Here is a 72,089-nt window from a genome sequence, read left to right on the forward strand (position 1 = left end):
CTGAACGGATTCAACAGTTCAGACCCATATGTCTCCTTAATGTTAGCTTCAAGATTTTCACCAAAGTGGCTATGAGTAGGTTAAACTTGATAGCTGACTGTGTTGTCCGTCCATCTCAAACAGCCTTTATGCAAGGACGAAATATACTAGATGGTGTAGTAATCCTACATGAGACCGTCCACGAGATGCACCGAAAAAACATGAGTGGAGTGATATTCAAAATTGACTTTGAAAAGGCATATGACAAGGTCAAGTGGTCTTTCCTTCAACAGGCCCTAAGGATGAAAGGTTTCTCCGATAAATGGCGCCAGTGGATCCACAATTTTGTAACTGGAGGTAGTGTGGCCATCAAAGTCAATGATGATGTAGGTCATTACTTTCAGACAAAAAAAGGACTTCGGCAGGGTGAGTCTATGTCCCCAATGTTATTGAACATTGTCGCTAACATGTTGGCAATTCTGATTGAGCGCGCCAAGCAGGACAACCAGATTGCAGGAGTAGTGCCACAACTTGTGGATGGTGGCCTCTCTATTTTACAATACACCGATGACACAATTCTTTTTATGGAACATGATCTGGACAAGGCTCGAAACCTGAAACTCTTGCTTTCAACATTTGAGCAAATGTCGGGTCTCAAAATAAACTTCCATAATAGCGAATTGTTCTACTTTGGAGAAGCCATTGAGGCGGCGGCCGGTTATGCTGACCTATTTGGTTGCGCACATGGCCAATTCCCGATTAAATATCTGGGAATACCGATTCATTATCGACGCCTCACCATTGTGTAGTGGAAGCATGTAGAGGAGCGTCTAGAGAAATGGTTGAGTAGTTGGAAAGGCAAACTACTCTCAGTTGGAGGACGGTTGGTTTTGATTAACTCTGTCCTAACAAATATGGTTCTCTATATGCTTTCTTTCATCCAACTCCCAAAAGGGGTCCTAAAAAGACTGGATTAATTTAGATCCAAATTCTTTTGGCAAGGAGACGGTGAAAAGAAAAAATACAGGGTGGCCAAATGGAGCGTGGTTTGTAGGCTGAAAGACCAAGCAAGGCTCGGAATTCATGACTTGCAGGTCAAAATGAGGCCCTAACTAGGAAATGGTTGTTCAAACTTCTTACTGAGGATGGTGTTTGGCAAACCATGCTGCGCAACAAGTTTCTAGGTCAAAAGGCGGTGTCCCAGGAATTTCGGAAACCTGGCAATTCGCACTTTTGGGCTGGCCTAATGGCGGCAAAGAAACATCTCTTTCGCTTTGGGTCTTTCACGATAAAGGATGGGTCAGAGATTCGTTTTTGGGAAGACATCTGGCTAGGCAATGCCAGTCTCCGAGAACAATATCCAGGCTTATACAACATTGTTCGCGATAAGAATAATACTATTGCGCAAGTGCTCAGTTCATTCCCGCCAAATATTTCGTTCAGGCGGGATTTGATTGGCCCCCGACTTGTGTCATGGCATAATATTTTATCCCGACTAGATTCGATTAACCTGACACAAGGCCGGGATGTGTTTCGCTGGAACCTTACTACATCAGGGTCTTTCACTGTAGACTCTATGTATCGTGCACTCACACATTCTGAGGTACCAGTGAGTAATAACAAGAAAATTTGGTGATGTAAACCGAACCTCGACGGCGAGATCCGATCCGTTGTTGCGGCCCGACCTTTCACGACACTCCACCACCAGCAGTAGTAACCTCTCGCCCGCGCACGCGATGTACACGAAGTAGAGGGTTTGAACCTTGCGGCCCATCACGAGAAAACCAATCTCGACGACGGTACTCACGCGCAAAACAATTTTCATGAAGAGAAATCGCAACACAGAGGTTTTCTAAAGATCCCTCCAAAACTTGATACGGGTGTCTACCCTGGAAAACACATCGTGTTTGTTTCATGAAAAATAACCTCCTTTTACATGGCGCACGTACATGACCTTATATAGGAATTGACCACCTAGTTTAATTGGCAAACCAAACACATCTATCTCTACGCAATCTTGACCGTCTACTGATTTAAATAGCACATGCCTTTTACATCTCGGCAAGTACTAAACCGACTCAAACAAATAAGCTGAGATAAACAAGGAATCTATCTTGATTGATGCGCCATCCTCAAGTGCCTCCGTAGTGCAGGTGGACCCCATACCGACTCCTTTAAACATAAGTTATCCCACGTAAGAAACTTGGTGCATGCAACTATTGGTTGTTCTGGTGGTCGTGGCTGCCCAAAGAAATAACTGGCGTGATTTATTTCCTCTGAGAAGGAATCAAACTCTTGCACATCCACGTAGTACACAGCCTGATGGTTTCTAATTGAGTTTTGGCTAGACCCACTCTCATGCATGCATGCTCCTTCATGTCCTGATTCAGGGAAATATAGAAACATATCTTCGTACTTGCTCATCATTTGTACAACTATGTCATGCATAGATGTCGTGCCTGCTAATCCATATTCATCTTGGGAAACGTCTGTAGCAGAGTCAGTATTAGGTGCAGACGTTCTTGTATTATCAGCTATCATCGTTGTTAAATTACACGTGGTCGTATCATTTGGAAGTCCAAGATTCCACTAAAAGTGAACATTTTCATGTGGTATCTTCGTAGGGGGGTTGTGTTAACCAAAGACAATCTCGCACGACGCAACTGGCAAGGGAGTAAGAAGTGTTGTTTTTGTACTCATGACGAGACAATCAAACACCTCCTTTCCAATGCAAGTTTGCATGTTCTACGTGGTCAGTCATCCAAATAGCGTCAAATTTGTATCCGCCCACAACTGTTGCCAACATTTTTGGTCATTGGCTGGACGATATTTCAAATAGGTTCAAAACACTAATAAGGGTGGGAAAGTATGCCTTAATTTGGTCGCTTTGGCTATGTAGAAATGATTTAGTTTTTAATGGAAGAAATGCTTCTCCTCTATAGATTATTTTACGGTGTATACAATTGCTACATATGTGGTCTATGTTACAACGACTGGGACCAATCGCTGTTCAAGGCGGTCTGTATGCGATTGGAGCAGGTGGCTATGGAGGTTTTTCCCCAACATGGGTGGCAACATAACCTTTGGATCGATCTACCACCTCCATCGACATAGGCATAGTGTCGGTCTATAGGTTTTTTTCATCAATTTTTGTCAAACCTTCATATTGGGCCATGTGCATCCTAGTTATGCAGAGGCCGGGTGTTACTAATGATGCTTTGTATCTACTTGATGCTACATTTGAGATAATAAAATCGCCCTTTATTGAAAAGAAGATCTTTCAGTGTGCCATTGAGAATAATTAGGCATAATATTATCAAGAAGTTTTGTAGCATCTCCTAACGTGATTTCCATAAACGTGCCTCCCGCGGCCGAATCTAAAGGATTTCTAGAAGCAAAGTCAAACCGGCATAAAATTTTTGTATGATCATCCATAAATTCAAACCATGAGTAGCGCAATTGCGAATCATCAATTTCATTCTTTCCCAAGATTGGGCAACATGCTCATGATCAAGTTGTTTAAAATTCATAATATCGTTCCTAAGAGTGATGATCTTAGCGGGAGGAAAATACTTAGAGATAAAAGCATCTTTGCACTCGTTCCAAGAATCAATACTATTTTTAGGCAAAGACGAAAACCAAACTTTAGCACGATCTCTAAGTGAAAACGGAAATAACTTCAATTTAACAATATCATTACCCGTATCTTTCTTCTTTTGCATATCACACAAATCAACAAAGTTGTTTAGATGAGTAGCGGCATCTTCACTAGGAAGACCGGCGAATTGATCTTTCATAGCAAGATTCAGCAAAGCAGTGTTGATTTCACAAGACTCAACATCATTTAGAGGAGCCATCGGAGTACTAAGGAAATCATTATTATTGGTATTGGAGAAATCACACAATTTGGGTATTATCTTGCGCCATGGCAACAAGTAATCCAACACACAAGCAAACAGAAAAAGGCAAGCAAAAAAGAGAGGAGAAGATTGGGAAAGAGAGGGCAAATAAGATGGCAAGGGTGAAGTGGGGGAGAGGAAAACGAGAGGCAAATGGCAAATAATGTAAATGCGAGGGAGATGAGTTTGTGATGGGTACTTGGTATGTCTTGACTTGAGCGAAGACCTCCCCAGCAACGGCGCCAGAAATCCTTCTTACTACGTCTTGAGGTTGTGTTGGTTTTCCTTGAAGAGGAAAGGGTGATGCAGCAAAGTAGCGTAAGTATTTCCCTCAGTTTTTGAGAACCAAGGTATCAATCCAGTAGGAGGCTCTTCAAAAGTCCCACGCACCTACACAAACAAACAAAGAACTCGCAACCAACGCAATAAAGGGGTTGTCAATCCCTTCACGGCCACTTGCGAAAGTGAGATCTGATAGAGATAGTATGATAAGATAAATATATTTTTGGTATTTTATAATATAGTTGCAAAAAGTAAAGATGCAAATAAAAGTAGATTGATAGCTTATATGATAAAAGATAGACCTGGGGGCCATAGGTTTCACTAGTGGCTTCTGTCAAGATAGCATAAGTATTACGGTGGGTGAACAAATTACTGTTGAGCAATTGATAGAAAAGCGAATAATTATGAGATTATCTAGGCATGATCATGTATATAGGCATCACGTCTGTGACAAGTAGACCGACTCCTGTCTGCATCTACTACTATTACTCCACACATCGACCGCTATCCAGCATGCATCTAGAGTATTTAGTTCATAAAGAACAGAGTAACGCATTAAGAAAGATGACATGATGTAGAGGGATAAACTCAAGCAATATGATATAAACCCCATCTTTTTATCCTCGATGGCAACAATACAATACGTGCCTTGCAACCCTTTCTGTCACTGGGTAAGGACACCGCAAGATTGAACCCAAAGCTAAGCACTTCTCCCATGGCAAGAAAGATTAATCTAGTAGGCCAAACCAAGCTGATAATTCGAAGAGACTTGCAAAGATAACTCAATCATACATAAAAGAATTCAGAGAAGATTCAAATATTTCTCATAGATAAACTTGATCATAAACCCACAATTCATCGGATCTCGACAAACACACCGCAAAAAGAGTTACATCAAATAGATCTCCACAAGAGAGGGGGAGAACATTGTATTGAGATCCAAAAAGAGAGAAGAAGCCATCTAGCTAATAACTATGGACCCGAAGGTCTGTGGTAAACTACTCATAACTCATCGAAGGGGCTATGGTGTTGATGTAGAAGCCCTCCATGGTCGATTCCCCCTCCGGTGGAGCACCAACGAAGGCTCCAAGATGTGATCTCGCGGATACAGAAGGTTACGGTGGTGGAAATTGTTTTTCGTTGGCTCCCTGGATGTTTTCGGGGTACGTAGGTATATATAGGAGGAAGAAGTACGTCGGTGGCCGCCAGAGGGGCCCAGGAGACAGGGGCGCGTCCAGGAGGGGTGGGCACGCCCTCCTATCTCCTGGCCGCTTCGATTGCTTCTTGACTTGCACTCCAAGTCCTCTGGATCACGTTCGTTCCAAAAATCACGCTCCCGAAGGTTTCATTCCGTTTGGACTCCGTTTGATATTCCTTTTCTTCGAAATACTAAAATAGGCAAAAAAACAACAATACGGGCTGTGCCTCCGGTTAGTAGGTTAGTCCCAAAAGTGATATAAATGTGTAAAATAAAGCCCATGAACTTCCAAAAGGGGTAATATAATAGCATGGAACAATAAAAAATTATAGATACGTTGGAGACGTATCATGCAGAACCTCCGCAAGATAGGGGTTGATAACCCTCTCAAAAAACTTGTCCTTGGGAGCGCTTAGAGACGTCATGGTGCTCTAGATCTGTCAGAAAAACAGCTCGAAACAAAAACAGAAGATTTTTGTGTGATATGGTGGTCAAAACCTTCGGGAGATTATATAATAAATTTTTACCGACCAAAAGAAGTAACGTGCAAGAAAACAGAGTCCGGGAGGCACACGAGGTGCCCACGAGACAGGGGGGCGTGCCCAGTAAGGGTGGACGCGCCCTCCACCCTCGTGGAGGCCACATGTCCTTCCCGGATTACTTCTTGCTTTCCAAAATTCTTAAATATTCCAAAACGGAGAAAAAATGTCATTAGAATTGTTTTGGAGTCGGTTTACTTACCGTACCACATACATATTCCTTTTTGGAGTCTGAAACATTCTTGAAAGTGTCCCTTATGTATTTCTCCGGGGTTACGGTTTCAATAATATTAGTTTCAACATTGATAGGACTACCTGAGATATAATGTTTGATTCTTTGACAGTTCACCACCCTCGGACTTGTGCCTTCGAAGTTGTTGATTGTTATGGCACCGGAACGGTAGACCTCCTCGATAACGTAAGGACCTTCCCATTTAGAGAGAAGTTTTCCTGCAAAAAATCTTAAACAAGAGTTGAATAGCAACACATAATCACCTACGTTAAATTCTCGCTTTTGTATTCTTTTGTCATGCCATCTTTTAACTTTTTCTTTGAACAGCTTGGCATTCTCATATGCTTGGGCTCTCCATTCATCAAGTGAGCTAATATCAAATAACCTCTTCTCACCGGCAAGTTTGAAGTCATAGTTGAGCTCTTTAATATCCTAATATGCTTTATGTTCAAGTTCGAGAGGCAAGTGACACGCTTTTCCATAAACCATCTTATACGGAGACATACCCATAGGATTTTTATATGCAGTTCTATAGGCCCATAATGCATCATCAAGTTTCTTGGACCAATTCTTTCTAGATCTATTAATAGTCTTTTGCAAAATTAATTTGAGCTCTCTATTACTCAATTCTACTTGACCACTAGACCGAGGGTGATAAGGAGATGCAATTCTATGATTAACATCATACTTAGCAAGCATTTTACGAATAGCACCATGAATAAAATGTGAACCACCATCAGTCATTAAATATCTAGGGACTCCAAACCTTGGAAAAACAACTTCTTTAAGCATCTTAATAGAGGTGTTATGATCAACACTACTAGTTGGAATAGCTTCTACCCACTTAGTAACTTAATCAACAACAACTAAAATATGTGTATATCCATTAGAGGCTGGAAAATGTCCCATATAATCAAAGCCCCAAACATCAAATGGTTCAATAACAAGAGAATAATTCATAGGCATTTCTTGACGTCTACTAATATTACCAATTCTTTGACATTCATCACAAGACAAGACAAACTTACGAGCATCTTTGAAGAGAGTAGGCCAATAAAAACCGGATTGCAATACCTTATGTGCAGTTCTATCTCCAGCGTGGTGTCCTCCATATGGTTCGAAGTGACACTTGCGTAGGATCCGTTCCTGTTCATGCTCAGGTACACATCATCTAATAACACCATCTACTCCTTCTTTATAAAGGTGTGGGTCATCCCAGAAGTAATGTCTTAAATCATAAAAGAACTTTTTCTTTTGCTGGTATGTGAAACTAGGTGGTATAAATTTAGCAACAATGTAATTAGCATAATTAGCATACCATGGAGCAGTACGAGAAGCATTAATGACCGCTAATTGTTCATCAGGAAAACTATCATCAAGAACATTCTCTAACCTAGACAAGTTGTCTACAACGGGGTTCTCAGCTCCCTTTCTATCAATAATATGCAAATCAAATTCTTGGAGCAAGAGAACCCATCTAATAAGTCTAGGTTTAGCATCTTTCTTTTCCATAAGATATTTAATAGCAACATGATCAGTGTGAATAGTAACTTTAGAATCAACAATATAAGGTCTGAACTTATCACAAGCAAATACAACTGCTAAGAATTCTTTTTCAGTAGTAGCATAATTTCTCTGGGCAGTATCAAGAGTTTTACTAGCATACTGGATAACATTTAATTTCTTATCAACTCTTTGCCCTAGAACAGCACCTACAACATAATCACTAGCATCACACATAATTTCAAAGGGTAAATTCCAATCAGGTGGCTGAACAATAGGTGCAGTGGTCAAAGCTTTCTTAAGTATTTCAAATGCTTCTACACAATCATCATCAAAGACAAAAGGAATATCTTTTTGCAATAAATTAGTCAGAGGCCTAGAGATTTTAGAAAAGTCCTCATTAACCATAAAGTGGCACTTTTCCCAATTCAAGACGAGACTAGTGTCTTCAGATCTCTGCAAAACTCGATCAAGGTTGCTCAAGCAATCATCAAAAGAGGATCCATAAATGGACAAGTCATCCATGAATACCTCACAAATCTTTTCACAAAAGTCAGAGAATATTGCCATCATGCATCTTTCAAAGGTAGTAGGTGCATTACATAAACCAAAAGGCATACGTCTATAAGCAAAAGTACCGAGATGGCAAGTAAAAGTAGTTTTTGATTGATCCTCGCTGACATAGGTATTTGAGAGAAACCAGAATAACCATCTAGAATGCAGAAATGTGTATGTTTGGATAGTCTTTCTAGCATTTGATCAATAAAAGGTAAAAGGGTAATGATCTTTCTTAGTAGCCTTATTTAATTTACGAAAATCAATTACCATCCTATAACCTGTAATATTTCTTTGCGGAATCAATTCATCTTTATCATTAGGAACAACAGTAATAAGTCCCTTCTTAGGAATGCAACGGACAGGACTTACCCAATCACTATCAGCAACGAGATAAACTATACCTGCCTCCAGGAGCTTTAGTATCTCCTTTCTTACCACTTCTTTCATCTTAGGATTTAATCGTCGTTGAGGATCTCTAACTGGTTTGGAGCCTTCGTCCAATTTAATTTTATGTTGGCATAGAGTGGGACTAATGCCCTTAAGATCATCCAGAGCATATCCAATAGCAGCACGGTGCTTCTTTAGAGTTTTCAATAATATTTCCTCTTCCTGCTCTGAAAGGTTAGCACTAATAATAACACGATATATCTTCTTTTCATCAAGATAAGCATATTTAAGATTATGAGGTAATGGTTTAAGCTCAAACACGGGATCACCCTTGGGTGGAGGAGGTTCCCCTAGGATTTCAACAGGCAAGTTGGGTTTCAGAATAGGACCCTGTTTAAGGAATAATTCATCTATTTCCCTTATTTCATTCATAAACATATCATTTTCATGGTCTAGCAAATATTGTTCTAACGGAACAGTAGGAGGCATGGCAATAGAAGAAAGACCAATAATTTCATCCTTACTAGGCAATTCTTTATCATGGGGTTGTCTACGAAACTTAGCAAAATTAAACTCATGTTTCATATCCCCCAAGCCAATTGTAACAACGTCCTTTTCACAATCAATCTTAGCATTGACAGTATTCAAGAAGGGTCTACCAAAAATAATGGGACAAAAGCTATCTTGTGTGGAACCAAGAACAAGAAAATCAACAGGATATCTAACTTTCCCACACAAGACTTCAACATCTCTAACAATCCCAAATGTTGTAATAATATCCCTATTGGCAAGCTTAATTGTAACATCAATACCTTCTATTTCAGCGGGTGAAATATCATGCATAATTTCTTCATATATGGAGAAAGGTATTGCACTAGCACTAGCACCGATATCACATAAGACATGATAATAATGATCTCCTATTTTAACAGAAATAACAGGCATGCCTACAACGGGTCTATGTATCTTAGCATCTGGTCTAGCAATATTAGCAGTTTCACCACAGAAGTAAATAACATGCCCATCTATATTACCATCCAAGAGATCTTTAACCATAGCAATATTAGGTTCAACTTTAATTTGCTCAGGAGGTGTATATGTTCTACGAACCACAGTTGAAGCTTTAGCATGATCCTTTATGCTAACAGGGAAAGGTGGTTTCTCAACATAAGTGGTAGGAACAATAGGATCATTATAAGTAATAGTCTTTTCTTCAACTGTAATAGGTGCAACTACTTTTACTTCAATGGGAGGATTATATTTGAACCACTTCTCCTTAGGGAGATCAACGTGAGCAGCAAAAGACTCACAGAAAGAAGCTACTATCTCAGAGTCAAGTCCATATTTAGCGCTAAATCCACAAAAAGCATCGGTATCCATAAAAGATTTAACACAATCAAACTTAGGTGTCATACCTGACTCCTTACCATCATCAGAACCCCAATCTTTAGAGTTGCGTTTAATTCTTTCCAGTAAATCCCACTTGAATTCAGTAGTCTTCAGCATATAAGAACCAGCACAGAAAGTATCAAGCATGGTGCGATCATTGAGAGAAAGCCGAGCATAATTTTTTTTGAATGATCATTTCTCTTGAGAGCTCATGATTGGGGCATGAATATAACATTGACTTAAGCCTCCCCCAAGCTTGAGCAATGCTTTCTCCTTTGCGAGGCCAGAAATTATATAGGTAATTACGATCACGATGAACAAGATGCATAGGATAGAACTTCTGGTGAAATTCCAACTTCAATCATTTATAGTTCCAAGATCTCGTATCATCACATAGCCTATACCATGTCAATGCATCTCCCTTCAAAGATAAAGGGAAGACCTTCCTCTTGACAACATCATCGAGAATACCTGCAAGCTTAAATAATCCACAAACTTCTTCCACAAAGATAAGGTGTAAATCGGGATGCAATGTTCCATCTCCTACAAAGGGATTAGCTAGCTGTTTCTCTATCATACCCGAAGGAATCTCAAAGTGAACATTTTCAGTAGGTTCAGTAGGTTGAGGAGCAACTCTTTGCTCTACTGGTCGGGGCGAAGATGCCCCGAACAAGCCCCTCAAAGGATTAGTTTCCATAGTAACAAGTGACAGAAATTTCAGCACACTATATAAATGTTTCCTTACCAAGTTCCACTCACCAAAAGCGCTTGACACCCCGGCAACGGCACCAGAAAAGAGTCTTGATGACCCACAAGTATAGGGGATCTATAGTAGTCCTTTCGATAAGTAAGAGTGTCGAACCCAACGAGGAGCATAAGGAAATGACAAGCGGTTTTCAGTAAGGTATTCTCTGCAAGCACTGAAATTGTAGGTAGCAGATAGTTTTGTGATAAGATAATTTCTAACGGGTAACAAGCAATGAATGTAAATAAAGTGCAGCAAGGTGGCCCAATCCTTTTTGTAGCAATGGACAAGCCTGGACAATTTCTTATAATGAGAAAAGCGCTCCCGAGGACACATGGGAATTATCGTCAAGCTAGTTTTCATCACGCTCATATGATTCGCGTTCGGTACTTTGATAATTTGATATGTGGGTGGACCGGTGCTTGGGCACTTCCCTTTATTGGACAAGCATCCCACTTATGATTAACCCCTATTGCAAGCATCCGCAAATACAAAAGAAGTATTAAGGTAAACCTAACCATAGCATGAAACTAGTGGATCCAAATCAGCACCTTACGAAGCAATTTATAAACTAGGATTTAAGCTTCTGTCACTAGCAACCCATCATCTACTTATTACTTCCCAATGCCTTCCTCTAGGCCCAAATAATGGTGAAGTGTCATGTAGTTGACGTTCACATAACACCACTAGAGTAGGGACAACATACATCTCATCAAAATATCGAACGAATACCAAATTCACATGACTACTAATAGCAAGACTTCACCCATGTCCTCAGGAACAAACGTAACTACTCACAAAGCATATTCATGTTCATGATCAGAGGATTATTAATATGCATTAAGGATCCTAACATATAATCTTCCAGCAAGTAAACCAATTAGCATCAACTACAAGGAGTAATCAACACTACTAGCAACCCACAGGTACCAATTTGTGGTTTGGATACAAGATTGGATACAAGAGATGAACTAGGGTTTTGAGAGGAGATGGTGCTGGTGAAGATGTTGATGGAGATTGACCCCCTCCCAATGAGAGGATCGTTGGTGATGACGATGGTGATGATTTCCCCCTCCCGGAGGGAAGTTTCCCCGGCAGAACAGCTCCGTCGGAGCCCTAGATTGTTTTCGCCAAGGTTCCGCCTCGTGGCGGCGGAGTTTCGTCCCGTAAGCTTGCTTATGATTTTTTTCCAGGGTAAAAGCCTTCATATAGCAGAAGATGGGCACCAGAGGGCCACCAGGGGGCCCACCAGACAAGGGGCATGCCCAGTGGGGGGGGGGCACCCTCGTGGCTAGGGTGTGGGCCCCCTCTGGTACTGTCTTTGCTCAATAATTCTTATTAATTCCAAAAATGACTTTCCTGGAGTTTCAGGACTTTTGGAGCTATGCAGAATAGGTTTCCAATATTTGCTCCTTTTCCAGCCAGAATCCCAGCTGCCGGCATTCTCCCTCCTCATGATAAACCTTGTAAAATAAGAGAGAATAGCCATAAGTCTTGTCACATAACGTGTAATACGGCCCATAATGCAATAAATATCGATATAAAAGCATGATGCAAAATGGATGTATCAACCTTGTATCTCATTTATCCAAGACTATGTTGATGCTTAATTCTCATCCTTACATTAGTCTTTTCAAGTGCTTTTTATGACTCACACATTTCTTTTTGGTTGAGCCTTTTCATAAGTTGCCTCTTTTACATGTTGCTCAACCATTTTGTTGTTCCAAGTGCTAGGCTTTCTTTCCTATATGCTCACTTGCACTTGTTGCAAGTTTCTATTGATTTTGGGGGAGCTATGATTCTATTTTGTGCACTTTGTATTCAAATACAAAAATTCTTATGTGTGCACAAATCATGGGGAGCTTCTCTAGTTTCTTTAGAACACTCCTTCGCTAATATCATAATATCCTTTATTCATGTGGCTCATAGGATCTTTGGTCTAGTTGGTTCAATTGATATCCTTTGATTGCTTGCTTCAATTGGTATCTTTTGATTGCTTTATTGCTTGTGTCTCTCTTTGTTATGTCCTTGTGGCATATCATTCTTTAGCAATCTTTGTGCCTCAATATAGTTTGTGTTCCTCCAAGTATTTACCTTTGGATATGTGTATGGCATTCCACTATCTTGTTGAGAAATACACAATTTATGGAGGAACACTTTTTATATTGGCCTTCTAAGCTTTTTTCCCATTTTGGCAATCGATGCCAATGGGGGAGAAGTTTCAGAAAGTTTTATGGAGAAGGCGAGTCTTCTCCTTGCTTTGGTTTTGTTCCTAAGCATTTGCATATCATTCTCCTGCATCATTGGTTGTTGCATTGCAAGGTGATGCATAATTCCTTATATAAAGTCTCTTGAAAGTGATTGTCATCAATTACCAAAATGGGGGAGATTGAAAGGCATGCAGTGCCCCCATGTGTGGTTTTGGTAATTGATGACAATCTCTATGGGCTAATGGTTGTCTTGAGTTATATTTGAAGGATTTGTCCATAGGCTTTTCTTGAAGTCGATGTGTTGGTTTCAAGGAGTTTATGAGTTGACCAAGGTGCTATTAAGGAATTATCCAAAGATTGGTCATGTGAGTGTCGAGCTTATTGCAAGCATGTCTTGAAGAAGAAGATTGTGTGATCATTCATGTTTACCTTCAAGACATCATCCAAATGAAGAGAGTTGGAAATATTTAAGGTTGATCAAGACTAAGTCAAGAGTGAATCAAGTTGATCAACTCACAAAGCGTAGAAGATGTACCGAGAGGGATCAAGTGATCCCATGTTATGGTAAGCATTGTCCATTGTGCTTTGTGTACTAACCCATGGTCTATGTGAGAGTTCTATGTGGGGTTAAGTACGTGTTCATGGGCTCGCGTCAAGAGGAAGATATCACTCAACCAATGGAGAGGATGACATCAAGTGGTGATCGTCATCAAGATTGTCGTGCGCAAGTTCAAGTGGAGCATCACGAAGAGATCAAGTGCTTTAATTTTGCTGTCCATCGTGGTGTCAATGGACTTGTGAAGATGTGCCGAAGAGTGGCTCACCCATAGTGGAGTATGGGGGAGCAATCATCTAGTCTTCATCGACCCAACGAAATCAAGAAAGGTGGTCCAACTTGAGGGATTGAAGATCGTCATCATCTAGATCAAGTGGACTTCGTGCAAGGCAAAGGTTTGCCCTTGATAGGTTTTATATTTTACCGATCTCATGGTGATAGTTGGAGACCGGGTTATAGGATCGATAGCCGTACTATAAAGGGAGGCTCTCAAGTGAGTAGCGTGACCGTATCGTTTGTCGAGAGCTCAAACCATTACATCCTTGCATCATCTTTCTTGATTCTTATTTGTCTTTTCTTTTGAGGTTTTAGAGCTTGTGGTTATCTTCGTGACAAGCTCTAGTACATCAAAAACGGAGTTCACATGCTTCTTCTATTGCGTTTTCGGTGTTGGAGGTTTTACCAGTCTTATTCGAGGAAGGGTTCTCACCATTTTCTTATGGTCCTTTTATAATTTCCTTCTTGTTGTTATTTCTTTCAAGATTGTGTTAGGCCTTGTCGCTAGCTTTCTAACAAACTTGGTTTTGATGAATTCGGAGTCCGTTTGGAGAAGTTGTGGTAGTTTTGGTGTTCTGAAATGGCTGCAGCGGTACTACCGCGGACATGAGCGGATGTAATTTTTTACTACCGCCCAGAGCAGTACTACCGCGGCTACTACAGCGGTAGTACCGCTCCGGACCAAAAACTCGTCACAAGTCCAGCGGTGGTAGGCACGGATGTATTTTTTAGTACCGCTACCCTTTGAGGTAGTACCGCTACCCCTAGTGGTAGTACCGTAAGGTCGAGCGGTAGTACCGCTCTGTGCGGGCTGTGAGCATAATGGTTGGATTTTCCCTCACCTATAAAATCTTCTTCCCCAATGAACCTTATCCTTTGAGCTCGTGTTCTTCCCCCATTGTTGACCTTCTTCGAGCTTGCTAACTCTCAATCCCTCCAATGATTCTTCCAAGTTCTTGAGGGAAAAGAGAGAGGAGATCTAGATCCACGTTTTCACCAACCACTTTCTCCTCTGAGTGAGGGGAACCCCTTGGATCTATATCTTGGAGTTCTTCGTGTTCTTCTTTTGTTCTTCCTCTCATTTTCCTCCCTAGCATTAGTTGCTTTGGTGGGATTTGGGAGAGAAGGACTTGGGAACTCCGTGTGCCCTTGCCATTGCATTTGGTGCATCGTGTTGAGTTCTCCATGGTGATACGTGGAAGTGAAGTTTGAGAAGCTTATTACTCTTGGGTGTTTGGGCACTCTAGAGCTTGTTCCTCTTGGGTGCCTTGGCGGTTGGTGTTGTTCGGAGCTCAATCATTGTGGTGTAAAGCTCCAGGCAAGCGTCGGGGTCTCCAATTAGGTTGTGGAGATCGCCCCGAGCAATTTGACGGGTACCGGTGACCGCCCCCAAGGGTTGCCAAAGTGTACGGGTTCGGTGACCGCCCCCAAGGGTTGCCATTTGTACGGGTTTGGTGACTGCCCTCAAGGGTCCCTTAGTGGAATCACGACATCTTGCATTGTGCGAGGGTATGAGGAGATTACAGTGGCCCTAGTGGCTTCTTGGGGAGCATTGTGCCTTCACACCGCTCCAAATAGAGATTAGCATCCGCAAGGGTGTGAACTTTGGGATACATCGTCGTCTCCATGTGCCTCGGTTATCTCCTACCCGAGCCCTTTACTTATGCACTTTACTTTGTGATAGCCATATTGTTCTTTGTCATGTATCTTGATATCACATAGTTACTTATCTTGCTTAGCATAAGTTGTTGGTGCACATAGGTGAGCCTAGTTGTTGTAGGTTTTGTGCTTGACAAATTAACCGCTAGGTTTATTCCTCATTTGTTCAAGCCTAAACCATAATTATTTTAAAGCGCCTATTCACCCCCCCTCTAGGCGACATCCTCGATCTTTCACTTTCTCTCAATAATCGCTCCATGCTCGATACTTCTTGTACTGGTTCTTTTATGATGAAGACTATTGAATTCAGATGGGATTTATTGGAAAGAATTAAATGCAACTCTGAAGATTGGGAACTCGACGAAGGCAAGGAGTCAGGTATAACACCTAAGTTTGATTGTGTTATATCTTTTATGGATACCGATGCTTTTCATGAATTTAGCACTAAATATGGACTTGACTTTGAGATAGTAGCTTCCTTCTGTGAATCATTTGCTACTCATGTTGATCTCCCTAAGGAGAAGTGGTTTAAATATCATCCTCCTATTGAAGTAAAAGTAGTAGAACCTATTAAAAGTAAAGAAAAGACTATTACTTATAATGTTGATCCTATTGTTCCTACTGCTTATATTGAGAAACCACCTTTCCCTGTTAGAATAAAGGATCATGCTAAAGCTTTGACTGTGGTTCGTAAGAGTAATGCTAGAACACCTACACCCCTGAGAAAATTAAAGTTGAACCAAGTATTGCTATGGTTAAAGATCTCTTGGTCGATAATATTGATGGGCATGTTATTTACTTCTGTGATGAAGCTGCTAGAATTGCTAGACGCGATACTAAAAATAAACATAAACCTGTTGTTGGCATGCCTGTTGTTTGTGTTAAAATAGGAGATCATTGTTATCATGGCTTATGTGATATGGGTGCTAGTGCGAGTGCAATACCTCATTCCTTAAAAGAAGAAATTATGCATGATATTGCACCTGCTGAAATATAAGGTATTGATGTTACTATTAAACTTTCCAATAGAGATACTATTTCACCAATTGGGATTGTTAGAGATGTTGAAGTCTTGTGTGGGAAAATTAAATATCCTACTAATTTTCTTGTTCTTGGTTCCCCACAAGATAACTTTTGTCCCATTATATTTGGTAGACCCTTCTTGAATACTGTTAATGCTAAGATAGACCGCGAAAAGGATATTGTTACTGTTGGTTTAGGGGATATGCCTCATGATTTAATTTTGCTAAATTCCGTAGACAACCCCATGATAAAGAATTTCCTAGTAAGGATGAAATCACTGGTCTTGCTTCCATTGCCATACCTCCTAATAATCCTTTAGAACAATACTTGCTAGACCATGAAAATGATATGTTTACGAATGAAAGAAGGGAAATAGATGAAATATTCTTTAAACAGGGGCCTATATTGAAACACAACTTGCCTGTTGAAATCCTAGGGGATCGTCCTCCACCCAAGGGTAATCCTGTGTTTGAGCTTAAACCATTACCTGATACTCTTAAATATGCTTATCTTGATGAAAAGAAGATATATCCTGTTATTATTAGTGCTAAACTTTCAGAACATGAAGAAGAGAAATTATTGAAAACTCTGAAGAAGCACCATGCTGCTATTGGATATACTCTGGATGATTTTAAGGGCATTAGTCCCACTCTATGCTAGTAGCCATCGAGGTGGGCACAACCCACCAGGGCGTGCCTGGGCCCCCAGGTGCGCCTAGGTGGGTTGTGCCCCCTCGGGGCACCCCTCTGGTACTTTTATGGCCCATCCTAGGTGTTCTGCTCCATAAAAATTCTCCAAAAAGTTTCGTTCTATTTGGACTGCGTTTGATATTGATTTCCCATGAAGTAAAAAACAAGCAAAAACAGCAACTGGCACTTGGCACTATGTCAATAGGTTAGTCCCAAAAAATGATATAAAGTTGCTATAAAATTATTGTAAAACATCCAAGAATGATAATATAACAGCATGGAACAATCAAAAATTATAGATACGTTGGAGACGTATCATCGTATCACTTGAGTTTATTGATATAGCTTTCTTCATGTCAAGTATCTATAGCTCATCTCCATGGATAGATCTTGCGTGTGCATAGAATTTTTTTCCGACAATGTTCCCCAACAATGAAAACGATGGCTAATGAGTATTTTCAAACCATTTTCTCTGCTGATCCGAACCTTAACTATTCTCCTGTTCTGAATCTCTTTCATGTCATGGTTACTGATGAGGATAATGCAAGATTATGTGAACCTTTAAGTGATAAGGAGATAGCAATCGCTCTGTTTCAGATCGGGCCATTGAAGGCTCTAGGGCCTGATGGATTTCCAGCCAGGTTTTTTCAGCGCAATTGGAGCACACTCCGGGACAGTGTCATAAAGTATGTTAAGGATTTCTTCACGACAGGAGTAATGCCAGAGGAGGTTAACTCAACTTCCATTGTTCTCATTCCCAAAATTCCGAATCCTACTAAGTTGACTGATTTTAGACCTATAAGCCTATGCAACATCATTTATAATATAATCACAAAGTGTTTGGTCAACCGATTGCGACCATTACTTGATGGCATTATCTCACGGGAATAAAGTGCCTTTATCCCGAGGAGGATGATAACAGATAATGCACTCATTGCTTTTGAGTTTATCCATCACATTAAGCAGGAGAAGGATCCTACTAAGAGTTTCTGTGCTAATAAACTGGACTTATCAAAAGCATATGATACAGTGGACTGGGTATTCTTGAAGCAAATGATGCAAAAGTTGGGGTTTTCTCGTCGATGGTTGGACTGGATAATGGCATGCGTCACATCGGTGAGGTATTCAGTTAAATTAAATGGAACCCTCTTAGATTCGTTTGCACCGTCACGTGGGCTATGGCAAGACGACCCATTATCACCATTTTTATTCTTATTTTTATTCTATTATCATCGGTGAGGTATTCAGTTAAATTAAATGGAACCCTCTTAGATACTCTAGATACTACCCAGAGGGTAAGTTGGAGGACCCAGTCTTTTCTGGGAATGCATCGCCCTCTTGGCAAGCAATTAGCTACGCACTCGAGCTACTGAAAAAGGCCTAGTTTGGAGGGTTGGCAATGGTTCAAGCATAAGAGGTTGGAGAGATAACTGGATTCCAAGACCCCACTCGTTCAAACCAGTGTCTCTCAAAGGTCATTGCCGCACTCGATTTGTGTCTGAGCTTCTGAATGAATATGGTTCTTGGAACCTTGAGCTACTACAGAACTATTTCCTGCCTTGTGATGTTGATGAGATCCTCGGAATCAGAGCTTCTCCTAGGGATGAGGAGGATACCCTAGCATGGGGACCGGGGAGAGGTTGACAATTCTAGGTTAAATCTGCTTATGACTTCGCTTTTGAGGAAATGTACAGAGAATACGATTCCGCGTCTAGCAGTAATCCTGATGGCAGAAGAGGTATGTGGAAACTGATTTGGTCTACTGATGTACCCCCTATTGTACGGAAATTTGCTTGGAGGGTAGTTACGGATTCTTTGCCTACTTGGTAAGCACAAGAGAACCTTGGAGACTACTAATGTGTGCCCGGTATGTGGTTTGGAGCCTGAAAATAACTTTCACCCCTTGTGTCGATGCCCTAGAGCTCGGGAACTATGGTATTATATGTCGGATGTGTGGCAGTTTCCGGACGTTGATCAGGTTCAATACACATGCAAGGAGTGGTTATTCCATGTTCTGGAGCCCTTGCATGAGTTTCAAAGATGCATGGTTCTGTTGACGTTGTGGCGTTGTTGGTTCATTCGAAATGAAATTGTCCACCATAAGAAGCCGCCACCCTCTTGAAGTATCCAAGAGATTTCTTCTCAGCTATTTGGAGTCTCTAGTTGCTACAAAGTTAAACTCACATATGGATCCTAAGAAGGATAAAACAGTGGTATCATATGATCGCATCAGGTATAGGGAACCAGCTCAATTAACACCTATGGTCGCCCCCCATGGTCTTCTCCACCAGGTGCGTGGGTCAAACTCAACTCAGATGGGTCTCATTCAGCTGGAGGGGCTGGTGCAGGTATGGTGCTTCGAGATGCTCAGGGAGGTATAATATTCTCCGCTTGCAGGACGCTTTACTCTTGCCGGGAAGCTTTAGAGGCAGAGTTGTGTGTGTGCATGAAGGGTTTATCGATTGCGAACCAGAGAAGCGAGCTCTCGATTGCCATTGAGATGGACTCATTAGTTGCGGTCAAGATGGTCCAGGGGCGTGATCAAGACAGGTCTATCTATGCTTCTTTAGTTAAAACTAAAAAGAGATTAGATACCTCTTATCTCTTTGTGAAAATTGTATTACTCATATAAGCCGTTTTCAAAATAAGGTTAGCGATAGCTTAGTGAATTTCGCTCGCGTTGGATAGGTTCTGGCCCTGGTGTGCACTGGAACTAGCTTCTGCTGATTGTAACACTGATATGGTTTGAGTAATACAAGTTTTTCACCCGCAAAAAAAAAAGTCTTATGCCATTGAATCAAGGGTATGTAAAACATATACATGTCGGCATAGCCTCATGTGCTGATGCCCCTATAGTATACATATCAGCATGGTCTAATTAAAATGCCTATTAAAAACATAGGAATTAGTCTCCCAACATGCATGTAATGGACTAATGGTTCATTTCCATCCTACATGTAATGGCAGAACGGTGCTGAAGGCCACCTCATTAGCACCTTGTTGAAGCTGGCACACTAATGTCAAGTTTTTCAATCACTTGCTTCTCATCAGTTTTGAACTGGAAGGCCTCATTACCATCATGGCCTTTCTTGTTCCAGGTTTGTTGCAAGAAAAAACGCCAAATTGTTGTTAAATATGGAAGCTCCACCAGAGAGTAGTCAGTAGAGATTCGAAAAATTGCATTAGAAAACATGAAGGTAAATATATAAAAAAAAGTGCATATATAGCAAGCTCAAGGATTTACCTTGACAGCTGAATTATGGCAAATTCTGCGTTTAGAGCAACTCAAATCAACAAGTGAACAGTAATAGAATCTGAACTGTTCAGGGAGTAGAAGTACAACACCATCCGATTATTTAGAACCTGGAATTGCAGAAAATATTCTCCCACTACAAATTGCAGCAATGGCAGATGTGTTAGACATGTAATTCTGTCACGCCTCTTAGGCTGCCTTGTGCGCCAAAGGGTTGTTATAGGAGTAGGATCTTGTTCTGTTTATTCTCTCTTATCCCTCCTGTAAAATCTCCCTGTAATATCTCTTCGGTTGTAACCTATGAGAGATGGATCTCTCCCAAATCAATATAAATATACCGCGGCCCTCTGTATGAGGGTAGAGACGCTTACCCAAATTAACATGGTAATCAGAGCCTCCCTCTTCCTCATCTAGCGATCATCACCTCCATCCTATCGCCCACACAATTTTTTTTCGCCCACATCCTTCCCATCCTCCCATCTCCGGCGCCATGTCCACCTCCTCTAGCCAACTCAGCTCCACCGGCCTGAACAACACCATCTCCGAGCCTCTCACACGTACCAATTACATTCTCTGGCGAGCCCAAGCTCACTCCCAGATCATGGGAGCCGGGCTATATGGGTACCTTGATGAAATCCTACCCGAGCCACCTCGAACCATCACCACCAAATCCTCAGACAGGAAAGATCAGATTGGTCCGAACCCCGCCCATACCCCATGGCTCATCCAAGATCAACAAATCGTAGCCTACTTGCTCCGCAACCTTTCCAAAGAAGTCCTGGTGCAAGTCGCTTCCCTCGAGACCTCGCATGCCATCTGGTCTGCCTTGGCAAACATGTTCTCTGACCAATCCAAGTCTCGCATCAACAACTGCCGTATTGCTCTCACCAATGCCCAAAAGGGTTCCCTCAGTGCCGCCGCCTACTTTGGGCAGATGCGGGTGCTGTCTGATGAACTCGCGGCTGCAGGAAAACCCATCGGCAAAGATGAACTCATCTCTTTCATCATCGCCGGTCTCGACATGGAATATCAGCCCATCATCTCTGCTCTTGATGTACGCATTGATCCTGTCTCCACCGATGAGCTCTTTGGCATGATCTCCAACTTCGATCAGCGCGTCGAGCTGTTCCAAGGAACGGGTCCCGGCGCCTTCAAGTCTTCTGCCAATGCCGCCTATCGCGGTCGTGGGCCTCTCAAACCCTCTCAGAACCCTCCCAAGGGCGGTGGCGGTGGGGGCTATCATGGCGGTCCAGGCGGCAGCGGCGGCGCCCACTTCCAGAACGGCGGCGGCGGTGGTGGCGCTCCCTATCCGCATGGTGGTGGCCACTTCCAGCACGGCGGCGGTGGTGGCGGAGGCCACTACAATCAGCACGGCAACAACAACTCTCAGCGCCGCAACAACAACAACAATCGTCGCCCTTCCAATGTTATGATGAGTACTTTAATAAGTGCCAAAATTGCAAGAAAGATAATCATATTGCGAAGGATTGTGACTGGCGTTATGCCGAGAACAACTCCCAACGCAAGAAGGTTGCAGCTGCCGTGGATGCCTCCTATGGTGTGGACACAAACTGGTACGCTGACTCCGGTGCCTCCAACTACATCACTCATGAGCTGGACAAGCTAACCATGCATGACAAGTACCCCGGGCAAGATCAAGTTCATAATGCAAATGGAGAAGGTATGGAGATAGCTCATGTTGGTCATTCAATTATTGCAACCCCTCATCGTGATATTCATCTTAAAAACATCTTGCATGTTTCCCAAACTGCCAAAAATCTTCTTTCAGTACATCGCATTGCTCTTGACAACAATGTTTTCCTTGAATTTCATCCCTATTTATTTTTGATCAAGGATCAGGTCACACGGAGAATTCTCTATCGTGGTAGATGCGTGCATGGGCTCTACCCCCTTTTTCCCAAGTTCAGGAGCTTCAATAAACAAGTATTTGGTGTCATCAAAATTTCCCCGGACAGGTGGAATGCTAGACTAGGACATCCATCTTTTTATGTCGTGCAAAAAGTGCTTAGAAATAATAAGCTCCCATGTGTTGGTGAGCGTAGCATCGAAACTGTTTGTGATTCTTGTCAAAAGGCAAAATCTCATCAATTGCCTTATCATATTTCTACCAAACTGCTCCAACTTATTTTTTCTGATGTATGGGATCCTGCCCCCTCCTCGGTTGGTAGACATACTTACCTCGTTAGCTTCATTGATGATTTCAGCAAATTTACTTGGATTTATCTTCTCAAACGTCGTTCCGATGTTTTCCAAGTATTTAAGAATTTTCAAGCACTTGTTGAACACAAGTTTGATCGCAAAATAATTGCCGTCCAGTCTGACTGGAGTGGCGAGTACGAGAAATTAAACTCGTTCTTTCAAACACTTGGCATTTTCCATCATGTTTCTTGCCCCCATGCGCACCAACAGAATGGCTCCGTAGAACGCAAGCATAGGCATATCGTGGACGTAGGCCTCGCTCTTCTTGCGGGTGCATCTATGCCCTTAAAGTTTTGGGACGAAGCGTTCCTCACTGCTGTTCATCTCATTAATATGCTTCCTAGTCGTGTCATTGACAATGATACTCCCATGCACTGACTTCTCCAAGTTAGACCCGATTACAAGTCTCTTCGTGTTTTTGGGTGTGCCTGTTGGCCAAATCTCCGTCCCTACAATAATCGAAAACTTATGTTTTGTTCCACACAATGTGTGTTTCTTGGCTATAGTGCCCAGCACAAGGGTGTCAAGTGTCTTGATGTACCCAAGGGACGTGTCTATATCTCCAGAGATGTTGTTTTTGATGAGACGGTTTTTCCTTTCGCCAACCTTCATCCTAATGCCGGTGCCCTCCTTCGCAAGGAAATCCTACTTCTTCCTTCTCATTTGACCTCTTTGCATCACGGGGACAATAATTGTGATGACATGACTAACCCTCCTAACCTTGAACTTGAGTCTTCTGGTACTGCAGGGTCGGATGTTGAGGCAACAGAAGAAAATTTGGTGAAAAATCGTGAAGAAAACAGGTCAAACGAGCAATATTTCATGTGTCCCCCGTGCTGCAACAACCCTGCCACCGAATCCGCCTCGGGATCACCCTCACCAGAATCTGCCTCGGGATCGCCTGCGTCAGATGTGTCGCCGTGCCAGGTTCCGGGTGGCAGCGCCCCCAGACTCCGCGCCTGCAGGCCACCCACCCACGCCACGCGCGCCTCGCGAACCTGGAGATGACACGCGGCGGGCCGCGGGCCCGCTCTCCCCCACGCGCGCGTCGGCTTCCGCAGATCACCCGACCGAGCGGTTCGATGTGGACCCGCGGGTCTACACCAGGCGCCTGCACCAACCAGAGGCGAGCACGGGATCCAATTCCGATCCGGTGGCGGCTCTGCCCGGATTTTCTTTTCTGCGCCACCTTCGCCCGTGTCTTCACCAGCATCTGCCACAGAAGATCTGGTGGGGGAATCTGCTTCGGTTCTGCTGCAGCAGATCACAGGATCCTCTGCGCCAGCAGCTGCTGCATCCGTTCCTGATGCACCACGCACGTGCCTTCGATCAGGGGTAATTCAACACACAAATTACAAAGTTAAGTTTGGTTTGACATGTTCCACAGGTGAACCTCGTACGTTCCAAGAAGCATGCAAGGATTGACATTGGAAAAAGGCAATGGAAGAAGAATTTCAAGCCTTGCAGAAAAACAAAACATGGCACCTAGTTCCCGCACACCGAGGTAAAAATTTGATCGATTGCAAATGGGTATTCAGGATAAAGAAGAAATCAGATGGCACAATAGATCGTTATAAAGCTAGGCTTGTTGCAAAATGATTCAAACAGAGGTACGGTATTGATTATGAGGATACATTTAGTCCTGTTGTTAAAGCTGCAACTATCCGTCTTGTTTTGTCCATCGCTGTGTCCAGAGGATGGAGTCTCAGACAGCTAGATATACAGAATGCGTTCCTTCATGGTGTTCTGGAAGAGGAAGTGTATATGTGTCAACCTCCTGGTTTTGAAGACAAGAACAAACCCTCATATGTGTGCAAACTTGACAGGTCCCTTTATGGATTGAAACAAGCCCCTCGAGCTTGGTACTCACGGCTAAGTACAAAGCTTCAGTCACTGGGTTTTGTGCCCTCAAAGTCTGACACATCTCTATTTATCTATAATAAGTCACATATATCCATATTTGTGCTTGTTTATGTTGATGATATTATTGTTACAAGTTCATCCAGTGCAGCAGTAACAGCCTTGTTAAAAGACTTGAATGCAGACTTTGTTCTCAAGGATTTGGGAGACTTGCACTTCTTTCTTGGCATTGAGGTCAAGAGAAACAGGGAAGGTGGCCTTCATCTCTCTCAGGAGAAGTATGCAGCTGATCTCCTGAGCAAGGTTAGCATGGAAGGGTGCAAATCCTCACCCACACCATTGTCTAGTACAGAGAAGTTATCTCTTGAAGAAGGCGAACCCTTGAGCCAAGATGATAGCACAAGGTACAAAAGCATGGTAGGAGCTCTTCAGTACTTAACCCTTACAAGGCCTGATATTTCCTTTGCTGTAAACAAAGTTTGTCAATTCCTTCATGCACCTACCACTGCACATTGGACTGCTGCGAAACGCATATTAAGATATGTGAAGGATACTTTGAGTATTGGTCTGACATTCAGCAAGTCACCATCCACTCTTGTTAGTGCTTTCTCTGATTCTGATTGGGCAGGGTGCCTAGATGACAGACGCTCAACAGGTGGTTTTGTTGTTTTCTTTGGACCTAATCTTATCTCGGTGTGCAAGAAAACAGGCCACAGTCTTGCGGTCAAGTACTGAGGCAGAATACAAGGCTCTAGCAAATGCAACGTCAGAAATCATTTGGGTCAAATCCATGCTCAGAGAACTTGGCATAGGTCATGCACAACCCTCTTGTCTCTGGTGTGATAATCTTGGTGCTACATATCTATCTGCTAATCCTGTTTTCCATGCAAGAACAAAACATATTGAAATTGACTATCATTTTGTTCGGGAAAGAGTTGCAAACAAAGAGTTGGAAATTCGTTTTGTTCACTCCAAGGATCAAGTTGCAGATGGGTTCACCAAAGCTTTGCCTACAAGACAGTTTGAAGAGTTCAAGCGTAATCTTAACTTAGTTAAGTTATGATTAAGGGAAGGTGTTAAACATGTAATTCTGTCACGCCTCTTAGGCTGCCTTGTGCGCCAAGGGTTGTTATAGGAGTAGGATCTTGTTCTGTTTATTCTCTCTTATCCCTCCTGTAAAACCTCCCTGTAATATCTCTTCGGTTGTAACCTATGAGAGATGGGTCTCTCCCAAATCAATATAAATATACCGCGGCCCTCTGTATGAGGGTAGAGACGCTTACACAAATTAACAAGATGCTCATGTGCTCCACCTTCGGAAGCGATTAGTCAATGAAAGGAGTAAGGAAACTAGTACTTAGTACCCCGCCTAAGAAATAGATACATTCTATCAAGTTATTAGGCATTTGTAAACAATTACATGAAGCCTGCTGCTCATGCCTGGAAAAAAATACAGTAGCTTGATCAAATACAACTACGTACAGTTATATTGAAGATTTCTTGTCCTGAATAAATGAATGGATGGTATATATAGAAAAACGCCGCATAATTCTGCTGATGCACGTGAAGACATGTACAGCTGAATTAAATCAATTGATAAGTTTCTATTGGAAGCGAGAACTTTGCTGATCCAAACTTTAATACTTATGATATAAATTGAAGAAACTTTAAGAGTTTGTGCTTTGAATCAAACCAAAACAGACTGCTGTAGAACGGATATCATAGTCATAAGACACAAAATTAATTTAGCACAATTGTGATTGCAAGAGTAGCACAAATTCAGATATGAAACAGGCTAGGGGACGGAGGAGGAGGAGGAGGAGAAGGGGACGGGGAGCGGCGCGCGGTGACTAACGGATGCCTAACACTATAATGCTCAGAAGAAAGAAACAACACAAACACACATTATTGTACTAGCTAGTAGAGTCTTATTTCTTTCAATCTTCATTACAGCATTACAGACCTTGAACATTATATTGTACTACTCCTTGTTGCCTCACACATACCCTAAACCCTAATTTGTTGTCTTGAATCGTAGTACGTCTTCTAGTTAGTTGGGGACACTATAACCTCTTGGCCTCACCAGCAGATCTAGCACGCGCAAAGCATCTCTTGGGCTCTTAATTCCTGTTTCCTGCTCCAGCTCCTGAGCCGCTGCGTAATGCCCCCTTCCCCAGCTTGTACGCCCGGTTGTTTTATCCCAGTCAATAAGTAAAAACGACATTCTTCCCCAGTTTACACAGAATTCTGCCTCAACATCGAGCATGTTGGTCTCTTCCTCCCAGTGATTGGCCAACCTGTTGCTGACGGGCCGGAAACGGGCTGCTTCGGCTATCATGACGATGAACCTGGCCATGCCTCGCTTAGCCGGTCCAAGGTCCCCGCCGGGGGAGTATGAGTAGCTTGCCAGAAGGCGCACTCCCTCTTTCGCCGCCTCCCTCCCGAGCGGTACAAACGGGAGGTTTACGTGGCCACCCTCTCCGAGAAGCTCGCCGTAATTCTCCCCGAAGGGGAGAACTGTACAGCCCGCGAACCGGAAGCCTCCTATGCAGTGCCAGTGCCCGCTCGAGTTCCTGAAGCCCATGGCGGAGATATCGTCGTCTGCGAAGGCGACCACGCACTTGTCCTGAGGAAGATCACCTTATGAATAAATAAAGCAAAAGTCAGAGAGGATGGTCGAATTACAACTGAACTGAAAAGCCGAAAAGCGAACGAATCTGAAATTAAGCTGGATTCATTTACCGTTGAGGTGGCATAAAATCACTCGAGCCGGTAGGTCATAGAAGTTGGGGCGTCGAACCGCCAACGCCCTGCTCGTCAGCACTCGCAGCTCAGGCTGGTTCCTCACCAGTATTCTCTTCAAGTCTGCGTAGTTCTTGGTGTAGGGGTCGATGGTGTAATTGAAGTAGAGGTGGACGAACTCCGTGGAACAGACCAGGGGTAGGAAGAAAGCTACTACAAATAGTAGAACAAGAAGAGTCGAATGACGGATTTTCGCTGCCATTATATATGGTGTTAGATGGATCGATGGATGGAATCTGGTTCCTACTCTCCAGGGGGAGAGCCGCTTTGCTATATATAAGAGAAAGGAATCCTGTCGTGGATTACAAGCCAGCAGGACGATCGATCGCTAGGATTCATGCATCCATCTGTCGTGGAGAACAATTAAGAGAAAGAGATAGAAAAGGATACGGGATAGATAGTTGAGAGAGATTGCATGCATGGCGTATAGCTTTCAAACTTCTCGAGTTTTATATGTCATGGAGTTTTATAGCGCCGCGCTGTCGACTGTTGACAGATTTTGTGAGCAGAAAAATAATGGAGTTCTTGGCATGATCAACAAGTAATACCAACTAGCGAATTTGCTCCTTGTACTACTCTCCTCCTTAGAATGTTTGGGGGTAATTAATATGCTTGGAAATTAGAGTATGTATGTAATGTCTCTGTACGTATATTAGCAACAGACAAGAAGAGTACGTATGTGTACTGAAATTGAACTGCTATTACAGCTCATACTGAAACTGAAACTAACTGATTTTGATAGACACTAACTGAAACTGATACCTGAAGCACTCCTTGATTTTGATAGAGACACTAACTGAAACTGATACTGATACACTAAAAAAAATATCAGACCCCTGCTCACTAGCACCCAGGCCATATTCTTATAGAGGAAGCCGCGAGCAGCAAATGTGCGGACGAGGGACTCGAACGCGAAAACTTATACACTACACTGACTGGAGTATGAAAATGAAACTGGATTGCCGCATCCAAATTTGAAACCACATTCAGATTGGATTGTGTTAAGGTTCCTCCAGGATTGAACAAACCAAATTTGGAACAGATTCGTATTTGGACAGATTTCGTATTTGAACAATTTTCGAGTTCCACATTTCCGTTCAAATTCGAAATTTGTTCATACTCAAAAATTGTTCAAATTAAAAAAATGTTCAAAACCAAAATTTGTTCCAAATCGAAAATTGTTCAAAATAAAAAATTGTTCAAATTTTAAAACTGCTTAGATTTTATAAAATACTCGGATTGTAAAAAAGAAAGCAGAAAAATAAAAAGAAACAGAAAACGCACGAAAAAAAAGGGAAAATCGTACTAATTAATGGGCCGGCCCAGGCCAGCACCCGCGTGAGCGGAACCGAAAACTGTCCGCGATGAGCGGAACATAGGTTTCACCGCGTAGGTCGCCGCATAGCGCCGTCGCGCGTACCACCCCCCTGTGTCTTTCGTTCTCTTATCGGGCCGGCCCAGCTCGGTTCCCATCTTCTGTTTTCTTCCTTCGATTCGTGCTCTATTTTCTTCCTCCCGTCTTCTTTTCTTCTTCTCCATCTCCTTTCTCCTTCTCCTTCCGCGCGGTAGTTTTCTAGATCGACAGCGGACGGAGGTCATCCCTCCGCCGGGCGCTCTTCACCAAGGTTTGAGAATCAACCTTGACCGCCATCCCCGTCTTTGTCTCTCTTTTTTTTTTCTTCTCGGATGTGCGTTTTCACCCCGCTGGACAGTGATTTATTTAGAGACTTTAAAAAACAGAGTTACCCGCGATAATTGGTAACCAAAAAAAAAGATTGATGCAACATGTCAAATCAAACTGCAGCAACTAATGTATTAGATACTTCTATTCCAAATTATTTTTAACAGAATATCCATTAGGTCGCAGTCAAAAATATGCAACTCAAACTGAACCTAATGAAGAGGCGGGAGAGGGGGCAGGTAAAGGAGAACGGGTCATTGCCATGGACACCATGTCAGCGGCAGAGGGTTTCAGACAGTCTTTCTTGCATGCATCCATGGACGGGTAGCACTCTTGATTGAGGAGACAACACAAGCAGACCCATCCAGCTTTGCACGGTCTATTGTTGACACAAAGTCCATACGGTAAATTGATCTTCTCGTCATCCACGTCTTCTTCACCGATGATACGACCTATATATGGAACAACAGATGAATTAGTCCTTGATAGATATGGTAACTGATCATTTTAGACTGATTAACAAACAATCAACATTAGACAATGATAGGTGAGAAAGAATTGATAGCTCTAGCGTTGTGGAAGTGCATACATACATTGCGCAGTAGGTGCGGAGCATAGGAGATGGAGAGACAGTAGCAAGGCTAGACCGTAGATGCGAATCGTGTGCTTGTCCATCCTCTTCTAACACAAGATATGCATGCTTGCTCTATCAACACATGGCCTGTATATAGAGAGAAGGGAGATCCAGTGCAGAAAAGATCCAGCAATAAAATAGTACCTATTAATTGGCCCGAAAAAACATATTGCAGCAATTAATAAGACATCCGAGAAATAAAAACATATTTCAGTTATAAATAAGACATGCCAACAATTAATAAAGCATATTTCAACACTTGATAACCGGTTTCATATTAAAAACAGATTCCGGCACTAAAGAAGACATTTCTGCTATAAAAAGTTGTAAGACATAATAGGACATTTATAGAAGAGATATTTCAACACTTAAAAAACACGAAATGAGATATCAACACTTATTAGGATATTTCAACAATAAAAGCAAATTTCAACACTAAATGAGATATCTCAAGAATAAATATATATTTTGACACTTAATGAGAGATTTCATCTTTTTAGAAGATTTCAGCAATTAATAAGGCATTTCAACATTAACATAGATTTCAACATTTAATGAGATAACATGAATAGATTTCGACACTTAAAAAACACATCCCTACAAATAATAAACATATTTCATCATTAAAATTGCCATCAAACATCTATTAGGTCAGAGGCATGAATAGATGGAGTGCTCCAGAATAACACTAGGGTGTTACGATTTACGGTACATTTCATCATATAACAAGATGGATAGACACCTGGTATTTAAGCTGACATAACACTAAAGTCAGTACTACTCACTGTAAACAGGGAGCACAACTGCTACAGTTCAGCAAGTCAAAATGAATTGCTGAATCATTTAGAGCACCGCCTTGATCCTCTGTTGATTTGCCTTTGCCGCCATTGCCGTCATTCTCGTTGCCAGAGCTATTGTAGTTGCCATTGTCTTTGCTGCCATTCTCGTCATTGCCTCTGCGGGAGTTGCTGAACGCTACATCCACACCAGTGAAGAGGGCAAATTCCTTGCCGGGAGCCATCTTGTTGCAGTCCTTGTCGAATACCATGACATGCAAGAAGTCCACGAAGATGAACCTGCTGGAACCGAGGCTGACGACAATGGGCTCACGCGACATGTTCGGCTGCCACTCCTCTGATAGGCCACCACGCGCCCAGATCCGCATATTCTCCGGCGGCGGCTCCTCCCCTCTAACGACGCCTGAGAGGTCAGCGGTGCAGGGGAGGTTGTCTTGTGAAGAGATGCCAAACCAGAGGCCAAGATCGGGGACGTAATCCGCCTTACCATGGAAGGGCATGAGCCAGTTGCCAGCTGTTCTCCACTCACAAGTCGCCATGTGGAAGCAGTAGGTGCCGGCACCCTCGGCACCTGCAAAGATGGAGAGGCAGATGGAGAAGCATATGGTGTCTCCGACGAGGGCGTGTCCGTGGAGAAAGGCGCGCTTGTGGTGGGTGATCCACGGCAGCAGCCGGAGGAGGGTCTATAGCTCCTATGCGACATCTTTTGTGGGAATTGCATGGAGTGAAACGTTGTTTGACAGAATGGCTTTAGGGCAAGACTTTTGAGCGAGTAAGTAGCCCACACACGACATGGCCCTTAAGCTGAACTGATGCCCTCATTAGTGTTATGGGCTGGACCCACAACTTATCCACGTAAGCGCAGGACCCACCACTTGTCCAGTAAGCGCGGGACCCACCTCTTCGCGGCTAGAAAAGACGACTGCCCATGCCCGTCTGCCTACCGCCGCCCATTGCTTCCACTTTCCCCATTCTTCCTCTTCTCCGGCGACCTAGTCCAGATGTCCACCTCCTCCGCCACGCACTCAAAATTGCGTCAGTATGGTCCAGTGCTGCTCACAAGGTGCCCGTCATGCCCATACCCAGAGCCTCTGAAATGGTGGGTCAGTAGGATGATGAGAATGGAAATCCTGGGCGGGAATTTGTGAAGTGCTTGAGCAAATCAATGGCAGGAAGGGATGGAAAGGTTAGATCTCAATTCTTAGCCCGTTCTTTCACTGTCGTTTGCTCTGATTTCTCCATATTTCGTTCCCCCCTCAAATTTTGAATTTAGGGTTCATGTTGTTGTTTTCAGATCCTGAAGAAATGCACACATTTCGAGTGGATGGATGATTATGTTGTGAGGATTCAGTTCGAGGGCTACTTTGATTCGAGCGGGGCCACAACCTGGGAGCTCAATTTGGGTGGGGTGCCGCAAATGAAGAATTTTGGGGGCTCAGACAGAGGGGCAGGCAGAGTCGTGCCGATGGCGAGCTATGCACACAATGCTGAACCGCAGTTGGAGTCTCAACTGACCGAGGAACTGAAGAAGATCAAGAAAAATCAAATGGAGATGATCAATTTGCAGAAACAAGCAAACATCATGGCGGGGGGGGGGGGGGGGGTATTGTCGTGTCATTGCTCTGTTTATGTTTTACTTGCTATTCATCCATCATTAGAGGGGGCATTTAGGTCTGTCGGGGCATAGGATGCGATATATGCGCCATGCCAAGTTCTTATAACTGAATCGAAGCAGAAATATTTAGTGTTCATGCTCTGTTCTTATTCTTCAGTTAACAGAGTGCACACCCCCCAAGTTCAGAAACAACAAATCTTGCTGCCGAATAGATGTTAGGCTGTGAGAAAATAACCAGGCCCAAATTGAGAAAAGCCCACCCGCGCAGGGGCACCAACCCAGTTTTATAGCATAGAGGCACCCATGTTTGAAAAAAGCTTCGACTAAATCAAAATAAAATGTTGCTTCGGCAAATAAACCTTTAACAAACATGTACTCCCTCCGTCCTATAATGTAGGACGTTTTTTAACACTAGTGTAGTGTCAAAAAATGTCTTACATTATGGGACGGAGGGAGTACTTCTTTACTTGTTTTTTCTTTAGTCAAATTTTTCTGTCGAATAAATGTTGGGCCGTATGTATTGTACTTTTTTGTTTTTATTTACATATTTGTTGTGATTCTTTTTGTGCATGTATATGGTTCCATGAAACCCAAATTAAATGGGGATATGTGAAAGCCTCAGAAATCATTTTTCAAAATCATCATGTTAAAATTCGATTCAAATAGGTCCAAGAAAATGTTCCTGATTTGCTTTGAAAATATTGGCCTGAGGTAAAATTCAAACCAATATTTTTTAGGAGCACAGAAGTATTTATTTTGGCATTTGATTTAATCAATAATTATTTGCACAAATTAAATTGCACCCTACACCTACTAGCTAGGGTGGCCCTAATAGCCAGGGCCTAGATACATGCACGCCCACATGCATCACACCAATATATGATTTTGTTTTCTTTTCACAAAAACAATTGGGTACCCATACACTTGCATGTCCATAGTGGCATCTTCCTTGTATTAGTAATACATAGATCAACTAGATAGAACATCAAGCACATATATCAATTGACCAATACCAACTAGATAGAAAAAACAAAAACTAGATAGAATACTTTGTGAGTATGTGGTTTGCGTGTCCATGGCCGGTTTGCATGTCCATGGTTTGGGTCATGACCCATGATTTGGCCAACATTGTGAAGACCGTTTGTGTGGCGTGGTGAATGGGGTGAAGCAACACAAGGCAACACACAAATAATAGCATGAAACGGGTACAACCCATAGCAACCCACAAATAATAGCACGAAACAAAAATATAAAAACAAGGAACCCAACAACAATATAAATAGTAGCACAATCGATAGTTCCACGACATAGATAACATAGCCTTACAACTTAATAATAGTAGCACACAAACATGAACGATTACAACTTAAAATACAAAAATGATAGATAGATAGCTATATAGATTGGGGGCACCAAACTGGTTCATCTCCTTCTCCTCCTCTTGGCGAACGCCACCTCGCTCCTCCGGGCGCCCATCACTCTTGGTTGTCGACGGGGTACGGGAGGGTGTGCATGCCGTTGTAGGTGGGGAAGATGTTGTTGAAGTCGGTGAAGATGTTGTGGGTGGTGAAAGCAATAAACTCACACCCACACCAAAACACTCAGCCGAGGAGGTGGAAGGCGTCGAAGGGGTTGATTAATGTAGCAAGGAGCGCAACCACAACGCCATTGTGATTGACCTCCTCAACCTGGAACATACTTGGAGAGCCACGGGAGAGGTGGCGGTAGCCGGCCGAAAGGAAGAACTACGTCAAACGCGCCCCTCCACCTTGAGATCGCCCACACCCTAAGGGTGTTCTCTACATAGACGTCGGCGGGATAGAGCCTCTCTGGCACGATGGGGGGAGGGGGGGAAGCGGTAGGTCGGGCCGTTGTACTGCATGGTGGCTTTGGGACCCTCTACTTTGTGGAGAAGAAGGAAGAAGGAGGGCAGATGGGGGCAGATATGAGAGGATGGGGTTGGGGTATGGATGAGGAGGGAGAGGAAATGATAGGTATGGCTTAAATAGCCCTAGTGCGACATGTTTTTCGATTTTTTTAATGGTTTCACCAGGTGGAAGTAATGACCGGGCGACGTTTGGTGGCATCGGGAGTGTGTACACACGCATGGGAAACCAAAGGCTGCATCGCATCAATGGGGGGTGCCCCTACATCAATAGCCCCGCTGCGACGTTTCACAGCTGCACGCGTGTGTGCCATCGGTCGGGGGTCAAGGGGTCATGCTGCCCTGTTCTTCTGTGCGTGTGCCGCCCGTGCATGCATGCATCGTAGGCTCCGATCGAGCATGGAAACGTAGCCTGTTGCTATGCCATGAATCATAGTTAAATTAGTGGGCACCAAAACTCGCTTCGCTCTGACTAGAAATACGCGGCCGGGCGGCAAAATTGATTTGACGGATAACATAATTGATCTGTTGGGCTCAAAAACTTGCTTCGTCGGGAACAAGAATTACGTCGTCGGTCAACAATGTTTCTCTGGTGCACATCACGGTTGCTTGGACGAGCTCAAATTTGCTCTGCCAGGCAACTTACAAACACTGTTATCAAAAACCTAAGCTGCTGTAGCGGGTACAAAATTGTTCTGTTGACACTGCGCTTCTGGGCACAAAATTTACTCTGTCGGGTACAAAAGTTGCACCCTCAAGCACTAAAATTGTATCCCAGGCACAAAAGTTGTGCTGTGGGGCAGTTGAATACTTCTGTTGGGGTACAAAAGTTACTTTGTTGGGCACTCTGTCAGTCACCAAAGTTGCCCTGTCGGATAAAAGAGTTGCTCTGCCAGGTACCAAAGTTGTTTTGTCACGCTCCAAAGTTGTTGTGTCGGGTGCCAATAGTGTGTTGTCGGGCACCGAAATTGCTTTGTCGGCACCAATGTTGCATCGTTTGGCACCAAAAAATTGCTCTATAGGGCACCAAAAGGTGCGCCATCTGACACCAAAGGTGCTTTGTCACGCACCAAAGTTGTTGTGACACAACCAAATTGCCCCGTTGGGCATGGAAAGTGCGTTGTCAGGCACCATACTTGATCTGTCGGCACCAATGTTGGATCGTTTGGCACCAAAAAAATTGCACTATAGGGCACTAAAGTTGCTCCGTAGCGCACCAAAGTTGCTCTATCGAACCTAACTTGCTCTGTCAGGCATCAAATTTTCTCTGTCAGATCACCTAAGTATCTTTGTCACGACTTGGAGACTTGTACTAGCAACATCCATATATAGTCAAGAGCATTCACCAACGCCATCTATGCTATTCATGCCCAAGTCAAAGCCCCAACCTTTGACGTGGTTTCTGTCGTCAAGGTAGAGGCCGAACCCATTATTCTACCACAATTACGCCAACATGCACCACAATTGCGTTGTTAGGCATCAAAGTTGCTCTGTCGGGACTAAAGAATTGCGGCATTAGACATGAAAATTTTGCCGACGACACCAAAGAATTGCGTTGTTAGGCAACAAAGTTGATCCAAGGGCGCCAAAAAGTTGCTCTCTCGTGGATCAAAAGTGTGCCTTGTGATACATTAATTAAAGTTGCTCTGACGGACACAAATTTGAAGCATAGTCAAAAGTTACTTGGAACGAGCACCCTTGTTAGAAATGTAATCCACGGAGAAAAGCCATGCATGCTTATTCTAGACGCCAGCCTCTGTACGCCCTATCTTTACCTCTTTACCTACTAATAAAGCGGTTATCGCTTCTGATCGTCTGTCATTAAAATTACCTTCCAAATTGGTTAAAATTACCCACCAATGCCACCCGTGAGTGAAAAAACGATTCGATTTTTCGGACAAAAATCAACGCCTCTTTCGTTGTCTTATAGGAGCGCAACGAGTAGATGGCACACGACGACTAGCAGCAGAGTGGTTGGTCGAGCGCTCTTCTAGCGGCAAGACCAGGGTTGGATCCCCAACTTCCACAATTATTTGATTTCTTTTCTCACGCATGTTCATGGGCCGGCCCATGCGCGGGGCTTCACTCCCCTGTTTTTTCTCATTTTACTTTTTTGTCTTTTCCTTTCTCATTCTATTTTTTCAAAAAAAAAGTTTGATAAAAAACATAAAATATATGTGAATTCAAAAATCTTTAGGAAATCATACAAAGTTTGCAGATTCAAAAAATGTTGGTGGTTTTGCAAAACTGTTGCAAAATTATAAAAAAATCACAATTTGTAAAAAATTGGTTGGGAAATAAAATCATGTTCATGATTTTGACAAAATGATCATGTATTCAAAACATATTCGGGAATCTGAAAAAAAAATGTCCATAAAGTTTTAGAAAATGTTCACAATAATAATAATAAATATTTGTTTTTTAGTTTTGTTCCCCAATTTAAAAAAGTTCATAGATTCAAAAAATGTTTGTTGAGTCAAAAAAATGTTAGTGAATATGAAACCGGTTCGTACATTCAAAAAAGTTGTAAACAAGACTAATGTTCATGATTTTTTTTGAGAAAAACAAAATTTTCAAACAAAAAAATGTTTGTCGATTCGAAAAACTGTTCACTGATTCAAAAGTATTTTATGTCTAGGATTTGATTAGTTTTCCGAAAGTCTTTATATGTCTTGGCGTTGGGAGTAGTTGGTGGTCAATGAGATTTGTTTTTAAAGTTTTAAACGTTCCCTTGTGCAACATAGTGACAAGTGTGACATGCACTGGCAAACTTATAGCCTTGGGATTTACCACGTCAAGTGCATTGTGATCACGTGAACATCGCGACCATCATCACCTAGGGTGAGAAAAAAAAATGGCAACATGGTGAACCACTATGTTAAAATAGAGTACGCTCATATATCAGGATATTGAGTCATACTTATTTCATTAGCCATAATTTTTTTGTCTCCCGTTGCAACACACGGGCATATGCGGCGACATGGGTGGATTGCCACGTATACATAAAGAGCGTGGGCTGGTGTGAAGAGGTTCTTGAGCCATAAATATTGGATTAGACGCATGTGAAGTGTTTTTTCTCCCGGTGCAACGCACGGGCATTTTTCTTAGTATGTAGTTAAATTCCAATGGAGACGTACGTACACATAGGGGAGAATATCAGGTACTCCCACCCTTTTGGGTGCTCCCGGTGCACCGATGCCGAAAAACATTATTTAAATATATCGAACAATTCTGAAAAAAAAAACTTAGCATATTGACACAACGTAGATGTATCTTGTCACAAAATTTTGAATCAAAATTCAAAACATTGCTCAAGATACACAAATGACGAATTCGATAGCAAATAGTACATAACATAAGTTGGGCTTTAGATTTGGCCCATTGTGACATTGATGTCAAATTTGTTATTTTTATATCTCGAGCAATGTTTCAAATTTTGATTTGAAAATTTATGAAAAGATACATCGATGTTGTGTGACTGTGCTAAATTTTTTTGAGAATTTTTTGAACATTTTAAAAATGTATTTCGGAATCGGTGCACCGGGAGCACCCAAGGGGTGGGAGTACCTGATATTTTCCCGTACACATAGACCTTTCCTTCGCGTGTGTCCGTGTTGGGTGCGCGCGGGTGTTGGGTCGGTTCAGCAGCCGGGTTTAAGTACACATGTGGGTACCTTTTGTACTAACTACTACACCCACCGTGAAATAAACAAAACACCTCGATCGATCGATTCCCAGCTTCCGACGCTACTCTCGGTTTGATCGGCTAGCAACAAGGCCTCTCTCGGATGCACCAATTTGCCAAGGAAACTGGCAACCATGGAGCTGCTCCCCGACGACGTGCTCGCTTGCATCCTCCGCCGCCTCAACGCGCGCAGCCTCGCGGCGTCCCGCTGCGTCTGCAAGGCGTGGCGCCATGTCGTCGACGCCCGGAGCCTGCTGCGCGCGGACCTCCTCCCGCTCTCGGTCTAGGGGATCTTGTTCGTGGAGGAGGTGATGCTGAGCAGCATGCGATTCTTCGCCCGCCCCCTCATGGAGCACCAAATCGCCGACAGGTTCGACTACCTCGAAGACGACGTCTCCCGCCCAGCCTACCACCATCTGGAATTGCTGGATCACCGCAACGGCCTGCTCTTGCTCAGGGACTGGGTGGTTAACCCGGCGACCCGGCAGTGCGTGCCCTTGCCCCCGCCGCCGCCTCCACGCGCGGGGATGGAAGCTTTCCTTGACACCAGATACCTTGTGTTTGATCCCGCTGTATCGCCGCACTACCATGTGTTTTCGATCCCTAGAGTCTCGCGCAGAACTGGTGAGCTAACCAAATTCACCGTGTTCTCCTCGACAACACGGAGGTGGGAGGAGAGGTCTTTTGTTCGACAAGAAGGAGAAGCGGCCACACGGACTACCATAGCCGACATCAACTACTCTCCTCGGAAGCACCGCTATGCTGTCTACTGGCGGGATGCGCTTTATGTGCATTCCCAAGACGATTCCATTATACGGTATATATGAGCTCAACCCTCCTTTTTACTACTATTAGGACATTTTTCTCTCCTTCCTCCATCACGGTTTATAAGGCATGTGCGTCGTTATAGATTGACAATTTAACTAGCTATATATGTTGTATTATATGTGATGAAAAATATATCATTTGTGCAGCATAACCTTGTCCACCCATAAGTACCAAGTGATTCCATCTCCAATAGGACGTCAAGTGACATATCTAGAATCTCTCTACTTGGGGAAATCCATCAATGGCGTCTACTGTGCACTAATCTTTAATTTGGAGGAACGGCTACGGATTTGGCTACTTAATGATGATGAGGTACGCGGTCAAACAAAATGGGTGCTCAAGAATGACGTGAGCATTCAGCCACTCGTGGGAATAACACATCAACACTTTGGCCTTCAAAACAATGGACTTTGGACTTTGCAAAACACCCTTGTTGAACCGATGGCGGAGCAGAAATTTGAATGGGATCCTGACAGCGGCATTATCCTTGAAGCTGAGGCTAAGGCTCCAATAGATCACTTTCATGATGATATTCGTACCCTAGGATTTCATCCTTACAAGGAGATTCTCTTCTTATGGACAAATTGCAAAAGAGTAGTAGCTTACCATTTGAACAGTTCCAAGGCTCAAGACGTGGGAAAGTTACCCGTACCATCGATAGAAACGTCTTTTGTATACACACCCTTGTTGGATGGGGAAATATTAGGAAAATAGTTAACATAGTTGTCGGCATCAAAGTGGTGGTATCAGTCAAATGTAAGATGATGTCACATTGATCTCTGTCACATATGTACCCCCGGAGTATCGGCGGCGTTGACTATTTTTTTGTTCCCTACCTTTTCTTGTATTTTAACTTAATTTATCTTGTGTGTTTCCACGATGTTTTGCAACTGAATGCTGAGTTTGTGCAATGCATGCCATTGTTGGATGGGGGAATAATCAGAAAACAGTGTACATACGAATATAGTAGTCAGCATTGACACTTCGATTTCCCACTTCTTGACTCTTTGATTTCCCACTACTAGTGCTATGAGGGATCAAGTGCGAGATGTGAGATGGCATATTGATCCGACTGGATACTTACCTTCTTTTTGTATTTTAATTTATTTATGTGTTCCCACGATGTCGATCCAAGTTGAGACCGAATGTTGAGCTTGCCAAGCAATGAGGAAACCATACTATCGGCACCGTGCACCACCTCGTTGGTGCTGCTGGTGTTAGTCTAGGCTTTGTTGTGGCTCGGACGAACGAGTTATCAATCATCTTTGTGTGCACTGTAGTTTAATCGGTAGTTTAAACTACAGTGCACGCCATAAATCCCCTCACCGCGACGCCTCGTCAGCCATGCAATCAATGAACCAATCACTTGGCTGCTATTGCTTGGCTGTAATATGCCAATGTTTCTCTTCATACTCACCACACTGCCTTTTGTTTTTCGGCCGGGCCAACGAACCATGGCTGGTGATGTTGTTCCAGGGCAGGGCAGGCACGATCTGCTGGTACTTTTCTTTTTTCGATAAAGGGCGATTTTATTAACTCAAAAATGTAGCATCAAGTGGATACAAAGCATTATGAGCAACACCCAGCCTCTGCATAACTAGGATGCACACGGCCGAACACCAAAAGTCTGACAACCAGAAGAAAACAAAAACCGACAAATCGGCAATAGTAGAGTCCTATAGACCGACACTGTGCCTATGTCGAAAGGTGAGATGGACCGATCCGGAGGTTATGCCGCCACCCATGTTGGGTAAAAACCTCCATAGCCACCTGCTCCAACCGCGTACACACCGCCTTGAACAGCGGTTGGACCTCCGCTCGTTGTAGCATAGACCACATACGAAGCGAGTGCGTACAACGGAAAATAGCCCGCAAAGGAGAAGCGTTTTTGTCATTAAAAACAAAATCATTTTTGCATAGCCAAAGCGACCATAGTAAGGCATACGCTCCCACCTTTAATAGCATTTTGAACCAATTTGAAATACCGTCCAACCAATGACCAAAAATATTGGCAACACTTGTGAGCGGATATAAACTTGACGCTATTTGGATGACTGGCCACGTAGAACGTGCAAAGTTGCGTTGGAAAAAGAGGTGTCTGATGGTCTCATCATGAGTACAAAAACAACACTTCTTACTCCCTTGCCAATTGCACCGTGCGAGGTTGTCTTTGGTTAGAACAACTCCCCTACGAAGATACCACATGAAGACTTTAACTTTTAGTGGTATCTTTGATTTCCAAATCTTCTTATTATTACTCACCGGTACCTCAGAATGCGTGAGCGCACAATACATAGAGTCTACGGTGAAAGACCCTGATGTAGTAAGGTTCCAGCGAAACACATCCCGCCCTTCTGTCAGGCTAATCGCATCCAGACGGGACAAAAGATTATGCCATGACATAAGTCGGGGGCCAGTCAAATCCCGCCTGAACGAAATATTCGGGGGGGATGAACTGAGCACCTGTGCAATAGTATTGTTCTTATCGCGAGCAATGTTGTACAAGGCTGGATATTGTTCTCGGAGAGTGGCACCGCCTAGCCAGATGTCTTCCCAAAAACGAATCTCCGGCCCGTCCTTTATCGCGAAAGACCCAAAGCGAAAGAGATGTTTCTTTGCCGCCATTAGGCCAATCCAAAAGTGCGAGTTGCCAGGTTTCCAATATGCCTGAGACACCGCCTTGTGGCCTAAATACTTGTTGCGTAGTATAATATACCAAACACCATCCTCAGTAAGAAGTTTGAGCAACCATTTACTAAGGAGAGCCTCATTCTTGACCTGCAGGTCATGAATTCCAAGGCCACATTGGTCTTTCGGCCTACAAACCACACTCCACTTGGCTAGTCTGTATTTTTCTTTTCCCCGTCTCCTTGCCAAAAGAATCTGGATCTGAAATAGTCCAGTCTTTGCAGGACCCCTTTTGGAAGTTGGAAGAAAGAAAGCATATAGAGGAGCATATTTGTGAGGAGAGAGTTAATCAAAACCAGCCGTCCTCCAACAGAGAGCAGCTTGCCTTTCCAGCTGCTCAACCGTTTCTCTAACCGCTTCTCTACAAGGTAGCAAATAACCAAAACACAACTGCATGAAGAAAGAGTTTAATCAAAACCAACGTCAGGGTCATCGTTGAACGTGCATAAGACATGGAAAAACAATGGCGAGTTGGACACATTGTTGGAAGCGATGTTTGTCATGCATGAGAGAAAGAACCTGGTATGAAAGCCCTCAAGATCTGGTGGAGTGCAATTGCTTTTTGCGGACAATAGTTCGTTCTCTTTTTTTCCGGCTTCGTAAAATAATTGGCGCGCGGGCTGGTCCGATCATGCCAGGCGGGGCGTCCGGTGAAACAAGTCCATCTTGAGAGGTCCAAGCGTCGGAGCGAATACATGCCTTTGAGCCCGTTGTGTCAAGCCCAGGTTTGGGTCGTTTGCGAACCAACAAACGAGTGCCTGCGTTTTTTTTCTTTTTTTTTTGAGTCAAAATCAAACGTACGCCGAAAGCAAACGACCCAAACGGAGAATTTAGGCCGGTGTGGAGGTAGCGTTCAGCAACGCCCGCAAAGGCAACTCCTCCCGGCAAGGAATTTAGCGTTCAGCAACGCCCGCAAAGGCAACGCCCAGGTTTGCGTATGAGATGGTCGTGGTAGGGAGATATGGGATATGGGCTGGATCCATGCCTGAGTCGGCAACAACCTTTGATTTGACATCTTAGATTATTCGTGGCACATCCGCAAATGTTTTGTAATTAATTATCTGTTTTTTTTATCGCAAAATAAGTTAAACGCACACAAGACATAGACCTGAGCTTGGCTCGGCTCGATGCACGACGGGCAGCGGAGGTGAAGCGCGCGGGAAGGCTAACTGGAGATCACCCTATCTCATAGACTGACCAGCAGTCAGGCTTATACATGCATGTGTGTTCTTCCAAAGTTTTTGCTCTGTAGAAGGAAAATACACATGAGCTCCTGGGTGCTCTACACCTGTATGAATATTAAACTTAAAAATTACCAACAAAATTCAAAAAAACTAAAATTTGAGGATATCAAACCTGAGTTTTCAATCTACTCCCGTGCGATACCACTTTGATATAGCTAAATTAATTTTTGGTAAGTTCATTGCTATAATTTCCGCAACAACTTGCGGAGCGTTATCTAGTTGCTACAATTCCTTTCTACCTGGATCGGATTCTTCAGCTAAGCTTACGATAGCACAATGGTTAAAATTTCCATCAAACAAAATATTTCTTATGACAAGATGCATCGCTTCAGTAAGATGCATGGATTATTTAAGCTAACTTAACACTATATATAGTTAGTCAGTACTAGCTGTAAACAGGGAGCAGAAACAGAGAGCAGCCACGATAGCAAATTAAGTCCCAGAGTGAATGTCATTCAGAGCACCGCCACGATCCTCTGTTGATTGTTAAACATGTAACGGCGGGATTTGTGCTTCATCATACGGAGTCCATGCATTGTCCCTTTGCCTTTGCCGTTGCTGTACGCTACCTCCATACCGGTGAAGAGGGCAAATTCCTTGACGGATTCCATCTCGTTCCATTCCTTGTTAAATTTCATGGCATCCAAGAAGTCGACGACTCGACGATGAACCTGCCGGAACCGAGGCTGACAACACAGGGATTGTGCAAGCTCTTTGGCTGCCACTCCTCCGGCAGGTCATCACGCGCCCAGATCCGCATCTTGTCCGGCGACAGCTCCTCCCCTCTAACGACGCCCGAGAGGTCGGCAGCGCAGGGGAGGTTGTTTGAGACGCCAAACCAGAGTCCAAGCTCAGGGACGTAATCCGCCTTGCCATTGAAGGGCATGAGCCAGTCCCCAGCTTTGCTCCACTCACGAGTCGCGATGTGGAAGCAGTAGGTGCCGGCACCCTCGGCGCCACAGATGGAGAAGCAGATGCTGTCGCTGACGAGGGCGTGGCCGAAAACCATGGCGTGCTTGTGGTGGCTGATCCACGGAGGCAGAGGAAGGATGTCGCAGTGCCAGAACCTGCTAGATAAGGCCGACGGTCTGAACCCCCTCCACACCAGGGCCTCGAACTGCGGCCGCACCTCCGCCTTGTCCGGATGGAGGAGGCCATCGATGATGTAGAGGTCGCCCGTGTCATCCCCGTCACGGAGGTGTAAGTCCGTCGGAGGGACGGAGACGACCATCGGCATCTCCTTGACCCCGTGGAGGCATGGCAGGGTATCGATGTAGCGGGAGCCATCGAGGATGTTGAAGCGTAGTATGCGGTTCCCGCGGTCGCCCAAGACGACCTTGCTCTCCGAGGCGGTGGGGAAGAAATGGACGAAGTGATGGGAGTTGAGGCAGGGGGAGATTTGCGGTGGCCCCATGAGCAGCTCGGGTTTTGGCGGACCGATCTTGGGCGCCGCCGCCTCCGCCGTCGCCAGATCTTGGGTGTTGCGGATCCTTCGCCTGTTGGTGGCACGGGCCTTGGCAGGCGTCAGTGTTGCCAGCACCTTGCCATGTTCAGCCGCCTCTTCTGCCGTCCGATGAAAAAAGTCCGTCTTGGAGAGGTCCAAGCGCCGCAGCAAATACAGGTGTTTGTGCCCGTCATACAACCCCAGGTTCAAGAACCGGCGGATGCCGCCGCTCATCTCCGACCGTTGGACAACCTAGTGAGTATGATCCTTCTCTCCTGGGAGGGTGATAAGGAAAAAAAATACTTCAAACTGAAGGAAGATGACTGATGCAGGCAGATAATCTACAGGCGGCGAACTTGCCATAGGTTAGAAGGTACAACTTTACATCCATGCACGAGCTGCCATTTTAACAAATTTTTTGTGTTGAAAATGGAATATATCAGCTAGCCATTTGATTATTTAAGCTCAAAGCATCATACTTGAGATGAGTATTTAGGAGCAGAAAACAGATGTACGCATAAGATAAAAGTTTAAAGCTGAAAGTTTAATGCCCACTACAGGCTTGATTGCTGAGATAGTGAAAATTTTACGAGCAGTCAATAATTGAATCGAATGGCAAGAAAGAAAAAACAAACTAATGGCAGTTGTTCAACTTCAAACAGAGGAAGACAATTTTATTTAAGTACACAGAAGATTCTGCTATGGCACATTGAAAGGAGATGAGAAACCTATCGTCCATTGATGTACTTTTCAAGATAGTAGTATTTATGCCTCGATCTAGATGAAATCGAACAGACAACTTGAAGAGTGTTTCCACGCTTTAGTAGAAGAAAAACTGACATTTTATTCAGGACGAATGAAGCTTCAAAAAATAAAGAGAAAAGTATACTTTTCGTCCCTCAAATCTTGACCAAGTCTAGATTTGGTCCCTCAGCTACGAAACCGGGACAACTTGCACCCCCATCTATTGAAACCAGACTAATTTTGTCCCTCGAGCGGTATCCAGACTGACTCATCGTGGTTTTGACCAGTTCAAAGTGACACAAGGCCAAGCTTTTACGTGCGTGCAAAGAAAAGAAAACACACACACAACACTCATGTTTAACTCCATTGAGACAAAATATCGAACATGTGTTGTGCATGCCGCTCGCATGGGCCATCAAGCACGTACACGCATTGGCGCGGCCAGTAGGGCCGAGGACAGTTAGGCATGACGATGTACGCGGTGGTCTCGGCCAGCAGGGCCAACGATGTCTCGACTGCTGATTTCTAGCACTAGGATGGATGGATGTTTGTTAACAAGAGCAGGGGAAGGAAGGAAATTGAGATGGGGAAAGCACCTTGAGAAACGGGGAACGGACGGCGGTCGGCGACGGCGACGTTCGAGGCAGAGGCGGCGAGGTAGCTAGGTATTCGCGGGACTGATTTGGGGATCTCTTTTACTCTTTTTTTTTTTTGAGGCAGTGGGGATCTCTTTTACTCACTCTATGCTTTTCACCACATGGGCCGAAAAACGGCTAAGCCACTTATCGCGAGCCCATAGCGACAGCTAATCTGCGCCAATCAACGCGTTCGCGCGATAAAAAAGCAGGTATATTTTTTTTGAAAACTCGAAAAACGTATTTATGGTATTAATTTAACACTATTAATTTCGTGATAATAAACTCTATTAACATAATGCTGATTTACATAAAAATTATTCACGCATATTTCCATTTCAAAATATTCATGTAATTGAAAAATGGTCCGAGCAACTCAAAATAATGTTTGCATATTTTAAGAAATGTTCTTGTAGTTTAGAAAGTTATTTTTTTATTCCACAAAAAATGTTCATGTAATTAAAAATGCTTTCTCATAACTTCAAGAAAAGTTGAATTATTTTTAAAAGTGGTCATAATTGTTTCAAAAGTTACAATATGTGTCAAACAATGTTCACACATTAGTTTTTAAAGGTTCGTGTAACTGAGAAAACACAAAAAGTGGTGATGTATTTAAAAACGATATACACGTAATTCTAAAAACCGTGCACATATTTTAATGAAATATTCATGTAAACTTATAATATTCCGTGTATGTCCAAAAAAATGAATTTATTAAAAAATTAAGAATAAGAAAAGGAAGAGGAGAAAAAGAAAAGGGAAACAATAAATAGCTAAACGGGAAAAACAGAAAATACAAGAAGAAGACGAAGAAGATGAAAAACACGAAGAAAACATCAAAAATCCTAAAAGAAGAATCTAGCTGAGTACCGGACGCCCACAGGGTTTAGCAACTGGTAGCCATCGGATCGTTTTGCTTGATGCAATCCGGGCCGTCAGATCTCGCCCTTGGAGGAGGCCAGGCGGAACGACAGGAGGAGGCCAGGCGGATCAATAGGAGGAGGTCAGCCGGTGGAGGCGCACCGTCGCCAGCGGCTGGCGCGTCGACGGGAGGAGGCCAGGAGAGAGCATCTACAGCCGGACTTTGCAAATCCGGCCCCTCAAACGCGGACACTGACCGGTCACGCCTCAAATTAGCCACTCCGCATCCGCCCCTCTCATATTTCAACCCCTAGATCCATACAAAGCATGCAAAAGAAATCTAACGTACTACATACTACCCTAGTTCTTCATCATCGAAGATGTCCGTGACAACGTTGTCGAACGCCGGCTGGACGGGTGGGTAGGAGGGCTCCAACTCATCCTCTTCTTGCTCGACCTCATCCATGTAGGCGAGCATCTCTGCCGCCTCCACGGCCTACTGCGCCTCCATCTCCTGTTGGCGACGGGGTCTAGCCTCCGCAGCCGACTCCAATCGGAGGGAATCAAGGATGGCATGCTGCTCCGCCTGCAGATCCGCGTTGCCAACATCCCCCACATCCGCCTCCTTCGCGGTCTCCTCTGATTGAGTCATCAAGAGGTTAGGGTGGTGTCGAATGGTAGCTTCCTATTGGGCATATTGAGATCCAGGAGTTATGTGATAATAGTGGGAAGGAGTTGACGGAGCTCCTCACCCACCTCCCATGGCTCTCTGAACTGAAAATAATAGAGTGTGGAAGATTACACATCTGGCTGTGGGGGTGTATCAACAAGAATTGACATCAGTAGCATCAGAGGTGGAGAAAGATGAAAAACCAGCAGCAACAGAGTGGGAGAAAGAAGATGGGGTGCTGATGTTCCCTGCCCATCTCTCCTACAAATTAAGGGAGTTGGTCATCTCCCACCGCCCAGAGTTGGTCCTGGTAGCTCCGCCAGCTCTTGTTCCCGATGGAGGGGGATGGCTCCAAGCCCTGCAATACTTAGAGAGATTAAAACTAAATGATACCCCCAAGTTTGTATCTGCCTACTTATTTGCCTCACCTTCCTGTCACCTTTGCCCATTCTCCTTGCAATTCCTCGAGCTTAATAGGGTGGAAGGCATGGGAACAGTAGAGCCCCTTGCAACTTGTGAGCTGCGTTGGGCTTTCCTCAAAGAGGAGAGGATGATGCAGTATAGTGGAGATAAGTATTTTCCTCAGTTAAGAACAAAGGTTATCAATCCAGTAAGAGAATGACACAAAACCTGTGAACAACACCTACACACAAAAGAACTACTTGCACCCAGCGCAAACAAGGGGGTTGCCAATCCCCTGGGAGATTAATTGCGAGGATCAAGTCTGATAATGGTAGATAGAAAAACACAAAATAAAATAACAGTAAAAAATTGCATCAAGGTATTTTTGTATTTTTATATATGATAAAGATAGACTCGAGGGCCATAGTTTTCACTGGAACCTTCTCTCTTGAATAAAAGCATACAGTGGGTAATAAATTACTGTTGGGCAATTGATAGAAACGCGCATAGTTATGACGATATTCAAGGCAATGATCATGTGTTTAGGCATCACGTCCGAGACAAGTAGACCGACTCCTGCCTGCATCTATTACTATTACTCCACACATCGACCGCTATCCAACATGCATCTAGAGTATTAAGTTCATAAAGAACGGAGTAACGCCAAGATGACATGATGTAGACAAAGTAAACCCAATCAATATGAATAAACCCCATCTTTTTATCCTTAATGACAACGATACAATTACGTGGCATGTCCCTTTTTGTCACTGGGATCGAGCACCGCAAGATCGAACCCATGACAAAGCACCTCTCCTATTTTGTAACACTACATTATCATTCATTTTATTGGAAAGGTTATATAACCCTTTAGAGTGACTTTTCATACTAGCTTTAGTCTCTTTTATTGACTCAATTTGGCGATAGCTTACTAGTATGATGGGTTCAATAGTTTCTATTTTTGGTTATACAAACACATTTTCAATATTTTCATAGGTGTCAAAAGCATCATTCCGAGGAAATCCTTTTCAAACATTCAATCCAAGACATGTCTATGCATAAAAGATAAACCAACATAAAATCTCCTAAGGAGTAACTTGATATGACTTTTGGGATTAGCCCTCGTTTGTATCTCTAACAATTTGCCTCAAGCTTCTTTGAAAGATTCATCATTTAACTATTTAAAGTCTAAAATCTAAGAGCCTTCTCCTAAGTAAGGAGGGAACGACAAATCATGAGGAGAACTAGCCATAGTGGCAAAGCAAGCAAACTAGCTAACTAGCAAAGTAAAGTATTTTTGTGTTTTTGATATTTTTGTAACAAGATTAATAAAAGAAAATAAAGAAAATAAAAAGTAGAGCAAGTAATTGATAATTTGAGTGTAGGTACTTGTAGGTTTTGGATGATGTCTCCCCGGCAACAGCGCCAGAAATTTTTTCTGCTACTTGTGAGCTGTGTTGGGTTTTTGCCCGGAGAGAAAGGGTGAAGTAATATAGTAGCTGATAAGTGTTTTCCTCAGTGAGAACCAAGGCTATCGAACCAATAGGAGAATCACACCAAGCCTAGTGAACAACACATGCACACACAAGAGCAAATACTTGCACCCGACACGGGCAAGAGGGTTGTCAATCCCCTTGAACTCATTACTAGCAAGGATTAAATCTAGTAGTGGTAGATAGATAAATTTAAAAACAAAATAAAAGTCAACAAATTGCAACAAAGAATTTTTTATTTTTGTAATATGATAAAAGTAAACTCGGGCATACGGTGGGTAAATTACCATTCTAGTTACATAGGAGTTATCAGAGTGTGTTTTCAATAACTTTTCCTTCCGGGTCGAAAAACCTATATCACGACCTACTCAGTCTGCGTCCACACCACTAAAAAATAGCTACATTATTTAATTATTCATTAAACACAAAAATAATGTTTATTGGTATTAATTTGCATATAATTAACCTAGGAAATTCACAGCAGGAAAGACTGTCGCCGATCAGCGAAAGTGATTTAGTGACAATAAAGTAAATCAATTGCTTGATAATTTACATATAAAAATATTCATGCATATTTCAAAAGTTGTTCACTTATTTTGAAAATGTTCATATAATTAAAAATCAATCACATATTTTCTAAAATGATCATATGATTGTAAGTAAATGTTCACGTATTTTGTAAAATGATCATATGACTGTAAGTAAATGTTCACGTCTTTTATAAAATGTTCCTATAATTTCAAAATATGTTCACATATTTTAGAAGTGTTTTTTGTATTTTAAAAATTGTTTGCATATTTTCAAAGATGATAATATAAAAACATGTTTATGCCTTTTAAAAATAGTTCATGTAATTGAAAAAACATAAAAAGTGGTTATGTTTTTTAAATAGTATTAATCTAGTTATAAAAAGTTTGTGTATTTATAAAATGTCCATGTATTTTAATGAAATGTTCATGAAATCTTGTGTATTTTAAAAATATTCATGCATTTTATCAGAAAGATATTTCTTGTGTATTTTAAAAATGTCCACGTATTTCTCAGGTTTACAAAATCAAGGTATTTCAAACAACTCAAAGTGTTTTATTTTCTAGAAACCATGGTATTCTAAGAACACTTTATGAATACATCGAAACCAAACTGGACTTAAATGATGGCCACATTAGCATACATTTGATTTAATTTAATATCTTTCCATTCCGTGCCTATAAATGTTTACCGGATTAGCGACCATTTCATTTTAATGTATGCCATTTTTGGGTGCGAGTCTGCACCCAAAGCGACTGGACAAGCACCTTGCTGGGAAGTATTGGCTAGTAAATGCTTGTTGCATTAGGCATGCTTTTGTTCAATTTACATTATTTCATTCTTTGTGCGTCTTAATGCCTTGCTGGATGACTTTTCTTTAACACAGTACATACGCTGGAGGCCTATTGGATAGTAAATATTTGCTAGATTAGCTACATTTTGATTTAATTTATATCTTTTGATTCTCATGTGAGTGTTGGACCGAACCAATGGGACATGTGCCTTGCGAGGAGGCTATTGGCGGGTAAATGTTTGCCGGATTATTCATGTTTTTTTTGTTTTAATTTAAATGAGTTCATTCTCATGTAAGTCTTCACTCAAACGAATAAGACAAGCGCCTCTCTCTCTCTCTCTAGATGAGGGGAGGGGACTTCTCTGAAGGCGAAAAATTTCACAATCTTCATCATGGCCTCTGTTCCAACAGAAACCCTAGGCCTAACCACCACTACTCCACCCACTGCCACACCATTGCTACCGTACGGGCCCTGGGCGGACCTGCCAGTCGACCTCCTCCACCGCATAGGTGACATCCTCCATGAACTCAAGTGCTACGCCAGTGCGCGGGGCACTTGTGCAGCTTGGCGCCGCACGCTCACGCCACCAACACGATCGCTGCTTGTCGTCTTCAACAGTGCCACCCATGGACGCCCCGTCCCCAACATTGCCTTTGCTGCTTCGCTCCCCATGCGCCGCCCCTTGAGCCTAAGGCCCGTCCCCTCGGGTGGACGTTGGGTTGGCTCAAGCAATGGGTGGCTTGCCCACCTTGCCTTCCTCAACCCACCCGAAACACCCGTCAGCTTGCTCAGCCTCCTCAACCCCGTCACTGGCGTGGAGATTTGTTTGCCGACACTCATGTGCGTGAGCAGGCCAGTCTCCAAGATTGTCTTTGCAGTCAATACTTCAAGGCATGACTTTGTCGTCGTTGCCATGTTCGATGTCGACAGACTCGCCTGCATTGTCGCGGGAGACAAGCAGTGGACCATTCTCGACCCCGTCCGGCTCGATGGCAAGGACCACCTCGCCGATCTCATCTACCATGAAGAAGGAATGGTCCATTGCCTCACTCGGCGTGGAGACGTCTTTGTGGTCCATGTGCTGAAGCGTCGTCACGGGCAGGCCAGACCGGACCAGAACGCACTGCCGGCCATGGTCGAGCCATTTCAATCCTTAGCCCACCTTTCATTTGACCCCACCACTAGTTCTCCTCCGCCATACGACATGGTGGCGGGCTACACCAGCACCAACCTCTTCTTCTACAAGGGCAATATGTACCAATTCCCGAGGAACGCGAGTTTCACACCCACTTCGCCGCTGCCAACAGGTGGTCACCATCGTGCAGCGGAGACCGGACCGAACCCGAATGCACCACTGGCCACAATCGAACCCCTGTTGTCGTCAACCAACCTTCCATTTGACCCCAGCACTAGCTTTGCACCGCCGTACGACACGATCTCAGGCTATACGAGCGCCAAGAACCTAGTCTCTTGCCAGGGTAACCTGTACCAAATCTGGAGGAACACAAGTTGCATGGTCACTCTGTCGCTCCCAGTAGGCGGTTGCTGTCGTGTAGGGGAGGATGAGATATTTGTTCTCAAGTATTATCCCCAGCGCCAGCCATGCTGGGATGCCGTGACTGACTTGGGGGGCTACTCGGTGTTTATCGGGAGGAATAATGCGGTGTCGATGTATACCGAAGGTGTTCCCGGACTGAAGGGTGACTGTTGTACTGGATCGGCGGGAGGGGTAGGGATCGGGGCATGGTCTTTGACATGGAAACCAAGAGGTCGACACCTTGCCTTCCCACTGTGGCTGGTGTCACTCCCGAACCTCCAGAAAGCACAATCTGCTGGTACTTTCTGAGCGACAAGGTAGTGAATAACCGCAATGCAAATGCATGAAGAAGAGTTCAATCAAACCCAAAGCAAGGGTCCACAGTGAATGGACACAGGGCGTTGAACAACGATGGAGACTCATCGACATTGGTGCAGTGGATGCGATTCTTGTCAGGCGTGAGCAAGATTCTGATATGAATGCACTGAAGATCCGGCAGAGCGCAATTGCTTGCAGTGGCCAATAGTCCGCTCTAGTTCATAGTACAATTTACTAAAATAATTTGCATGCGTAAGTTGTTGGTTTGTAGTCCATGTCATCTTTTGCCTCTTTGTTTTATGCAATGGAAGCTAGGCCTATGGCTGCCGGTTAATTATGTTCTATAAAATGGTTTGCATCACCACGTGTGTCTTAGTTGCTCTTGCTGTTTTTACAAGAGAAATTCTTCTTACTCAGCTTTGGGGATATAAACATTATATTTCTAGGGAAGGTTTGGCTGCTGATGCACTAGCACAAACGGCAGAATGGTTCTCCATCATTGCACGCTATATCTGATCTGATTCTTCCACCAAACGGGCTGTAATCTGCAGATGTGGTAATAAATCGTAGTAATATGTGTTAGTAATAATTCTCAAAAAATATATGTGATAGTAATCTGCAGATGTGGTCATATTTCCCTGCAAAAACACTTGTAATCGGTTCTGTTAGTCGAGAAGAAATACAACTTGTGTATGTGCCAAGTCTGTGCGTGTCTTTTTTTCCTTCTCGTGTGCGTGTGCGTGCGTTTTCCTTCTTCCTTCCGGGCAAGCCCAACAGGGACAAGAGCACAAGACCCGAATGTGCCACCGGCCACCGTAGAGCCCATGCTACCCTCAACAAACATTCTGTTTGACCTAGCCATTAGTACTGCTCCGACATTTTACATGGTGCCAGGCTACAACTACGCCAAGCACATCATCTTCTACGAGGGAAGCTTCCACCTAGTCTGGAGGAACAAAAGCACTTTGTCGTTGCAGGAGGGCACTGTCGTGTAGAGGAGACTAGACGAGACCCAAATGGACCACTGGGCATGGTCGAGCCCCATCACTTTCATGAGTCGACAGGGAGGAGTTCGTGGATTGGTGGCAACATGACATCCACCCTACCCCACCATCACAAGGAAGGTCACACTTCTTCGCTAACCATGGTCACGACATGGTGGATCTTGGAGTAACACAATGTCACAATACGGTCATCTTCAACACGATTGTGACACCCCGACTCAGAGAAACCGGAACGCCTCGTATTTCAGCCCGGAGGTCGAGGAGAAGTCTTCTGAAATACAACACTGCTTAGCGTAGACCAAATCAGCTCTTTATTACATTCTATATGGATACAAGAGATTACATCAGCACGACGACACTACGCCTGCCACGGTTGCTCTATGCAAGCAGCAGAACAACACGAAGCAGCGAAGTAACTACTGGCAGTGGAACAACGACGACGGTGATGAACTCCACTCCGCAGGGACTCTGGCTAGAACGCTTATCCTAGCTCGCAAACAAGGGATCCACGGCAAACAAGCAATTAAATCCTGCATGACCTGCAAACTGGCATGACACACCAGGTAAGTACATTGATTGTACTTGCAAGCTCACAGCAACCAAGAGCAATCAAGACAAACAACAGCATGACAGTTACAGGTTAAACGGATATTAACATGATACTATCAGAACAACTAGGCATGTACAACATGATACACTAGAATAATATAAGCATGGCATGAGCATATGAACATGATGATACTAGCATGCACATGATGACACTACCATGCACCAACTTACTCTGCTCCAGTTACCCCATAACCAATCACATGCATCACTTACCACCGCGGACATCACACGATCATCTTAGGATCAAATCAAGCTTGGTATAAACAATACTGTAGTAATCATTACATGACCACAAGGAGCTTGACCTTTACCCGTGATTCTCGCACACCACAAATATCCACCAACTCGGTATCCACGATACCACTGTGATCCTCTCACGATCACATAAAAATCAACCAACTTTGGTATCCCACGATATCACTGTGATTATCTCACGATCACATAAAAATCAACCAACTTTGGTATCCACGATACCACTGTGATCCTCTCACGATCACCTAAAAATCAACCAACTTCGATATCCACGATACCACTGTGATCCTCTCACGGTCAAATAAAAATCAACCAACTTCGGTATCCACGATACCCTCGTGATCCTCTCTCGATCACCACCAACCTCTTTCTCATCATCAAACCGGGGTTGTTATTAATCAGGTTATCATTATTATTGTTGACCCATAGTGTGACCGACTATGAACTGGGCCCATTTCCGTGGGCGCGGCTATCGGTAGATTGAACACACACTCTGCAGAGGTTAGTACACCGTACCCACAACACAGAACCCGTGGCCTCGCACTCCCATTCGGGTGGGCCAACGGCATTCCGACAAAACCGATCTATTGCCCATGACACTCTCCCAGCCACTCCGACCAACTCCCCTCTGGGCTAAGTCCTGGGTGGCCCCGATGTCAACCAATGACATCCAACGTCCACCATCATGGCAAAACAATAAACGGTCCCAAACGGGGACAAGCCGGCTACAACAACTATGGGCACACAAGGCTTATGTCGTCCTACCAGGCCAAGATAGCGCCCACGCATAACCTTCCCTCTTTGGAGGCACCGGCGAGAGGCATGACAATAGACCCAGTTAGGACCCCCCATAAGGCAAGTGTGGCCGCACTAGTCAGCTCGATTTGGTGGCACCATGACCCAGCCAATAGTTGTTCAAGTTCATTTAAGTCCGGTTAAACTTGAATGCCATAAGCTGAGCCATATTAAAATAACATGATGCAACTACAATGCATGAGCATGATATCAACATAAGCATGGATATGCAGCATCACTTCTTAACATATCAACAACAATAAATCATATATCCTAATGAGCATGGCATACTGACAAGCATGAATATCCCGAGTAGAACACTACTCATAGCATAACATGACCACTAGCATTAACAATAAATACCATGCAAGAACATATCAATCAGTACTACCAAGTAAGCATATAACCAGCTAGATGCAAAGGGAACATGCATAGCAACGGCACTCGGTAGCAGACGATAGTCATGCACCGAAGAACATAACCAACACCAACATGAACTACTACCAAGCATGTCATACGAAAGCAATACTAGCAAGAATACATGATAACCAAGTGCATACTAACATAGCATGAAGATGAACATGGAACGATAAGCAGAATCGAAACAACGATAATAGTTACAGACAAACAAGCACTTTTTAATTGTTCAAGTAGAAAACCATGGCTACTGCATGTATATCATGCAAGTGGTTGTCGTTTCTTGCCTGGAGATGAAGAATGCACCGGGGAGAAGTGCGGAAAACTCATGGAAGGAATCGCCGGAAAGGGCTCTCCCTCGGAGGGGGATGATTAGGGGCAAGGAAAAAATGGTAATTTCCAGTATGTCAAACCATAGTGAAAATGATGTGGACATAACGGGCTCGACCAGACAAAGACGTGGGCGTTGGATTCCCCTCATTCGGAGTTACGAGCAAAAAGTTATAGCCAGATGAAGTCCAGGGACCAGACTGTAAAAAGAATCTCTACAAACAGGCCCCTGGTGGCTAAAACAGAAAGCGTACTGCGAAGAAATACGCCTTTGCTTCAAGGAAATGTATTCCTGGCTGAAAGAGAGAATACGTTTTTAATACGCTTACGGAAAGGGAAAACGCACTCCGGGGAATGGCGCTTCCACATAAACACGTGGCAGTGGCGGGGCCGGCTCTATCTCGTTGACTGGTGGGGACCGCCGCTGACTCTCTCTTCCTCCTCGCTCCTCCTTCACCTTGCCCGACCCGGCGCAGAGCAGAGAGCAGAGTCCCCGGCGGCGGCGTCATTCCGGGCGACTCCGGCCACCACTGGAGGTGCTGCAACCACCGGTGAGATTGGGATTAACCGCCACATCCGCTGGTGCAGGACGTGGCCACCGAAGAGTGATGACTCGAGCGGGGCATCGGTTGTGGCGGACGGCGGCCTCGGGAAACTTGGGCATGCGGCCTCGGGCTCTCCGGCAATGAAACGAGGAGGTGGGGAGGATCACTGGAGCTTGGGGAAGACGCGGGTGAGGTCAGATGGGAGAGAGGAGGCCGTCATTGAGCTAATTTAAGATGGCTGAGGCAGCGGCCGTGGTGGAAGAGGCAAGCGAGGACAGGTGCAGGAGCTCCGTGGAGAGGACGGGGAGGCTGCTGGAGATGCGTTGAGGCTGCTGGTGTGCTCGGGAGGGCACGGGAAGGCCTATATATAGCCCGGGACACGGGGTCGAGCTGGCCGTCGCCACGGACGCGTGGCCGGAGCCGCAGACGCGTGTTCGGTCGAGCTCGGTCGTCGGAAGGCGACATGGAGCAACAGGGGGGCTCACGGGGCGGACGAGGTCGAGGAGTATGGGGAGGAAGCGACTAGGGAATGCACAGAGCCAACTGGCGACTGTGCGCCCGTGGGCGCACGGCGGCGAGCGATACGTCTCCAACGTATCTATAATTTTTGATTGTTTCATACTATTATATTATCTGTTTTGGATGTTTAGTAGACATTTACATGCTATGTTATATTATTTTCGGGACTAACCTATTAACCGAGGGCCCAGTACCAGTTTCTGTTTTTTTCCTATTTTAGAGTTTTGCAGAAAAGGAATACCATGAATGAAACCTTCGCGGTGATCTTTCTTGGACCGAAAGCAAACCATAAGACTTGGAGATGAAGTCGGAGACGCAACGAGGCAACCACGAGGCAGGAGGGCGCGCCCCCACCCTCATGGCTCCCCTGACTTAGTTCCTTCGCCTATATATACTCTTATACCCTAAAACATCCAGGAGAGCCACGAAACCACTTTTCCACCGCAGCAACCTTCTATACCCATGAGATCCCATCTAGGGGCCTTTTCCGGCGTCCTGCCGGAGGGGGATTCGATCACAGAGGGCTTTTACATCAACACCATTACCTCTCCGATGAAGCGTGGGTAGTTTACCACAGACCTTTGGGTCCATAGTTATTAGATAGATGACTTCTTATCTCTCTTTGATTCTCAATACCATGTTCTCCTCAATGTTCTTGGAGATCTATCCGATGTAATACTCTTTTGCGGTGTGTTTGCCGAGACCCGATGAATTGTGGATTTATGATCAAGTTATGTATGAATATTATTTGGTTCTTCTCTAAATTCTAATATGCATGATTTGATATCTTTGCAAGTCTCTTCGAATTATCGGTTTAGTTTGGCCTACTAGATTGATATTTCTTGCAATGGGAGAAGTTCTTAGCTTTGGGTTCAATCTTGCAGTGTACTTTCCCAGTGACAGTAGGGACAACAAGGCACGTATTGTATTGTTGTCGTCGAGGATAACAAGATGCGGTTTTCATCATATTGCTTGAGTTAATTCCTCTACATCATGTCATCTTGATTAATGCGTTACTCCGTTCGAATGAACTTAATACCCTAGATGCATGCTAGATAGCGGTCGATGTGTGGAGTAATAGTAGTAGATGTAGGCAGGAGTCGGTCTACTTGACACAGACATGATGCCTATGTTCATGATCGTAGCCTTAGATATCATCATAACTATGTGCTTTTCTATCAATTGCTCGACAGTAATTCGTTCACCCACCGTAATATTTTCTATCTCGAGAGAAGCCACTAGTGAAACCTATGGCTCCCGGGTCTCTTTTCCATAATATTGAATCTCGTTTACATCTTGCTAAGTTTCCAATCTACTATTTTTCAATCTTTACTTTCCGATCTATAAACCAAAAATACCAAAAATATTTTTTTACCATTTATCTATATCTATCAGATCTCACTTTTGCAAGTGACCGTGAAGGAATTGACAACCCCTTTATTGTGTTGGGTGCAAGTTGTTGATTGTTTGTGCAGGTATTCGGTGACTTGTGCGTCATCTCCTACTGGATTGACACCTTGGTTATCAAAACTGAGGGAAATACTTATGCTACTTTGCTGCATCACCCTTTCCTCTTCAAGGGAAAACCAACGCAAGCTCAAGAGGTAGCAAGAAGGATTTCTGGCGCCGTTGCCGGGGAGATCTACGTCAAGTCAAGCGATAGCAAGTACCCATCATAAACTATTCTCCCTTGCATTGAAATATTCGCCATTCGCCTCTTGTTTTCCTCTCCCCCACTTCTAAAACGATTTTTGAAAAGATTCGCCGTTTCTTCGCCTTCTTCTCGTATGTCTTTTTTGTGTTTCCATGTGCCCTCTATTTGCTTGCATCTTTGCTTGCTAAAAATCTATTGATATGGATCCACTTAAAGTGTTCTACTTGGATCATCTTTGATCCTTATGTGCTCATGCTGAAACCCCAACTAGCCTAGTTGATGGGAAATCTTTAGATGAGCATGCTCATTTTGTGCGTCATCGTGTGTCTCAAAAAGGGGGACTCTTATGGAATCAAATAAATAGTTTGCTATGTTATGCTATGCTTGGAATCTTTGTGAAATTTATGATTTTACTTGTTGCTTGGAAAACCCTAAAAAACACCTTCCCTACGTATGTGAGTTTAATGATAATGAAAATCTTCTTATGCAAAGGGTTTTTATAGTTACTATGATATCGAACAAATTGAAGAATTTGTTGCTTTTAAGGGTGCTTATGAAGTTGCTACTTTGATTCAAAAGTATCATATTACTCTCTATAAATCTGAAAATTTTGACATACTTAAATATTGCTATGAAAACTATGCTCATAATGTCTATGTCAAAGAATTTATTGAAAGAATGACCGTTGCTTTGGAAGAAAATAATGATATGCATGAATCTATGGATAATTATGATTCCGATGATTTGATTGAAATATCCCTTGATGAACATGATGCTTGCTATTCTTGTGGCCATGATGCCAATATTTATGAAGACGAATTTGCTATAGTTCCTTATGTTAAACACGAGATTGTTGCTATTGCACCCATACTTGATAGTTCCGTCGATAAAAAGCATGATGGCAATGGTTTTATCATAAATTCTCTTGATGTCAATTGTTCTAAAAATATGTAAAACCCTAAGCTTGGGGATGCTAGTTTTGCTATGTCCACTACTTGTTGCAATGATCATTATTGGGGTGATTCTTCGTATGATCTTGAAAATTTATTTAAGCCCCATGATGTATATGAGATTGATAATAATGTTTGCAATAATATTGAAAGCAGGCTTGGAAGAGTGTCAACTTTAGATCCCACATATTTGGATAATGTTTAATCTTATGATTTTTTTATAAAAGTGGCTTTGGAGAGGTCATGACTTTAGTTAATGGTAATCCCACTATTTTGGAAGAGTGTCAACTTCGCATGCATGTGGATCGTGTTGAGAATATGTTATGTGATAGCTATTTTGTTGGATTTGCTTATGATCCTACATGTAATTATTATGAGAGAGGAAAATATGGTTGTAGAAATTTTCATGTTACTAAATTACCTCTTTTCATGTTGAGATTGCTATCGTCTCTTTCTTCTTCCTTTCATAGGCTAGTTTTTTGCTTGCCTTGATAATCTGTTTGCTTATAAAATGTCTATGCATAGGAAGTATGTTAGACTTATATGTGTTTGTCACATGTTTTATGATGCTCTCTTTGTGCTTCAATTCCTTTCTTTTATGTGAGCACCATTGAAATTATCAATGCCTAGCTAAGGGCATTAAACGATAGCGCTTGTTGGGAGGCAACCCAATTTTATTTTTTGTTCTTTACTTTTTGCTCCTGTTTAGTAATAAATAAGTTATCTAGCCTCTGGTTAGATGTGGTTTTATGTTTTAATTAGTGTTTCTGCCAAGTAGAACCTTTGGGAAGACTTGGGTGAAAGTTAATGCGATCTTGCTGTAAAAAATAGAAACTTTGCGCTCACGAGAATAATTTTCATTTTTAACAGAAGAGTGCTTTTAAGTTGATTCTTTTAGCATAAGATTAATAGACAAATTACTCACGTACAACAATTTATTTCAGAATTTGTGGAGTTACAGAAGTATTCGAGAGTTACAGATTACTACAGACTATTCTGTTTTTGACAGATTCTGTTCTTCGCGTGTTGTTTGCTTATTTTGATGAATCTATGAGTAGTATCGGGGGGTAACCATGGAGAAGTTGGAATATAGTAGATATTTCACCAATATAAATAAAGAATGAGTTCACAACAGTACCTTAAAGTGGTAATTTATTTTCATATACTAACGGAGCTCATGAGATTTTCTATTGAAGTTTTGTGTTGTGAAGTTTTCAAGTTTTGGGTAAGGATTTGATGGACTTTGGAATGAGGAGTGGCAAGAGCCTAAGCTTGGGGATGCCCAAGGCACCCAAAGGTAAAATTCAAGGACAACCAAAAGCCTAAGCTTGGGTATGCCCCGGAAGGCATCCCCTCTTTCGTCTTCGTCTGTCGGTAACTTTACTTGAGGCTATATTTTTATTCACCACATGATATGTGTTTTGTTTGGAGCGTCTTGTATGATTTGAGTCTTTGCTTTTTCGTTTACCACAATCATCCTTTCTATACACACCTTTTGGGAGAGACACGCGTGAATCCTGATTTATTAGAATACTCTATGTGCTTCACTTATATCTTTTAAGCTAGACAATATCGCTCTAGTCCTTCACTTATATCTTTTTAGAGCACATCGATGGTTTTATTTTATAGAATTTTTGAACTCTCATGCTTCACTTATATTATTTTGAGATTCTTTTAGAACAGCATGGTAATTTGCTTTGGTTATAAAATTAGTCCTAATATGATGGGCATCCAAGATGGATATAATAAAAACTTTCATATAAAGTGCATTGAATATTATGAGCAGTTTGATTCTTTATGATTGTTTTGAGATATGAAGATGGTGATATTAGAGTCATGCTAGTAGAGTAGCTGTGAATTTGAGAGATACTTGTGTTAAAGTTTGTGATTCCCGTAGCATGCACGTATGGTGAACCGTTATGTGATGAAGTTGGAGCATGATTTATTTATTGATTGTCTTCCTTATGAGTGGAGGTCGTGGACGAGCGATGGTCTTTTCCAACCAATCTATCCCCCTAGGAGCATGCGTGTAGTACTTTGTTTTGATAACTAATAGATTTTTTCAATAAGTATGTGAGTTCTTTATAACTAATGTTGAGTCCATGGATTATACACACTCTCACTCTTCCACCATTGCTAGCCTCTCTAGTGCCGCGCAACTTTCGCCGGTACCATAACACCCACCATTACCTTCCTCAAAACAGCCACCGTACCTACCTATTATGGCATTTCCATAGCCATTCTGAGATATATTTCCATGCAACTTTCCACCATTCTGTTTATTATGACATGCTCCATCATTCTCATATTGCTTTGCATGATCATGTAGTTGACATTGTATTTGTGGCAAAGCCACCGTTCATAATTTTTTTCATATATGTCACTCTTGAATCATTGCACATCCCGGTACACTGCTGGAGGCATTCACATAGAGTCATATTTTGTTCTAAGCATTGAGTTGTAATTCTTGAGTTGTAAGTAAATAAAAGTGTGATGATCTTTATTATTAGAGCATTATCCCATGTGAGGAAAGGATGATGGAGACTATGATTCCCCCACAACTCGGGATGAGACTCCTGACGAAAAAAATGAAAATAATAAAAAAGAGGCCATAAAAAAGAGAAGGCCCAAATAAACAAAATGAGAGAAAAAGAGAGAAGGGGCAATGTTACTATCCTTTTTCCACACTTGTGCTTCAAAGTAGCACCATGATCTTCATGATAGAGAGTCTCCTATCTTGTCACTTTCATATACTAGTGGGAATTTTCATTATAGAACTTGGCTTGTATATTCCAATGACGGGCTTCCTCAAAGTGCCCTAGGTCTTCGTGAGCGAGCAAGTTGGATGCACACCCACTTAGTTTCTTTTAGAGCTTTCATACACTTATAGCTCTAGTGCATCTGTTGCATGGCAATCCCTACTCACTCACATTGATATCTATTGATGGGCATCTCCATAGCCCGTTGATACGCCTAGTTCATATGAGACTATCTTCTCCTTTTTTGTCTTCTCCGCAACCACCATTCTATTCCACCTATAGTGCTATATCCATGGCTCACGCTCATGTATTGCGTGAAGATTGAAAAAGTTTGAGAACACCAGAAGTATGAAACAATTTCTTGGCTTGTCATCGGGGTTGTGCATGATTTAAATGTTTTGTGTGATGAAGATAGAGCATAGCCAGACTATATGATTTTGTAGGGATAGCTTTCTTAGGCCATGTTATTTTGAGAAGACATGATTGCTTTGTTAGTACGCTTGAAGTATTATTGTTTTTATGTCAATATTAAACTTTTGTCTTGAATCTTTCGGATCTGAACATCCATGCCACAATAAATAAAATTACATGGATAAATATGTCAGGTAGCATTCCACATCAAAAAAAATCTATTTTATCATTTACCTACTCGAGGATGAGCAGGAATTAAGCTTGGGGATGCTTGATACGTTGGAGATAATATAATAGCATGGAACAATCAAACATTATAGATACATTGGAGACATATCAAGCATCCCCAAGCTTAATTCCTGCTTGTCCTCGAGTAGATAAATGATAAAAACAAATTTTTTGATGTGGAATGCCACCTAACATATTTATCCATATAATTTTGTTTATTGTGGCATGAATGTTCAGATCCATAAGATTCAAAACAAGAGTTTAATATTGACATAAAAACAATAATACTTCAAGCATACTAATAATGAAATTATGTCTTCTCAAAATAACATGGCCAAAGAAAGCTATCCCTACAAAATCATATAGTCTGGCTATGCTCCATCTTCATCACATAAATTATTCAAATCATGCACAACCCCGGTTTCAGTCAAGCAATTGTTTCATACTTTAGTATTGTCAAACCTTTTCAACTTTCACGCATTACATGAGCATGAGCCATGGGCATAGCACTATAGGTGGAATAGAATATGCTGGTTGTTGAGAAGACAAAAAGAAGGAGAGAGTCTCACATCAACTAGGTGTATCAACGGGCTATGGAGATGCCCACCAATAGATATCAATGTGAGTGAGTAGGGATTGCCATGCAACGGATGCACTAGAGCTATAAGTGTATGAAAGCTCAAAAAGAAACTAAGTGGGTGTGCGTCCAACTCTGAAGCACAAGCGTGGAAAAGGGATAGTAACATTGTCCCTTCTCTCTTTTCTCTCATTTTTTTGGTGGGCTTCTTTGGCCTCTTTTATTTTACATAAAGTCTGGAGACTCATCCCAACTTGTGAGGGAATCATAGCTTCCATCATCCTTTCCTCACATGGGACAATGCTTTAATAATGATGATCATCATACTTTTATTTACTTACAACTCAAAAATTACAACTCGATACTTAGAACAAAAATGCGACTCTATATGAATTCCTCCGACCGTGTATCGGGATGTGCAATGACTCAAGAGTAACATGTATGAAAGATTTATGAAAGGTGGCTTTGCCACAAATACAATGTCAACTACATGATCATGCAAAGCAATATGACAATAATGGAACTTGTCATAGTAAAACTGAATGGTGGCAAGTTGCATGGCAATATATCTCGGAATGGCTATGGAAATGCCATAATATGTAGGTATGGTGGCTCTTTTGAGGAAGGTATATGGTGGGTGTATGGTATCGGCGAAAGTTGCACGGTACTAGAGAACCTAGCAATGGTGGGAGGGTGAGAGTGCGTATAATCCATGGACTCAACATTAGTCATAAAGAACTCACATACTTATTGCAAAAATTTATTAGCTATCGAAACAAAGTACTGCAGGCATGCTCCTAGGGGAAGGGTTGGTAGGAGTTAACCGTCGCATGATCCTGACCTCCACACAAAGGATGACAATCAATAAACAAATCATGCTCCGACTTCATCACATAACGGTTCACCATATGTGCATGCTACAGGAATCACAAACTTTAACATAAGTATTTCTACCAATCCACAGTTACTCACTAGCATGACTCTAATATCATTATCTTTATATCTCAAAACAATCATAAGGAATCAAACTTCTCTTAGTATTCAGTGCACTTTATATGAAAGTTTTTATTATATCACCCTTGGATGCATATCATATTAGGACTAAATTTATAACCAAAACAAATCACCACGCTGTTTAGATAATATAAGTGAAGCATGAGAGTTAAATAATTTCTACAAAATAAGGCCACCGCCGTGCTCTAAATAGATATAAGTGAATCACTAGAGCAAAATTGCGTAGCTCAAAAGATATAAGTGAAGCACATAGAGTATTCTAATAAATCACGACTCATGTGTGTCCCTCTCAAAAGGTGCGTACAGTGCGGCTCCAACGTATCTATAATTTTTGATTGCTCCATGCTATATTATCTACTGTTTTGGACTATATTGGGCTTTATTTTCCACTTTTATATTATTTTTGGGACTAACCTATTAACCGGAGGCCCAGCCCAGAATTGCTGTTTTTTTGCCCATTTCAGTGTTTCGAAGAAAAGGAATATAAAACGGAGTCCAAACGGAATAAAACCTTCGAGAGCGTGATTTTCTCACCGAACGTGATCCAGGAGACTTGGACCCTACTCCAAGGAACAAAAGAGGCGGTCACGAGGGTGGGGGCGCAACCCCCCCTAGGGCGCGCCCCCTACCTCGTGGGCCCCCTGTTGCTCCACCGACGTACTCCTTCCTCCTATATATACCTACGTACCCCCGTTAGATCAGATACGGAGCCAAAAACCTAATTCCACCACCGCAACTTTCTGTATCCACGAGATCCCATCTTGGGGCCTGTTCCGGAGCTCCGCCGGAAAGGGATTCCACCACGGAGGGCCTCTACATCATCACCATAGCCTCTCCGATGAAGTGTGAGTAGTTTACTTCAGACCTTCGGGTCCATAGCTAGTAGCTAGATGGCTTCTTCTCTCTTTTTGGATCTCAATACAATGTTCTCCCCCTCTCTTGTGGAGATCTATTCGATGTAATCTTCTTTTTGCGGTGTGTTTGTTGAGACCGATGAATTGTGGGTTTATGATTAAGTTTATCTATGAACAATATTTGAATCTTCTCTGAATTCTTTTATGTATGATTGAGTTATCTTTGCAAGTCTCTTCGAATTATCCGTTTGGTTTGGCCAACTAGATTGGTAGTTCTTGCAATGGGAGAAGTGTTTAGCTTTGGGTTCGATCTTACGGTGTCCTTACCCAGTGACAGAAGGGGTTGCAAGGCACGTATTGTATCGTTGCCATCGAGGATAACAAGATGGGGTATTTATCATATTGCATGAATTTGTTCCTCTACATCATGTCATCTTGCTTAAGGCGTTACTCTGTTTTCATTAACTTAATACTCTAGATGCATGCTGGATAGCGGTCGATGAGTGGAGTAATAGTAGTAGATGCAGGCAGGAGTCGGTCTACTTGTCTCAGACGTGATGCCTATATACATAATCATACCTAGATATTCTCATAACTATGCTCAATTCTGTCAATTGTTCAACAGTAATTCGTTCACCCGCCGTAAAATACTTATGCTCTTGAGAGAGGCCACTAGTGAAACCTATGGCCCCCGGGTCTATCTTCATCATATTAATCTTTCTACGCTTTTATTATTGTTTTGCTCTTTACTTTTCCTTTTATTTTACTTTGCATCTTTATACCAAAAATACCAAAAATATTATCTATCATCTCTATCAGATCTCACTCTCGTAAGTGACCGTGAAGGGATTGACAACCCCTATTCGCGTTGGTTGCGAGAAGCTATTTGTTTTGTGTAGGTACGAGGGACTTGCGCGTGGCCTCCTACTGGATTGATACCTTGGTTCTCAAAAACTGAGGGAAATACTTACGCTACTCTGCTGCATCATCCTCTCCTCTTCGGGGAAAACCAACGCAAGCTCAAGACGTAGCAAGAAGGATTTCTGGCGCTGTTGCCGGGGAGTCTACGCAAGAGTCAACATACCAAGTACCCATCACAATCCCTTATCTCTCGCATTACATTATTTGCCATTTGCCTCTCGTTTTCCTCTCCCCCACTTCTCCCTTGCCGTTTTATTTGCCTCTCTTTCCCAATCTCCTCCTATCTTTTCCTTTTGCCTTTTTCTCGCTTGCTTGTCGTTATGGATAGTCTTATATCTTCTCCGTTATCTCCCGAGAACGAAGTCCTGAATTTTTAACAAAGGGAGGGAGAAAATTTGAAAGATGCTTGGTATAGAATTTGCAATGCTCAAAATAGATCTACCAGGAAGCAATCTACTTCAATTCTTCTTCGCAATTTTTATGTAGGTGCCAATCCTTGGTATAGATATATCCTTGATACCATTACGGAAGGGAATTTCTTTGGTAGCCATACTTTTGATTCTTATAATGCTATTATAGATTTATTTGGCTCACCACCTCTTTTGGTTAATGGAACTATGTTAACTTTGGAGCATGTAATGCAAAGACTTGAAATTATTGAAAATAAAGTTGCTACCATTGAATTAATTGAAAATCTAGATAAAAAGATCCACAATCAAATTACCCAATATGGATCTAAGGTAGGAATGACTTTGAAAAATATTAAGGAGAAGGAACCCATAGTTGATGAGAAAATAAACCTAGATTCCACTAGAATCGATAAACTTGAGGGTATCATTACCAACATGGGAACCGCTTTTTCTTCCGTAAAGAATACTCCAAGTCCTCCCACCAAAATTGCCAAGCTTATGTATGTTCCTAAGAATAAGGGTGAATCATCTAGTAAGGAAACTGCGGATCTTAAATCTATAAGTATTCATCCCAATCTTTTTGCTATCATTAAGGAACCATTTGCTACAAATGAATTTTTCGATCTTGTGCCTAAAAGTTTGATAATTACCAGAAAGAAAGAAATCTCTAAGAAAGGTAGATGCCTCATTGAAGAATTGCCCACCAAAGATGGCAATACCTAGATCTATTCTTGCTTTTATGCCTAGCTAGGGGCGTTAAACGATAGCGCTTGTTGGGAGGCAACCCAATTTTCTTTGTCTTTTTTGTTTTTGTTTCTGTTTAGTAATAAATTTATCATCTACCTTCTGTTTAGATGTGGTTTTCTGTTTTAATTAGTGTTTCTGCCAAGTTAAACCTATAGGATCTTGGGTCATAGTTATTTGATCTTGCTGTAATTTCCAGAAACTTGCTGTTCACGAAAACAATTGTTAAAAAATACCAGAACGTGATAAAATAGTGGTTCCAATTGCTGCTAATCAATAAAAAAATTTCCTAGGTCGTCCTATTTTGGCTGAATTTTTGGATTGCCATAAGTTTGCGTTAGTTACAGATTACTACAGACTGTTCTGTTTTTGACAGATTCTGTTTTTCTTGTGTTGTTTGCTTATTTTGATGAATCTATGGCTAGTAAAATAGTTTGTAATCCATAGAGAAGTTGGAATACAGTAGGTTTAACACCAATATAAATAAAGAATGAGTTCATGACAGTACCTTGAAGTGGTCTTTTGTTTTCTTTCGCTAACGGAGCTCACGAGATTTCTGTTGAGTTTTGTGTTGTGAAGTTTTCATGTTTTGGGTGAAATTCCTTTGATGGATTATGGAACAAGGAGTGGCAAGAGCCTAATATTGGGGATGCCCATGGAACCCCCAAGATAATCCAAGGACACCAAAAAGTCAAAGCTTGGGGATGCCCCAGAAGGCATCCCCTCTTTCGTCCACTTCCATCGGTAACTTTACGTGGAGCTATATTTTTATTCACCACATGATATGTGTTTTGCTTGGAGCGTCTTGTATTATTTGAGTCTTTGCTTTTTAGTCTACCACAATCATCCTTGCTGTACACACCTTCTGAGAGAGCCATACATGAGTTAGAATTTGTTAGAATACTCTATGTGCTTCACTTATATCTTTTGAGCTTTATAGTTTTGCTCTAGTGCTTCACTTATATCTTTTAGAGCATGGTGGTGGATTTGTTTTAAAGAAACCTTTGATCTCTCATGCTTCACTTAGATTATTTTGAGAGTCTTAAATAGCATGGTAATTTGCTAAAAATAATAATATGCTTGGTGTTCAAGATTTGTAAAACTTTCTTTTGAGTGCGTTGAATACTAAGAAAAGTTTGATGCTTGATAATTGTTTTGAGATGTGGAGGTAGTAATATTAAAGTCATGCTAGTTGGGTGATTATGAATTTAAAGAATGCTTGTGTTAAAGTTAGCAAGTCCCATAGCATGCATGTATGGTTAAAGTAGTGTAACAAATTTGAAACATGAAGTGTACCTGGCTTGTGCATCCTTATGAGTGGCAGTCGGGGACGAGCGATGGTCTTTTCCTACCAATCTATCCCCCTAGGAGCATGCGCGTAGTACTTGATTTTTGATGACTTCTAAATTTTTGCAATAAGTATATGAGTTCTTTTGACTAATGTTGAGTCCATGGATTATACGCACTTTTACCTTTCCACCATTGCTAGCCTCTTCGGTACCGTGCATTGCCCTTTCTCACCTTGAGAGTTGGTGCAAACTTCGCCGGTGCATCCAAACCCCGTGATACGATATGCTCTTTCACACATAAACCTACTTATATCTTCCTCAAAACAGCCACCATACCTACCTATTATGGCATTTCCATAGCCATTCCGAGATATATTGCCATGCAACTTTCCACCGTTTCGTTCATCATCATCATGACATACTTTACTTTTGTCATATTGCCATTGCATGATCATGTACTTGACATCGTATTTGTGGCAAAGCCACCATGCATAATTTTTCATACATGTCACTCTTGATTCATTGCACCATCCCGGTACACCGCCGGAGGCATTCATATAGAGTCATATCTTGTTCTCGTTTCGAGTTGTAATTCATGTGTTGTAATCAATGAAAGTGTGATGATCATCATTATTAGAGCATTGTCCCAAGTGAGGAATTAGAAAAAAAGAGAAAGGCCATAAAAAAAAGAGAAGGCCCAAAAAAAATGAGAGAAAAAGAGAGAAGGGACAATGTTACTATCCTTTTACCACACTTGTGCTTCAAAAATAGCACCATGTTCTTCATGTAGTGAGTCTCATATATTGTGCTTCAAAGTAGCACCATGTTTTTCATATAGTGAGTCTCATAGGTTGTCTTTTTCATACTAGTGGGAATTTTTCATTATAGAACTTGGCTTGTATATTCCTACAATGGGCCTCCTCAAGTGCCCTAGGTCTTCATGAGCAAGCAAGTTGGATGCACACCCACTAGTTTTCTTTTGTTGAGCTTTCATTCATTTATAGCTCTAGTGCATCCGTTGCATGGCAATCCCTACTCCTTATGTTGACATCAATTGATGGGCATATCCATAGCCCGTTGATTATCCTCGTCAATGTGAGACTTTCTCCTTTTTTGTCTTCTCCACACAATCCCCATCATCATACTCTATTCCACCCATAGTGCTATATCCATGGCTCACTCTCATGTATTGCGTGAAAGTTGAAAAAGTTTGAGATTATTTAAGTATGAAACAATTGCTTAGCTTGTCATCGGGGGTATATAAGTTGGGAACATCTTTGTGTGACGAAAATGAAGCATAGCCTAACTATATGATTTTGTAGGGATGAACTTTCTTTTCCATGTTATTTTGAGAAGACATGATTGCTTTTATTAGTATGCTTGAAGTATTATTATTTCTTATGTCAATATGAACTTTTGTCTTGAATCTTTCGAATTTGAATATTCATACCACAATTAAGAAGAGTTACATTCAAATTATGCCAAGTAGCACTCCGCATCAAAAATTCTCTTTTTATCATTTACCTACTCGAGGACGAGCAGGAATTAAGCTTGGGGATGCCTGATACTTCTCCAACGTATCTATAATTTTTGATTGCTCCATGCTATATTATCTACTGTTTTGGACTATATTGGGCTTTATTTTCCACTTCTATATTATTTTTGGGACTAACCTATTAACCGGAGGCCCAACCTAGAATTGTTGTTTTTTGCCTATTTCAGTGTTTTGAAGAAACAGAATATCAAACGGAGTCCAAACGGAATAAAACCTTCGGGAACGTGATTTTCTCATCGAACGTGATCCAGGAGACTTGGATACTACTCCAAGGAACAAAAGAGGCAGTCACGAGGGTGGGGGCGCGACCCCCCTAGGGCACGCCCCCTGCCTCGTGGGCCCCCTGTTGCTCCACCGACGTACTCCTTCCTCCTATATATACCTACGTACCCCCGTCAGATCAGATACGGAGCCAAAAACCTAATTCCGCCACCGCAACTTTCTGTATCCACGAGATCCCATCTTGGGGCCTGTTCCGGAGCTCCACCGGAAGGGGATTCCACCGTGGAGGGCGTCTACATCATCACCACAGCCTCTCCGATGAAGTGTGAGTAGTTTACTTTAGACCTTCGGGTCCATATCTAGTAGCTACATGGCTTCTTCTCTCTTTTTGGATATCAATACAATGTTCTCCCCCTCTCTCGTGGAGATCTATTCGATGTAATCTTCTTTTTGCGGTGTGTTTGTTGAGACCGATGAATTGTGGGTTTATGATCCAGTATTATCTATGGAAAATATTTGATTCTTCTCTGAATTCTTTTATGTATGATTGAGTTATCTTTGCAAGTCTCTTCGAATTATCCGTTTGGTTTGGCCAACTAGATTGGTAGTTCTTGCAATGGGAGAAGTGTTTAGCTTTGGGTTCGATCTTACGGTGTCCTTACCCAGTGACAGAAGGGGTTGCAAGGCACGTATTGTATCGTTGCCATCGAGGATAACAAGATGGGGTATTTATCATATTGCATGAATTTGTTCCTCTACATCATGTCATCTTGCTTAAGGCGTTACTCTATTTTCATTAACTTAATACTCTAGATGCATGCTGGATAGCGGTCGATGAGTGGAGTAATAGTAGTAGATGCAGGCAGGAGTTGGTCTACTTGTCTCGGACGTGATGCCTATATACATGATCATACCTAGATATTCTCATAATTATGCTCAATTCTGTCAATTGCTCAACAGTAATTCGTTCACCCGCCGTAAAATACTTATGCTCTTGAGAGAAGCCACCAGTGAAACCTATGGCCCCCGGGTCTATCTTCATCATATGAATCTTTCTACGCTTTTATTATTGTTTTGCTCTTTACTTTTCCTTTTATTTTACTTTGCATCTTTATACCAAAAATACCAAAAATATTATCTATCATCTCTATCAGATCTCACTCTCGTAAGTGACCGTGAAGGGCTTGACAACCCCTATTCGCGTTGGTTGCGAGAAGCTATTTGTTTTGTGTAGGTACGAGGGACTTGCGCGTGGCCTCCTACTGGATTGATACCTTGGTTCTCAAAAACTGAGGGAAATACTTACGCTACTCTACTACATCATCCTCTCCTCTTCGGGGAAAACCAACGCAAGCTCAAGACGTAGCATACAACAAGGATGATTGTGGAAAAAAAAGTAAAGACTCATATCATACAAGACGCTCCAAGCAAAACACATATCATGTGGTGAATAAAAGCCTCAAGTAAATTTACCGATAGACGAAGACGAAAGAGGGGATGCCTTCCGGGGCATCCAAAAGCTTAGGCTCTTGGTTGTCCTTGAATATTACCTTGGGGTGCCTTGGGCATCCCCAAGGCTAGGGTTTTGCCACTCCTTATTCCATAGTCCGTCAAATCCTTACCCAAAACATGAAAACTTCACAACACAAAACTCAACAGAAAATCTTATGAGATCCGTTAGTATAAGAAAATAAATCACCACTTTTTGTAATGTTGTGAACTCATTCTTTATTTATATTGGTATAATATCTACTATATTCCAACTTTTCATGGTTCATACCCCCCGATACTACCCATAGATTCATCAAAATAAGCAAACAACACATAGAAAACAGAATCTGTTTAAAACAAAACAGTCCGTAGTAATCAGGAAACTTTGAATACTTATGTAACTCCAAATATTCTGAAAATTTAGGAAAACCTGGGAAATTTGTGTACCAATCTTGTGAAAAAGGAATAAGATCAAAAGCACACTTCTGTAAAAAAGGAAAATTACTTTCCTGGGCGAAAAAGTTTCTGTTTTTCAGCAAGATCAAAACAACTATCGCCATAAGCCATCCCAAAGGTCTTACTTGGCACAAACAATAAATTAAACACAAAAACACATCTAAACAGAGGCTAGATGATTTATTTATTAAAAAACTGAACCAAAAAAGCAAGAACAAAAATAAAATTGGGTTGCCTCCCAACAAGCGTTATTGTTTAACGCCCTTAGTTAGGCATAAAAACACAAATAGATCTAGGTATTGTTATCTTTGGTATGCAATTCTTTTCTCATTAAATCCTCC

The 72,089-nt window shown here is 42.6% G+C and overlaps 2 protein-coding genes, 2 long non-coding RNA genes and 2 pseudogenes across 4 annotated transcripts; 3 read left to right on the plus strand and 3 right to left on the minus strand.

Moving 5' to 3' along the window:
• The first annotated feature begins 21,350 nt into the window (after positions 1–21,350).
• Positions 21,351–21,489, plus strand: LOC123047829 (uncharacterized; annotated as a pseudogene).
• Positions 21,490–26,362: 4,873 nt separating this feature from the next.
• LOC123039802 (uncharacterized) lies at positions 26,363–27,521 on the minus strand. The gene is made up of 2 exons (XM_044462806.1): positions 27,200–27,521; positions 26,363–27,097 (listed from the first exon to the last, which is right to left on the minus strand). The coding sequence occupies exons 1-2, from the start codon at positions 27,459–27,461 to the stop codon at positions 26,508–26,510; spliced, it is 852 nt and encodes a 283-aa protein (XP_044318741.1). The 5' UTR covers positions 27,462–27,521; the 3' UTR covers positions 26,363–26,507.
• Positions 27,522–29,047: 1,526 nt separating this feature from the next.
• On the minus strand, positions 29,048–29,655 carry LOC123039803 (uncharacterized). The gene is made up of 2 exons (XR_006417986.1): positions 29,534–29,655; positions 29,048–29,392 (listed from the first exon to the last, which is right to left on the minus strand). It is a non-coding gene; the product is annotated as an uncharacterized lncRNA (long non-coding RNA).
• Positions 29,656–30,355: 700 nt separating this feature from the next.
• Positions 30,356–44,027, minus strand: LOC123047635 (uncharacterized). Its single transcript, XM_044471224.1, has 2 exons — positions 42,988–44,027; positions 30,356–30,650 (listed from the first exon to the last, which is right to left on the minus strand). Exons 1-2 carry the CDS (start codon positions 43,992–43,994, stop codon positions 30,356–30,358), a joined length of 1,302 nt encoding a protein of 433 aa, XP_044327159.1. The 5' UTR covers positions 43,995–44,027.
• On the plus strand, positions 37,606–39,279 carry LOC123039804 (uncharacterized). The gene is made up of 2 exons (XR_006417987.1): positions 37,606–38,373; positions 38,531–39,279. It is a non-coding gene; the product is annotated as an uncharacterized lncRNA (long non-coding RNA).
• Positions 44,028–50,278: 6,251 nt separating the features above from the next.
• On the plus strand, positions 50,279–51,771 carry LOC123047636 (uncharacterized; annotated as a pseudogene).
• Positions 51,772–72,089: the final 20,318 nt, after the last annotated feature.

This window comes from Triticum aestivum, chromosome 2B, assembly GCF_018294505.1.
Source record: "Triticum aestivum cultivar Chinese Spring chromosome 2B, IWGSC CS RefSeq v2.1, whole genome shotgun sequence".
NCBI classification, from domain to species: domain Eukaryota; kingdom Viridiplantae; phylum Streptophyta; class Magnoliopsida; order Poales; family Poaceae; genus Triticum; species Triticum aestivum.

Coding starts and splice junctions, on each gene's coding strand:
- LOC123039802 (XM_044462806.1), bottom strand. CDS start 27,461: ATGGCAGCGAAAATCCGTCATTCGACTCTTCTTGTTCTACTATTTGTA. Junction 27,098..27,199: donor GATTTTATGCCACCTCAACG/GTAAATGAATCC, acceptor TTTATTCATAAG/GTGATCTTCCTCAGGACAAG.
- LOC123047635 (XM_044471224.1), bottom strand. CDS start 43,994: ATGAGCGGCGGCATCCGCCGGTTCTTGAACCTGGGGTTGTATGACGGG. Junction 30,651..42,987: donor GTCAGCCTCGGTTCCGGCAG/GTTCATCGTCGA, acceptor CGGTTCCAGCAG/GTTCATCTTCGTGGACTTCT.